The following is a 72,089-nucleotide window of genomic DNA, read 5'->3' as shown; positions in this document are numbered from 1 at the left end:
GAGCTTGCAGCTTCACCTGTGCCAGACATGACTAGTGAGGTGTAAGTGATGCACTTACCTACACTAAGTGTTTTCCTACTGTACCTTGCTAGTTGTAGTCAGGGTGTGCTAAGCCCTTTTATCTACAACTACTAAGTTCAGTAGAACTTAAATATGCTAAGCTTTGTTTATATGTACCTATGGTACTTAATGTGATCTTTCAATTTGATAAAAAGATTGCAATGGTAAAACAACAGCAAGCTCAAATCCGCACCGCTGCCCACCAATGTGAGAAGTTGGCCTGGTATATGATGTCCACAGTTCTGTGGGCACCTTGTATCAGTCCAAACAATCCCTTATGGTGGTGGTAGTAAGTCAACCTTATAGACAAGCTATCCTAGGGGTAGCATGGACTAAGCAGCCTTAAAGGCTTAACTCAAGAGGGCATGTGAAGCCAGCTGTTTTACCATATGCAATCCTGTAATACCAAATGAAAGGACACCACACAAGTTATATATTATAAAAATATATGTATTTCTTCTTAGAATAATCCTCACTACTCTTTATGAGCAATGAAGCACAAGCGTTTAAACAAAAGCACAATATAACATATGAAAGTTGCACAATTATGGATGAGGCCGGTGGCCACTCAAACCATATATCAAAAAAGTGGTATAGCAATCACTATTCGATCAGTGGTAAGGCCTAGGGCCTTGGGAATCGCTTGGACTACGAGGGTCTAACAATAGTTAGGACGGGAGTAGCCCGCAGGATTCGGGTGCAGTGCCTAAAGCACACGCATGCACCAATGCAAAGTCAATGGTGTGTAAAAGTTATCGAGTTACAGTTTTAAGAGTCTTCCGACTGGACTAGAAGGACAAAACTTTAGACTTAGACACTAGAGGTGTAAACCACTACAGTAGCACTGGCGTTCAAGAGTTACCTCACCCACAGGAAGCGGGTGCACAGGTGCAAAGATGTGTCGGGTTTCGTCACTCAGTACTATGGTGCCTGGAGATGAAGATGCTGCAGGCGTCCAGAAGAGAAGTGTCCGGTGTGATCCAAGGGTGGATCGAAGATGTAGAGTACCTGAAAGCAGAGGGGACAGAGTCTGGGTCACTAGCCAGTGACCAGGAAGGAACCAGGCAATGTTGGGCGCAATCAGGTGCTTGTTGTGAAGCTTGTCTCCACTGCCACGTGGACTCTGGGGCACCGAGGATGTCCTGGAGTGGATCACAAGCTGTCCCACAAAGGTTCTCGCTGTCGGCGGTGTCGGCTTCCTGATCGGAGTCAACAAGCCTTGGTAAAGGCAACCCACCCAGGATTCAAAGATCGCTTCTTGATCGGACCAGGAAGATCAGATCGGGTGCTCCTTTTCAGGGGAGCGAGGGCCAGTCTGGAGCAACCAGACTAGCAGAGCATCTTCAAAGGTTCTTCGGTACTGGGGCCGCTAGCCAACGGGTATGCGACCGGACCAACGCATCAAGCAGGAAAATACAAAAGGGCCCCACGCAGCACTCGAGGAGTGTGGAAAAGTGAGCTTCGGTGGGTCACATCAGCGGAGCTCGAGGACGCCGTGAGGGAAACGGCACGACCGCTACTTTGCCGGGCATCCAGCAAGCGCCGTGAGGGAAACGGCTGCAGTCCACACCAACGGACTGCATTACCCAGCGGCAAGAGGGAGGTCGCCGCCCGTGACGCTGACCACGCGCCTGGAGGAGCAACAAGAGCAGTGAGCTCCAAGTGCTCTTGGGGGTCACATCAGCGGAACTCGAGGACGCCGTGAGGGAAACGGCACGACCGCTACTTGCCGGGCATCCAGCAACTGCCGTGAGGGAAACGGCTGCAGTCCACACCAACGGACTGCATTACCCAGCGGCAAGAGGGAGGTCGCCGCCCGTGACGCTGACCACGCGCCTGGAGGCGCAACAAGAGCAGTGAGCGCCAAGCGCTCTTGGGGGTCACATCAGCGGAGCTCGAGGACGCCGTGAGGGAAACGGCACGACCGCTACTTTGCCGGGCATCCAGCAAGCGCCGTGAGGGAAACGGCTGCAGTCCACACCAACGGACTGCATTACCCAGCGGCAAGAGGGAGGTCGCCGCCCGTGACGCTGACAACGCGCCTGGATGCGCAACAAGAGCAGTGAGCGTCTCCCGCGCCGCGGGACGCACGCGGGACGTGCCGGGCTAAGCCTGGGCAAAGGGCGGGCCCTCTGTGGCCCTCAGAGGCCAGAAGAGACTGGGCTGGGCCAGAGTCCCTGGTTTACGTGACCTGACCCCTTATTTTAATGTAACAAGTGAGACTTCAATTCATTTTTAACATCTGTACATAGTCGCATTGCAATTTAATCACGTATTGTTTTCATTTAGGATGTCTAAAGCCAAAAATGATAAAACAGTTACTGGCCATAGTACTATTGATAACTACATGGTAAAAAAAGTTAGTCAGATCAACAGTGAACGTCGGGCATCTCTAGAGAAAGGGCCCCCGGCAACACCACTGGTTGAGACGCCGCCTCTGATAGCGATGGTCGCTGAGGGAGAGGCCAGCGTCAATGGTGCTGTCAGTGCAGTTAGTGAAAACCCGGTTACACCGACCGTGGTAAGGGCTGAGGTCCATTTAGATCACCAAGATACATCTAGTGAGGATTTGGAGGAAGTTCTGCCAGTTATAAGGCCGGTACGCAACTGTAGGAGAACACAGATAAAGGGGGGTGGGAAAAAGAACAAAAAAACTATTGTTGCAGATTCTGCTATTATTAATGTCCCACTTAATAACCCCTTTGTGTTTACTGGAAACAAGGAGAATAATATAAATGCTAATATTGCACAATTGGTTGCCCTGATAAAAAACCTTGAGTCTACATTGGAATCCAAGGTAGAGGAGGCTATCAGACCTTTAACCTCCAAGATAGACACTCTAACAGCTGAGGTGTCCAGGCTTGGAGGTCTGGTATCTTTGTTCCAGGCTGCAGCTACTGGATTAAGGGATAACTCTGGGGAAGACAGACAGGCAGGGAAGGCCCGGGGAAAAACTCAGTCGAATTTTACTAATACAACTGCTGTACCTACCACTGTGAGTAGGGCACCAACAAAAGCAACCACACCAGCCACCCAAGTAACAGTGGTTCCACAGGTTCAGTCTAACCCTGTTTTAAGACAGGGAACTGATAGTAGGACGCACAGGAGTAAACGCTATCTCAACCTACTGCCTGACTGTGCGCCATTTGTGCTAGTCTTAACAAATGTCCCACCCTGCGGTACTCATCCTGCCTCACCCAATGACGAATCCCATGCCTCACTTAAAAACAAAACAGTGTCATGGCTTAATAAAAACTGTGGCTTCCCAATTGCATATTCTGATCAGATAGTGGCAGTCAGGATGTGGTAAATAAAAAATTAATTACCGGTTCTATTTTTGACTGGATACAATATAAACAGATAGCTCAATAAATAAGAGTCAAGATACGAGGTAGCTGGAGTATACAGGCTTTAATTAAGCATAAAAGGACAGGAACAGGACAGCCTGTACGGGAATAGGATGGCAGGGCCCGGCAGCTGCCGGGGCAGGATCTGGGAATGGCTAGCAAACTTTAATAACAGTGCACAATATATATAGTTAAACAAATACATTGTATCCAGTACAGTAGGTGTAGCAGTAGGCGGAGTTTGTAGCAGTCGCGAAAGATAAGGCATAAAGTGGGTGTAACAAGAGGTGTGTACAGGGCGTATACATAGACATGTGATGCAAACGTAACAGAATATGTCATAAATGGGGCGGAAACATGGAGGGGGCTACCTGAGCAGCTGGGACCTCTAACCTAGTGGTGCGCGCAAACTGACAATGACGTGTTACCAGGGAGAACTGGGGCTATGACTTCTGCGCTAGAAGAGGAGACGAAAGTCTGGAGTGTCAGAGCGACATGTACCTAAAGCCTATCTAGTATCTCGTGTTTAGAGAACATGTTGATAGAATCCAAAAGTTATCAGGGCAAAGGCTAACAGACATTAAGACTGGGGCATGCATAATTCTACATGTAGTGTGTGTGCGAGGAATATTCTATGAATATTAATACAGTATTTCTCTTACATGGAGACATAAAGGCTAGACCATGACGGAAACTATTGATGCGATTCAGTAGCTTAGGAATGCAGAGAAGGAGGGCTGGACTGATAACTAGAAACATAACATACTCTTGGCAGACTGGGAGGCAGAGCCAGGCCGAGCCGGGCACTGCGAGGCATGAAAGTAAGCTAAGGGTCAGGGATACAGGTGGGGGCTGTATCGCTCCTCGGAGAGGGTTCAGGAGACAGGAGCTGAATCTGAGTCCGGGCCCTTTTGAGGCCTAGAAACGGGGACAATTCAATGAATTAACGTGCACACTGAAAAACGTGGCAACGTAGGATTACATAGGCCTGATATTCGTTGTATTCACGAGGACTGGAAACTGACATACTAGAGATGGACACAACTGTAATTGCGTCTTTAATCGATCAGAAGGGAATACATGCATATCGATCATGCACATATAACATAAGATGGGGAACACGTAGGCACATACAACATGGCAAAATTTACTTTTCCACATTCCCTCCTTGTGCCCTACGTTTCCATCAGGAAACATCTATATTCATGATACCATCTATCATTTCATACAGCATCATTTGCTCGTCTCGAATTGTCTTGGAACGGGACTTAGGACTAGGAATACAAGAGGTAGCACAAATGCCGCAAATCGCAGGGCCACATTGTATACAGAGGCAGCAACTGAATATGATCATTACTGCAATACCTAGAAATGACAATACTTTCCATCCCCAGGCAGATATGATATCCCAGAGCCAACCGGACCATGTCCAGGTGCCCGGATTCTGGTGTAACTGATGGGCAATTTTATGAAGTCTGGTTATAGCTGAATAAACAGACGGCGCGTTATTAGGAATGAAAATGCAGCAACTAGATCCGATGACTCTACATGCTCCTCCTCTATCGGCCAGTATGACGTCAAGAACAAGACGATTTTGGAGCACGACAAATCTCATAGCAGATTGCTCTTCGGTTAAATTACCTAGAGCAGAAGTAGTCTCATTCACTACTGCTTCAAGGGTTCTGGTTAGTCTACGGATTAACTTACTATTCTGGATAGGTCCTATAAAGAAGAAGAAACCTTTATTGAAATCTTGATACTGTTCTAGAGTAGTTTCAGTTTGATCGACAATTGGGGACTCAATCTCCCTTCTATGTCTGACGTGTACTAGATGTGTGTTTCTATGATAATCAGATGGGGCTAGAAAAACTGGTGGCAGTAGGAAGGCAATGTAACAGGTTCCATCCCAATCGAGGGGCAGACGAATATATGCGGTCTGACCACAAACAAAATAAGAATGACGTGATGCTTTGAAAATAGATTTCCCACTGTCACTATACTCGACAGTAGTAGTACAATCACTATGTCCTACATGTGCGGAACCATTCTTTCTGACACATAATTCGCCTTTGACTGGTAGTACTGAAATAGCAGGTAAGTCTGGAGTAGTATCAGACTGAACATTCAATACCATAAAATTCGAAGAATAATTACCTAAATCATATACTTCATTTTCTAGATCTAACCCTGTTCTATGGGGGAGACCTTGCTTGTCTGGAAAACATGTTCTATTCAGAAGGGACATATCATTTGAAGATGACGTTAACATGGACCATGCTCCACACGAACCATTATGTGAAAACGGATAAGGAAAGAGTGGCAGAACTCCCTTCGGTGTCTGGAAAGGGGGGAGTCGACCACACACCCAACAATTAGTGGCATTGCTGGTCTGGTGTGAATAGTGTAACATTCTGATGAATGTGTTATTTCTCATAGCAAGACGATAGGATAACTCGTGAGGAGGCAGATCACTAAATGTGTGCTCTACTGTAGCATTAGCAAACTTATTTACATGAGAAATTGGAAAACATAAATGCAATGCATAACTTGTGCAGGTAACCATTAAACTCAAAAATAGAAGAAAACTTAGAACAATGATACATTTGATAGAGTTTTGACTAACTCTCTCACTATGGGGGTCTATCTCATACATGTCAGATACCTGTCTAACCGTTTCACCCGAGAGGGACTTAGACAATTAAACTGGCTGACTTATTTTACTAGACCGGAGCTTTAATTTATACTCCTGCTGCGGAGTTTTCTCTAACAGAGGAACATTCAGTTCTGGATTTGACTTAATGTCAGGATTAGAGTCTGGTTTCAGGCAGTCTTTGGAAATGGAAATGTCTGTAGAAATGTCATTAAAAGTCTTGTTTCGGAGTCCGTGAAATTTCTTGACATGAGACAGGTGGACCCAACCCTTACGGCCTTCCAACTTCACGGCCGTACGGGTGGTCAGAAGGACTAGTTTCGGCTCCTTCCAGCGGGGCTCCAGCGGACTTGAACGATCAAAGTTCCTGACCAATACGAGGCTTCCTGGAACGATTTCATGCGGTTTCACCTCGGTATTGTCTGGAAATGCAGCGGCAACCTGTGAACGACAAGAGTGTAGGGCAGACATCAAGGAAGCTAGGTAATCTGTCAGCATATTACTGGAAACATCTGTAATACTGCGGGGTCTAGGTGTACCCCACATGTTTGGGGGGCGGCCGAATACGACATCATAAGGGGACAGACCTGATCTGGAATGTGCAACCATTCGCATAAAGAATAAAGCAACTGGCAGGGCAACTAGCCAGTCTACACCTTTCTCTTTACATGTCTTAGCAATACGGATTTTCAGGGTCTGATTATGTCTCTCTACGAGACCGGCTGCTTCAGGATGGCGCACACAATGGAACTTCCACTGGTACCCTAACAAAAGTGAAACATGTTTCATGAGCTCAGATGAGAATGGCTGGCCGTTATCAGAATACACGACCCTAGGGAGTCCATAACGGGGGAAGAATTCACGAACCAACTGCTTGGCAGTGGTCGCTGCTGTGTAATCTGGAACTGGATATGCTTCTGTCCACCTGGACAATTGCAAAAACAACAAGTGATGGACTGAATGTGGATCAATGTCACACACTCCCCCAGTCAAAAGATCTGGGCCCAAATCCATCGTTTTTTTGCACTCCACACCACCCTGGGTTAGACAATGGCGATATGCAAATCAGCTCTGACCCTGTTGCCCCATGGGAACAGTGCAGTCCGAACTACAAAAGCCATGTCCTTCCCAGAACGGAATCAAGCATCCGAGGACCGGACCGGTTTCGAGGTAACACCTCTCTTCAGCCCGGCTAGCTTGACTCCAAGTGGTGTGGAGTGCCTGGGACCCACGTCTGGGCATCCCCAGCGCACTTAGGGCGGCAATTGCAAAAACAACAAGTGATGGACTGAATGTGGATCAATGTCACACACTCCCCCAGTCAAAAGATCTGGGCCCAAATCCATCGCTTTTTTGCACTCCACACCACCCTGGGTTAGACAATGGCGATATGCAAATCAGCTCTGACCCTGTTGCCCCATGGGAACAGTCCAGTCCGAACTACAAAAGCCATGTCCTTCCCAGAACGGAATCAAGCATCCGAGGACCGGACCGGTTTCGAGGTAACACCTCTCTTCAGCCCGGCTAGCTTGACTCCAAGTGGTGTGGAGTGCCTGGGACCCACGTCTGGGCATCCCCAGCGCACTTAGGGCGGCAATTGCAAAAACAACAAGTGATGGACTGAATGTGGATCAATGTCACACACTCCCCCAGTCAAAAGATCTGGGCCCAAATCCATCGTTTTTTTGCACTCCACACCACCCTGGGTTAGACAATGGCGATATGCAAATCAGCTCTGACCCTGTTGCCCCATGGGAACAGTCCAGTCCGAACTACAAAAGCCATGTCCTTCCCAGAACGGAATCAAGCATCCGAGGACCGGACCGGTTTCGAGGTAACACCTCTCTTCAGCCCGGCTAGCTTGACTCCAAGTGGTGTGGAGTGCCTGGGACCCACGTCTGGGCATCCCCAGCGCACTTAGGGCGGCAATTGCAAAAACAACAAGTGATGGACTGAATGTGGATCAATGTCACACACTCCCCCAGTCAAAAGATCTGGGCCCAAATCCATCGTTTTTTTGCACTCCACACCACCCTGGGTTAGACAATGGCGATATGCAAATCAGCTCTGACCCTGTTGCCCCATGGGAACAGTCCAGTCCGAACTACAAAAGCCATGTCCTTCCCAGAACGGAATCAAGCATCCGAGGACCGGACCGGTTTCGAGGTAACACCTCTCTTCAGCCCGGCTAGCTTGACTCCAAGTGGTGTGGAGTGCCTGGGACCCACGACTGGGCATCCCCAGCGCACTTAGGGCGGCAATTGCAAAAACAACAAGTGATGGACTGAATGTGGATCAATGTCACACACTCCCCCAGTCAAAAGATCTGGGCCCAAATCCATCGTTTTTTTGCACTCCACACCACCCTGGGTTAGACAATGGCGATATGCAAATCAGCTCTGACCCTGTTGCCCCATGGGAACAGTCCAGTCCGAACTACAAAAGCCATGTCCTCCATGGCACTCCACACCACTTGGAGTCAAGCTAGCCGGGCTGAAGAGAGGTGTTACCTCGAAACCGGTCCGGTCCTCGGATGCTTGATTCCGGTCTGGGAAAGATATGGCTGTTGTAGTTCGGACTGGACTGTTCCCATGGGGCAACAGGGTCAGAGCTGATTTGCATAAAGCCATTATCTGACCCAGGGTGGTGTGGAGTGCAAAAAAACGATGGATTTGGGCCCAGATCTTTTGACTGGGGGAGTGTGTGACATTGATCCACATTCAGTCCATCACTTGTTGTTTTTTGCAATTGCCGCCCTAAGTGCGCTGGGGATGCCCAGACGTGGGTCCCAGGCACTCCACACCACTTGGAGTCAAGCTAGCCGGGCTGAAGAGAGGTGTTACCTCGAAACCGGTCCGGTCCTCGGATGCTTGATTCCGGTCTGGGAAAGATATGGCTGTTGTAGTTCGGACTGGACTGTTCCCATGGGGCAACAGGGTCAGAGCTGATTTGCATAAAGCCATTATCTAACCCAGGGTGGTGTGGAGTGCAAAAAAACGATGGATTTGGGCCCAGATCTTTTGACTGGGGGAGTGTGTGACATTGATCCACATTCAGTCCATCACTTGTTGTTTTTTGCAATTGCCGCCCTAAGTGCGCTGGGGATGCCCAGACGTGGGTCCCAGGCACTCCACACCACTTGGAGTCAAGCTAGCCGGGCTGAAGAGAGGTGTTACCTCGAAACCGGTCCGGTCCTCGGATGCTTGATTCCGGTCTGGGAAAGATATGGCTGTTGTAGTTCGGACTGGACTGTTCCCATGGGGCAACAGGGTCAGAGCTGATTTGCATAAAGCCATTATCTGACCCAGGGTGGTGTGGAGTGCAAAAAAACAATGGATTTGGGCCCAGATCTTTTGACTGGGGGAGTGTGTGACATTGATCCACATTCAGTCCATCACTTGTTGTTTTTTGCACCTGGACAAAGCGCATACAACTACAAGAACATACTTGAAACCTCGACATCGCTCCATCTGAATATAATCCATCTGGAGGACTTCAAAAGGGTGGTCAGGAGGCTGGAATCCACCTTGTTCCACCGGGACACTTTTACCTGGATTGAACTGACAACATATCATACAAGTACGGACTTTCTGCTTGGCTGCAGCTCGTAAGTGCTTGTTGAACCAAACGTTCTGTATACTGTCTAACATAGCTTTTTCTCCTAGATGTGCTGGACTATGTGCGGTGTTAATAATTACTTGAACCATAGAGTCGGGGAGAAACCATGTGGCTTTTCCCTTCGTCACCCATCCCTGATCTGTCTGGACCCCTCCTTGTTCGGACCATTTCTTGATTTCTTCAGGAGTAGCATGTAACTGTATGTCTATGACATCTTGTGTAGGGTCCTTAACTGTCATACAAGTAGTCGGATCTGGAGTGGATGTCTGTGTCTTGTTAACTGGAATGTCTGGTGTCTGAGCTGTAAGCTTGGCTGTTCGATCTGCTAGATCGTTACCTTGGGAAATGATATCAGTAACTTTCGTATGTGCTTTGCACTTCATGATAGCGATAGCTGTCGGTAAATGTATTGCATCTAACAGAGCTTGAATGAGGAGACCATGCTGAATCTTGGTTCCATGAGAAGTCATGAAACCTCTCTCCTGCCAGAGCACTCCGAAGTCGTGTACAACTCCGAATGCGTAACGTGAATCTGTATATATGTTTACTTTCAGGTTCTTGGCACGTATGCAGGCTTGGGTCAGAGCAACTAGCTCTGCTGCTTGAGCAGACAGGGTGTCAATACGGTGTGTTTCAATAACTTTGGTGTCAGTAGTCACTGCATACGCGGCTACTAGTTCTCCTGTACTAGTTCTCATACATGAACCGTCCACATAAAGTGTCAGGTCGGGATTAGGTAGTGCAATGTCTGTCAGGTCTTGTCTTGGCTTAGTCATAGTGTTAATGCCTACCTGAGGCCACGCCCACCCGCCCCTCCTCAGCCCCATAAAAATGTGTAATCACCGGACGCGCAGCGGACGGGCGCAGCGGGCGCGCCGTCAGCGCGCCGAAGGCGCGCCAAAGGCAAGCCCGTCTGGGCCCGTCCGGACCCGGACGGCCCTTGGCCCCGTTACTCTGCCAGGTGACCCTCAGGATCGAGTGATGTATACATCTGATACATTATGCGCCCTACGTCCTAAAACCATCCTGCCCTGCTACCACACGGTCACTGCAGGTAAGGCCTTCTCGACTTGCCCACACTGCAATCCGACTCCCCCCCTTAAATCTACCATACCTGCTCTGAAATCAGGACTCCTCAACTGCCGCTCCCTCCCTAAACACGCCACCGAAGTAAATCTCTTAATTCAGATTCAGGATCTTGACCTGTTGTTCTTAACGGAGACATGGCTATCTGACTACACCGACCCGGACGTCGTCACAGCCCTCCCCACAGGTTATCTCTGTCAAGCTTTGAATAGACCTAAAGGGAGAGGAGGCGGGGTAGCCATAATTCACAGGGAACAATTCAGCTGTAGGATGACTAACGCTGATATTGAGGACTGTGAGTGCGGCCAGTTCTCCATCCAAATCTCTCCAGCCCTCACCCTGGCAGGGCTTCTGACCTATCGTCCCCCTGGGGCTCCAGGCAATTTTAGCAATTCCATATTCGAATCTATTTCCCAACTAGCCTCTTCCACCTCCAACTTCCTTATATTAGGTGACCTGAATTTCCACTTCCTAGACCCGATGGATCGAGTAGCCTCGGACATCAGACACGACCTTACATCTCTAAAGGTACATCTAGTGAACAACGAGCCCACCCATGAGAAGGGCCACCTATTGGATCCTATCTTCACCAATATAGCAACGATGACCACCTATCCACCTGTGACCCTTCCATGGACAGACCATTTCCTGGTCCCTTTTTCGTGGGAAACTCCCATACCTATTCACCTAACCCCTAAAACCCAGGTTACCGACCGCCAATGGCACAAACTGTCATCTGAGAAATGGGCCCTTTCTCTTGCAGATTCCACTCCCGAGCTCTCCTCTGACCCTTATACGGCCGACAAACAATTCAGTGATTGGATCACGTTGTCTCTCGACACTATACTTCCAAAAATCACTACCTTTAAACAGCCTAAAAGGATATCCCCCGCTTCATGGTACACTCCAGAGCTTAAAGCCCTACGGCAAGAGTGTAAAAAAACCGAACGCTCATGGAGACGCGATAAATCAGGAACCAATAAAAACATCTACTCTATTTCTCTCCTAACTTATAAAACCGCGATTCGCAAAACCAAAAGCGTATTTTTTCAGGAGAGAATAGAGAAAGCGGGATGCTCCGGGAAGGAAGCATATGCTATCCTTAAAGAGCTCTCAAAACCTCCAGAACAAGGACGGGGACCTCCTTCCGACCCCAAAACCGACCAGGAGAAATGCCAACAACTGGCTAACTTCTTCCAGGACAAAATCCGACTAATCCTGGATTCAATTCCTCCCTCGAGCCCGAGGGGAGAAATTGCTCTCCCATGTCCGACATCTTCTACTGGTCTGTCCACGTGGGGCCAGGTCACGATAGACGAAGTACGGACGACGCTCAACTCCATGAAGAGCGGTTCTCCCAGAGATCCTGCTCCTCTTCGGATCCTCAAAGAGGTAGCCCCTTCTATTATCCCCCCCCTCACTCATTTGATTAATACTTCACTCCAACAGGGAGTTGTGCCCTCGAGCTGGAAGAAGGCTGTGGTAAAAGCCTTACTGAAGAAACCCACTCTTGACCCTGAGAACCTGGCGAACTACAGGCCCATTTCCTTACTCCCAGGAGTTAGTAAGATCGCGGAAAAACTTGTCAACAGGAAACTCTCGCAGTTCCTAGAGGCCAATAACAAACTGAAAAATTCCCAGACAGGCTTCCGGCCAGGACAGGGCACGGACATCGCCCTCCTGGCGGCGGTAGAGGAAGCCAGAACGCTATTGGACGGGGGAGGATCAGTGGCAGTGATCCTCCTCGACCTTAGCGCAGCGTTCGATACCGTTGACCACCAACTCCTCATCGAAAGACTGGCAAGAGTTGGACTGGAAGGTACAGCCTTATCCTGGCTTTCATCCTTCTTGGCACAACGATCTTATCAGATCTGGGAGAAGAACGCCCGCTCTTCCGAAATGCCCCTCCAATGTGGTGTGCCTCAGGGCTCCTCCCTGAGCCCCACATTATTCAATATCTATATGTCCACATTGGAGGAGGTTATCACCCCTTTCGGAGTGAGTGTCGTCAGCTATGCTGACGACACACAATTAGTGGTGTCTCTGTCCCATCCTAAACAACAGAAAGCCGATCTCTTCAACTGCCTCACGCAGGTCCATCACTGGATGAACAGGTCAGCCCTAAAACTAAACGGGACAAAAACTGAGGTCCTTTTACTCGGCCCAAAAGGAACCTCACTTCCCCTGGACATGTGGCCAACCTGTCTAGGCCCCCCCCCAGACCCAAAGACAGAGGTGAAAAGTCTGGGTGTATGGATAGATTCTGAACTCTCATTCGCCCCGCAAGCAAAGAAGGTCGTAGGGACTTGCTTTGGTCTTCTAAAGTCCTTGAGGAAAGTCCTGCCCCTTCTTCCTCCTAAATCGCAAAAACTACTAGTCCAAGGTCTCATTATATCTAGACTAGACTATAGTAACGCGATTTATTTGGGCGCACCGGAAGCGACTCTGAATAAACTGCAGAGAATTCAGAACACTGCTGCCCGGATTATTACCAACACCCCGGCCAGATCATCGGCCAAACCCGCTCTCAAACTCCTTCACTGGCTCCCCATAAGGGAGAGAATCAAATTTAAAGCCTTGTGTCTTGTGCACAAAACTTTGAACAACCAAGGCCCCCCAGTCCTTCGCAATTTTATCACCCCTTATATAGCCACTAGATCCCTCCGTTCCAACGCAGAAAATCTCATCAACACCCCAAGATTTAGGAAAGTCCGTTCAGGAGGAAGACGTTTCTCGGTACAAGCGGCCCGTCTTTGTATTTCTATTTTCTATTTAGGGGGTTTTGTAAAGCGCTTGGTGACGCACAACGGCGTGTCCCCGCGCTGAGGAGCAACTCTTACTGGAACCTATAGAGCGGCGTACCTTACTGGGCAAATAGTGCAGTTTTAAGTTTGACTCTGAAAATTGATTCTGATGGCTCTAATCTCAGTGCCATGGGTAGTTTGTTCCATCTTGAGGCTGCAAGGTACCTGAAAGATCTTCCGCCCATTCGAGCTCTAGACACCTTGGGAACGACCAGGAGTCCAGAGCCAGATGATCTCAACGAGCGGGACGGCTCATAAGTAGTCAGAAGTCCCTGCAGGGGAAGAGGGGATCTCCCGTTGATGATCCGATGGCACGTACATAGAACTTTAAATTCTACCCTGCTTCTGACCGGAAGCCAATGCAGAGATCGGAGGGCCGCGGCCGATGCAGCTCGTCTGGGTAGTTTAAGCACTAAGCGGGCAGCGGCATTCTGTAGGACCTGTAGGCGGTTGAGGTTCTTCTCCAAAGTCCCTAAATAGAGAAGATTGCCATAGTCCATCTTTGATGTGACTAGTGCATGCACCAGGGTTTGTCGGGCTCTCACAGGTAAAAACTTCAAAGTCTTCCTGAGACTTTTAAGGGTCCCAAAACATGATCCAACCACCTGATTAATCTGGGGGCCAAAGGAGAGGTCAGTGTCAAACCAGATGCCCAGATTCTTTGCTTTCTGGCACGGAGAGGGTGTTGGACCTAGGCAGGATGGCCACCATGCCGACGTCCACGCTGATTGGCAGCCCCCCACGACCAGCACCTCAGTCTTGCCTCCGTTGAGCTTGAGGCAGTTGGCGGACATCCAGGCAGCTAGATCTTGCATGCAAGCTCTGAAGATGTCCGCCGAGAGACTGGGTGCACGCGACAGGGAGATCACCAACTGCGTGTCGTCGGCATAAGACACCAAGCGGAGGCCGTGACTCTCTACTAAGGTGGCGATAGGAGCGACATAAAGATTGAAAAGTGTTGGACTCAGGGACGAGCCCTGCGGCACCCCCTGGTCCAAAGAAATTCGCTCAGAGTAGTGGTCGCCCTGCCTCACTTGGAAGCCTCGGCCAGTGAGAAATGAATAAATCCATTTCAATGCTGCTCCTCTCACCCCTCCTTTGTTCAGACACTGTAGCAAGATGGAATGTGCTACAGTGTCGAATGCAGCACTGAGATCTAATAGAATTAGAGCCATGGTTTGTCCCTCGTCTGCACCCTGTCTGAGGGATTCGGTGGCCCTAAGAAGGGCAGATTCCGTAGAATGACGGGGCCGGAACCCGAATTGGGTAGGGTGAAGAATGTTGCCTTCCTCCACATACTTCATAAGCTGTTTGTTTACCACCTTCTCCGCTACCTTAGAAAAATAAGGCAGCAGAGAGATGGGGCGTAGGTTGTCCAGCTTCTCAAAGCTAATATTAGGCTTCTTGCGGAGGGGAAGCACCACAGCCTGTTTCCAGTCCTCAGGTATAGAACTGGATCGGAAAGAGACATCCAGCACGTGCCTGATATAGGGTTCAAGGGTCTCCAGACTGTCACTCAACCTTTTTGGGGATGCAGGGTCACGGGGGGAACCGGATTTAACAGATCTGCAGATTTTGACTAGCTCTGCCTGTGAGGGGGTGGTGAAGTTGAGAAGCAGATTTTGATCGTCTTCCATCTCTGCTAGGTCTGCAGGCTCTTCCACTGCAGGAGGAATTTCGGGAAAAGCAGAATAAATTTTGGACACTTTATCTCCAAAGTAGCTAGCAATGCGGTTGCAAGCTGCTACTGAGTAATCATCCTCTTGAGTAGAGGTTTTAGGAGTGGCCAAAGATTTATATATACTGAACAGTTCCCTGGCAGAGTTCTCTGCCCCCTGAATTCTGTCTGCATAATATGTGGCTTTCTCTATCCGGATTTTATTATGATAGGTGCGCCTCTTAATGAGATAGGCCTCTTTCGACCGGTCGTCGTAAGCCACTCTCCATTGTCTCTCTGCTCTTTTACATTCCCTTTTGGCGCAGCGCAACGCATCGCTAAACCAGGGAGCAGTTCTATGTCTGTGGGCATTTTTTGTTGGCCGGCCTAATGGGGCTTCGCAGTCCAGAGCAGCAGTGATGCGGTCATTGAGTAATTTGCTAGCTGTTGCCACATCATTGCCTCCTGGGGGCCCACCCTCGATGAGAGCTTTGTTGAACTCTGGCAAGGAGAAATTCGCCCACCTGCGACGGGGGTAATTGAGAGGGGCAGGATCGGTTACTTTATGCTTAGGCACGTGTATAACAAATGGGACATAAAAGTGATCTGTCCAGGGTAGGGGTTCTGGGGAGGCAACCAGGACATCCTCCCAATTGGCAAATATAGGATCTAACAGATGCCCACGGTTATGTGTTGGGAGCTGCCCCTTGAGCTCTAGCTGTAGGGTGTGAAGTTCTTCCCTGAACTCCATCGCTCCTTTATCTTGCGGATCTTCCAGATGTGTGTTTAAGTCACCCAGCAGCAGAAACTTGTCTCTTCTTATTGCTGTTTCAGTGACACACTCTAGAAGGTTACCTTTAAATCTAACCATGGGTCCAGGTTGGCGATAGACAAGCAGACCTTTTATAGTCGTGCTTCCGTCAATAGTTATGGTAAAAAAGCCCGCCTCACAGTTTGCCAAACTAATTGGCTCTAGTTTGCACGCCCAATGTCGTTTAAAGGCGATCGCAATTCCGCCTCCTCTGCCTATCGGTCTGTCCAGGCGCACCATCTGGTAATCCTCTGGTAAGGCCTGTACAATATCTGGCTCGGAGTTGGTGTCGAGCCAGGTTTCTGTGATGAACAGCAGATCGGGGTGTTTATCAATGAGAAGATCGTATACATCATGTTTATGACAGCTCAACGATCTAACATTGATGAGGCCACAAGACAGTGAAAGGTTGCAGATCTTGTTGTCTACTATCGCTGTGCTGAGGCGAAATTGGCAGTGACGACACCCTTCATTCTCCCCTACTCTAACACTATGGAGCCCAGGGGTGCAAATATTTGTAGCACAGCCTAGTAGTATATTCCTGCTCCAGGTGAGTCTACCGGCCGGACCAGGGGTAGGGGCCCTGGGCCGTGTCCGGTCGCGGACGGGCGCAGACGGGCTTGGCTTAGGCGCGGCTTCGGCGCGCATCCGGCGCGCCCGCTGCGCCAGCCCGCTGCGCCGTCTGGCCGGGATGCACATTATATAGTGTGTGAGGAGGGTGGGAGGGCGGCGCGAGTAGAGCGCACCCCCAGCCCTACCTAAGATGGCGCCCGCCGCCGCCAACAGCAATTTACAAAAGACGGCTGAGCGAGGCAGGGATAGGAAAATTCAGCGTGGGAAAGAGGTGTCAGTGTGCCTGTAAAATTCCCCAATTAAAACTTGTATTTAGAACCCCCAAGTGCAATTCGTAAAAACGCGGTATTATCAGCTTAAAAACACACTTTAGACAGTTAAATATGCCAGCAATTGAGTCCAGATAAAAGCGCTCGCAGCCCTAGTGCCTCTCGCTAGGGAGAGCTCAAAAACGGGCAGCGAGGAAGTCCAGTACCAGCTCTAAATAGCCTGGGAGGGCGGGAGGGTGGCGCGAGTAGAGCGCACCCCCAGCCCTACCTAAGATGGCGCCCGCCGCCGCCAACAGCAATTTACAAAAGACGGCTGAGCGAGGCAGGGATAGGAAAATTCAGCGTGGGAAAGAGGTGTCAGTGTGCCTGTAAAATTCCCCAATTAAAACTTGTATTTAGAACCCCCAAGTGCAATTCGTAAAAACGCGGTATTATCAGCTTAAAAACACACTTTAGACAGTTAAATATGCCAGCAATTGAGTCCAGATAAAAGCGCTCGCAGCCCTAGTGCCTCTCGCTAGGGAGAGCTCAAAAACGGGCAGCGAGGAAGTCCAGTACCAGCTCTAAATAGCCTGGGAGGGCGGGAGGGCGGCGCGAGTAGAGCGCACCCCCAGCCCTACCTCTCTCTTCCTCGTGACCTACGTCTTGAACCTCAATATCTGCGTTTTAGGAAGGTGTTAAAGACATATCTCTTTCCCTAGTTCTTATGCCCTCCCCGTGAACTCAGCCTCGGTCCTCAGTTTTACTGTTCTAGGGTTCTCTAGCGCTGGGATACCTCCGGGTGACTATGCGCTTTATAAAAATAAATAATAATAATAATAATAATAATGACTTCCACACAGTCATGTGTGGCAGGATTTGAAGTAACTGATGGTAACAGTGTAGCAGGATTTAGAACGTTGCAGCGTCTGATTTCTATGTGTGGCTGGAACAGTGTCAGTTCATAACCTGTTAAACGTGCAATTGTCAAATGCTGAGTCTGTGTTCGGTTTAAAAGAACTTCCACGGAGTGTGGAACTTGTACTGTCAGGGAGTGTCCTAACACTATGGAATCACTTTGTCTGATAGCTAGGGCTGTGGCTGCAACTGACTTGAGGCATGCAGGCAAAGCCTGGGCTACTGGATCTAATGTGCTCGAAAAATAAGCACAAGGCTTGTACTGTCCTGCTTGCTCTTGTGTGAGAACAGATAATGCAGTACCATCACGTTCTGTGACAAAAAGTGTAAAAGGCTTACTGTAGTTCGGTGTAGCTAGAACAGGTGCTTGGCATAAGGCTTTCTTTAATTCATTAAAACTAAGTGTATGTTCAGATGTCCAAGGGAGGACAGTCGATACGGCTGCCTCCTGTGTCGTTAACTGTATCAGTGGCTTTGCTAGAAATGCATACTGAGGAATCCATTGTCTGCAGTAAGAAGTAAGGCCGATAAAAGCACGTACCTCCTTCTGTGTCTTGGGCTGTGGAAGACTCGCTATTAACTGGATACGATCTGGTGTCAACTGCCTACCCCACTTGGACAGTAAGTGGCCTAAGTAGATCACTTGCTGGACACAGAACTGGAGCTTTGAAGGGGACACCTTGTGCCCCATCTCGGCTAGGAAACACAGAACTGTAAGTGACGCTCGCTCGCAGTCACGTTCAGAACGGGCTGTGATCAGTAGATCATCGACATACTGGAGCAGGGCAGTGTCAGCCGGCATGTGGATGTTGTCTAGTTGTCGTTTAAGTGCTTGACTGTAAATGCTAGGACTTTCTGTGAAACCTTGAGGAGCTCGTGTGAATTTATAGCTCCTTCCATTTAAACAAAAACCGAAAAGGTACTGGCTGTCTGGATGAATCGGGACACTGAAAAATGCATTCTTGAGGTCGATTACAGTAAAAAATGTAGCTTCGGGATCAATAGCTGTCAATAAGGATGAAATATCTGGGACTACTGGATACTGGGGTATGATACATTTATTAAGTTCTCGAAGGTCAATCACTAAGCGATATACTGGAGGTGCATTTGGATCAGTACGTTTCATGACTGGAATGATAAGAGAATTACATACATTGGAGTCAGTTTCTACGACCACTCCTTGAGCAATGAGCTCGTCAATAATTTTGGATAAGGCTGTTACAGCCTCAGGTGGCAATCTGTACTGTCTGATTCGTGGCAGGACAATACCTTGCTTGAGAGTCACACGATGGGGTGTGATTTGCATAAAACCAACATCAGTTGGACCTTGTGCCCATAGATGCTGGGGGACATTCAGTAATCTTGGATCAAAATCACGTAATACATAATGACCTTTATAGTCCCTTAAAAACAAACGAACTCCCTCTGGGGAACAGCAAATAACTGCACCTAATTCTTTTAATGTCTTGATGCCTAACAAATTTTCTGGACACGATTTCGTAAGTAACAAATCAGTAGTTCGGGACAATGGACCTACTTCTAGAGAAACTGGTTTTGAAATCTCGTTTACAATAGGCTTTCCTGAAAATCCAAGGGAAACATTTCTAGAGCCTGAGAGCGGAGCCCCTGGAACCTCGTCATGACTGATAGTAGTCCTACTTGCCCCTGTATCAATCAAAAACTTTCTGTCTTTCCCTAATACTTGACTGTGTACATAGGGACCCTCTTGATCTACAGGTATCTCGATGAGAGGCAAGCCTACCTCCCTCTCTAGGCTGTTTCATGAATACTGTTGATACTCTGGATACTCTGTCTGAGCATACTGGTACATTTGCTGTGTAACATGCTGTGTTGCAGCGATGGGCTGCGGTGCTGGAACTGTCTGTTGTGCATTCTGTGATGACGGTGAAGTCTGTGAAACTTGTTCTTGTCTAGGCGGACGTGGTCTTTCTTTAGTTTTACCAGTGGCTATATTGTGTTTCAGAACTGCACACTCGTTTATAAAATGACCTGGCTGTTTACAATAATTGCATGTCCCTTTAACGGGAGCTGCAGGATGACTGGCTTGATTCGGACCCCTCTTCTGACTGTCCTGTGGAACAGATTGTGCAACTAATACTTTCATTTTCGTATCTTTCATACGTTTCCTTTCGTGTTCTTGCTCTTCTCTGATTCTATTCTGGTGATACTGGAGCATCTGGAGCATTTGTGACGGGGTATTAGCTTGCCAGGTACTTTCGACTTTCAAAACTCGATTTTTAACTTGTGGACTTGAATTCTCGACTAGTTTAGTAACAAAAAGATGAGGGTATGACTCACTACCTGTCTTCAAACCACTGTTAATTATAAAACATTTTTCGAATCTAGAATAAAAATCACTAGTATCTTCATCCTGTTTCTGTTTGCATGCTGAGATTGCATCCCAATCTTCCTTTTTCGTGGCTAATAATCTTGGCAAAACCTGAATCAATAACTCAGGTAATTCTTTACATTTGTCCCCAAGACCGGTACCTGGTACACGTGCATTATCTTCAGCTTCTAGAGCTGTCCAATCTATCTTTTTCTCTCCCACCTCCCATTCTTTTTCCTTGAGTTTTTCATATACCCCTGCGGGCAACAGGACCTTTAACATTTTAATGATATCTGGATACGTGTATTCTCCCATACGGAGCATGTCTTTTAATTCTCGATGGAACCCTGCTGGATCTTTGTCGTGATAGGGAATTAATTTCTTCATCTCTAAGAGTTCCATCTTGGTAATCGGGGTGTAAACAAATACTCGTTCTAGATCGCCACCCGTTCCTCTAACTGGGTGGACTTCTCGTAACGGATGCTGTCTGTCTATATAGAATGGTTTACTTTCTGGAGGTGAGACATGAACAAAATGCGGATTCAGAAACGTTCGGTATTTGTGGCGCTGTTCTAGAATGACACTAATTAAATCTGTACCTAAACCTTTCCATTCATACTGGAGTAACTCGTTCAGAACATCATGTAACGGACCTGGATCAGAATGCTGACCCTCATACAGTGTAATGAGATGCTGGATCATATACATACCCGCCAGTCGCTGCTCGGCTGGGGGCAGTTTCAGAAACATTTGTGCCACTATTTCGTCTGGAAAAGTGGTAGAATCAGTAATCCATCGGACTGCTGATCGGGCTAGTTCTTGTTCATGCATAGTACTAAGTTCACTATAACCGATTCGTGATTTCAGAATGTGATCGGTAGCTTGAAATACTTGTTCGAGGGAACACTGTTGTGGTACTGGAGAAGGAAAAGCTTTCTTGTAGTCTAGACGTGAATGTCGGTCGGAAAGTCTAATTTTACCTACATACGCTATTCTGGAAGGATTCTCGTCGTCTACCTCTTCAGTAGAAGAGTCGTTTTCTTTCTCGCTTACTTGTGCTGCTTTGCGTTTGTCGTGAAACCTTATTATTTCCTTACGAATTTTCTTGTACATACTTTCTATACTACTGAGTGTCTTGTGTCTACCCTCGGCTATATTATCACTCCACCTTGTCAGGACTTTCATTTCGGTCGGATCTTTAGTCGGACAATCTTGTTCCCTTATTAAACAATTAATTAAAAACTTTAATAGCATGAGCTGGGTCTCAGCTTTCCTTAGAGACATGATTTCGCCAATACTTTCTGGATCGTCTCCTGTACGGATGAAACGATACATTCTGTCTAGATCTTCTTTCATATTCGGTAGGGTGTCCAAATACTCGGTCACCCGTCTTACACGCAATGAATATATAACCATATTATCATCGCCTGGGACTGGATCATAACGGCATTCGGTAAGAGCTCGCTTGATATCTGCAACGGACTGATATTTGGGCGTACGCTGTAACGCACGTTCATGTAACTCGACTAATGTTACACGTTTGTGTGGCGGCGGGGTACCAGGAGGACCTCCCCCCGCGGCTCCTAAACTGGAATCGTCGACTGATACTCTTCGTGCTGGCAGAGTGACTGATGTAGCGGGTACTTGTACTGTAGGCTGGACCGGGGGTACCGTAACAGGTGCTGTAACAGGTGCCCCGGTGGCTGGAGGAACAGGAATTACATTATTTACAGGAGCTGGCGGAACAGGATTTGCATATTCTGGGACTGTGTCGTCCAAATAGGACGAGAGAAAAATGTCAGCTGCGGTCGGTTTGTGACGTAGCTTAATCGGAACTAATGGCGGCGGAAAATTACATGGTGCTTCCGGGGTTGCTTTTGGCAAGCCCTCGGCAAGAAGAGGATACATACCCTTAATCAGGGCATTTCTCTGTCTGTCTGACTGTTTGGCTTTAACGCGTTCACCTATTTCGATTAATTCCCTTTCTTGGGCTCTTTCTGAGGATTCTCTACTTAATTCTGACTTTCTGATTTCTTTTTCGGTTCTTTTATGAGATTCTTTGCGCCATAACTCGATGGCATCTTTCTGGGACTGTCTGGCTTTCTTTTTCCATAATGCTTCTTCTACTCGCATGATGCACTCGGCATCCCATGTGCCTGATACAGGCCATCTATATTTCTCTTCTAATTCCTTGGTGTAATCCACCCATAAGTCTAGATATAATATGGCACTTATGCCATGTTTATGATACATAAAATGACCTGGACTGTCCCTAGGCGGGACAGGAACTGCTTCCTCGAGCAGACCTTTTCTAGTTTTTAACTGACGTAACTTAGAGAACAGAGGCATGACTAGACTGGAGTCTAGAAACAATACAATACACAATAAACACAATAATTAAAAACAAATCATTCATACCACGACATTGAAAACACATGGAACAACATTTAAAAATAACAATTCGGACAGAATACTACCTGAAATACTGAAAACAGAACACATGGATTTCTCGAGAACAGAACTTACTAGAACAGACTAGATGCACTGCTAAAACAGTACGAAACTTACCGGTCTCATAAAGAGACACGTCAGGACCCGCATCCACCTAGGTGGACACTTCGTGTTGGATCTGTGTACCCAAACCCACGGACCAGAGACAAATTAATTGACCCTGTCTAGATACTACCCCAGCAACGGTACTCACCGGGCAGCAAGAACGGAAGGCCTCGGACTGGACTGGACTGCTACGACGACGGACGGACGAACTTCGGACTTCAGTTACAGGTGGGCCTCCGGATACCTCGGACCTTGGACTCTCGGCTTGGGCTCTGGTCGGGACTCGCCGCGTTCCTCCACCGCCTCGTCTGGATGCTGGACCGCAACCTCCGTCTCCTCCGTGGGCCTGAGGGATACTTGAAGCAGAAATATCTGCACGTGCACGGTATGGTTCCGTCACGGCTGCAGAGGATCAGGGGGCCTGCGTGGCTTCTCCGGCGCGTGGGGAAAGGGCAAGTCCCTGTTCGGGCGCCATTATGTGGTAAATAAATAATTAATTACCGGTTCTATTTTTGACTGGATACAATATAAACAGATAGCTCAATAAATAAGAGTCAAGATACGAGGTAGATGGAGTATACAGGCTTTAATTAAGCATAAAAGGACAGGAACAGGACAGCCTGTACGGGAATAGGATGGCAGGGCCCGGCAGCTGCCGGGGCAGGATCTGGGAATGGCTAGCAAACTTTAATAACAGTGCACAATATATATAGTTAAACAAATACATTGTATCCAGTACAGTAGGTGTAGCAGTAGGCGGAGTTTGTAGCAGTCGCGAAAGATAAGGCATAAAGTGGGTGTAACAAGAGGTGTGTACAGGGCGTATACATAGACATGTGATGCAAACGTAACAGAATATTTCATAAATGGGGCGGAAACATGGAGGGGGCTACCTGAGCAGCTGGGACCTCTAACCTAGTGGTGCGCGCAAACTGACAATGACGTGTTACCAGGGAGAACTGGGGCTATGACTTCTGCGCTAGAAGAGGAGACGAAAGTCTGGAGTGTCAGAGCGACATGTACCTAAAGCCTATCTAGTATCTCGTGTTTAGAGACCATGTTGATAGAATCCAAAAGTTATCAGGGCAAAGGCTAACAGACATTAAGACTGGGGCATGCATAATTCTACATGTAGTGTGTGTGCGAGGAATATTCTATGAATATTAATACAGTATTTCTCTTACATGGAGACATAAAGGCTAGACCATGACGGAAACTATTGATGCGATTCAGTAGCTTAGGAATGCAGAGAAGGAGGGCTGGACTGATAACTAGAAACATAACATACTCTTGGCAGACTGGGAGGCAGAGCCAGGCCGAGCCGGGCACTGCGAGGCATGAAAGTAAGCTAAGGGTCAGGGATACAGGTGGGGGCTGTATCGCTCCTCGGAGAGGGTTCAGGAGACAGGAGCTGAATCTGAGTCCGGGCCCTTTTGAGGCCTAGAAACGGGGACAATTCAATGAATTAACGTGCACACTGAAAAACGTGGCAACGTAGGATTACATAGGCCTGATATTCGTTGTATTCACGAGGACTGGAAACTGACATACTAGAGATGGACACAACTGTAATTGCGTCTTTAATCGATCAGAAGGGAATACATGCATATCGATCATGCACATATAACATAAGATGGGGAACACGTAGGCACATACAACATGGCAAAATTTACTTTTCCACAAGGAGGGTGAATTGGGTGGGCCCATAGAAAAAAATGGGAAGCGGTGACTGCATTGTTGTGAACTTTAAACATCCCCAACATGTGGCCACCGCTCTCTTAAGAGCTTCGTCATTGATATATAACGAGAGCAGTATTTGTGTCCGACCTTTGGGGTACTTCTATGCTCATCTCTGCCATAACTCCCCCCAACAAAGGCTGTTTAGCCCAGTGGTGAAACTCAGACCCAGGTCATGGACAACCGCTTTCAGTATAATATTGCTAACCCGAGGGGATGTGGAAACATAACCAACACACAGAATAGTCTTAATTTCATGTGCCAACCTAAGCTTGGGTTTAACATCAACACACAGAACAGGTACGACCTTTTATCTGGCCTGGATATGTGTGACTGACATGAGATCCCTGTGGGTCAGGGCATCCAAATCTCAGATGAATTGGTACCCATTTTAAACTCACAGGATAAAAACTGTGGTAGCAATGTTATCTCGTGGAATATTGCGGGGTTGGCTGCAAAAATGGCAGACATAAATTGGGTCAACTACATTAAGCAATTTAAGGTTATCTGCCTACAAGAGACATGGCTGGTCGAATGTGATCTTTTTCTAGAAGGGTACAAGGCCTACTATGTCCCGGCCACACCATCATTAAGAGGCAGACCTAAGGGTGGACTGGTGATTTTTGTTTCTATTCTTGTTACTTGTAAAATCAGTAGAATTGATGCAAATGATCCTGGTATGATGGGCCTGGTTTTACATGGGGAACATTGCCGAGTATGTCTAGTGAACTTTTATAATGCTGTCAATGTCACCCCAGTATCTAACTCCGTATCTGTCCTGCATGCTTTTCTCACTTCCTCTCTAAAGGATTTTAATCATAACCTTATGATTATGGGGGATTTCAATGTCCACTTGTGTGGAGACCCTCTACACAAATGCATAAATGATTTAAGATGTGAGCGTATGGAGGGACTCCACTTGGGTCACGCAATGGCTGGGGAATTATGCAATGCTCTCCTAGATAACCTGGACCTCTCCCTGGCCATGACACTCAGGCATCCATTTAAATGTTTTGATACTCCCACTTTCAAGGGGCATGGGAGGGGCACCTTTATTGATCACATGCTATTGTCAACGATACTGCTGCCTTTTCTGGATTCGTTTGATATTGTCCCAAGCGAATTCAGTGACCATAATCCTTTAACAATCCATTTGAAGGGACCTTGGTTTACTAAGGAAAGACAGATATGTAACTTCGGGAGGCTGGGTACCACAGATAGGAGGGGACGACTCAACTGGTCAATGGTGACTCCAGAATTATTGTACAAAAACATTGTAGATACATGTACTGAGGATATCGTGAACTGCACTCAGGTGGGGGCAGACCCACGACGGGTTCTCACTGCTTATCAAAATCTGTCGGAGAAGGTGTCAGAACTGATGTTGGTTCCATCAAAGACGAGTGTGGAAAAACGTGGGCCAAGATGGTTCAATCATGATTGCTCTAAAGCTGCTCGTAACCTCAGGTTAGCACTGGCAGCAATTCCGAGAGTGCAGGATAATGTCAAATTGTGTCGCAGAGAATATAAGTCCATTCTTAAATCTCATAAGGAGTCATTAAGAGTAGAAGCGTGGAACGAGTTACTTGACCCCTCTACCTTAAAATCAAGCACCAGGTTTTGGACAATAATAAAAAAAAAACATTCCTGGCAGAAGACCCGGGTAATGGTCTGGACTGCTGCATTACCAAGGAAGAGTGGGAACTGCACTTTAAACAATTGTACTCTTCTGGGTTACCCGTAACAACTGAGAAATTGCTTGATGCTAGGGGAGGTGCTATTAGGTTTACTAATGGAGAAGTTATGGAGGCCATTGAAGGGCTTACTGCTAGAAAAGCCCCAGGGCCTGATGGGATCCCCCCAGACCTGTATAAGTCTGACCCACACTTCTGGGCGCCCATCCTGGCTGCAGTATTTAATGCAGCTGCCAAAGTGGGCTGTCCTATCTCCTGGGGACTATCAACGATTGTTCCCGTATTTAAAAAAGGAGATAAGGGCAGTCCACATTGCTACCGGCCAATTTCCTTAATTGACTCCATGGTCAAAATTATGGGGAGAATTCTACTACAGAGAATTACATGCTGGGCGACTGAAAATAACATCATTTCGATCTCTCAGTATGGTTTCTGTGGGGGGCGCTCCACCATAACTCAGTGCCTTAACCTCTTCCTTGTATTGAGCAAATATACCATCATACAGAGGGGAACTGTACATCTTGCCTTCATGGACCTTTCTTCAGCCTTCGACTGTGTTAACAGGGGGGGGCTCTGGAGGTCCATGAGGGAGAAAGGTGTGGACACAGGGATAGTCGACTTCCTGGTGGACATGCACAGTAATACCAGTGCTAATGTCAGATATTCTGTAAATGGGGACACCACTCGTAATTTTGACATTAAGAAGGGAGTGCGTCAGGGTTGTATTCTTGCCCCCTTCCTTTTTAATTTGTATATTAACGATTTAGATGATTACCTACAGAAAGTACAGGCAGACTGCCCTAGAGTTGGCAGGCGGGGTATTCCAGTTCTTTTATACGCAGATGATGCGGTTTTAATCTCAAGAACGGAGAAAGGACTCCAGGCGCTTTTAAATGCTTTTAATACTTTTATGTCTGACCGTAATCTATTGGTCAACAATTCCAAATCATACATTATGCATGTTGGCCATAAACCTAAAAAAAAAATTATTTTTAAATTGGATGATGTCCCAATACCAGTCACAGAAACATTCTCATATCTTGGTGTCTTGTTTGATACCAAGCTTAGCTGGGGTCCCCACCTGGCTAAAAAGAAAGGTGAACTGGTAAGGGCTAATGCTTCTGTTTTTAACTTTGCGACAAAATTGGGTAAGAAGCCAACCAACGCAATGATTAAGCTTTATAATGCCAAATCTGTTGCTACAGCTGCTTATGGTAGTGAACTTTGGGGATATGTGGCTGGAGAACAGTTGCAGGTTGTTGAAAACAATTTCCTAAAACGTTTACTTTGTGTCCCCTCCAGTACACCCAACATGGCAGTACATGAAGAACTGGGAATTCAGTATCTAAGTGATATTTTTTCCTTAAGGCCCTTAACTTGTTAAGTGAAACTGTGGATAAATCAGGACATACCTCTAACCCATTTGATTGTAAGAGATCTTATATCTCAGGACAAACACATGTGTGTCCCCTGGTTAAAATATCTGAAAACCTGCTTTTCCAGGCTAGGTCGTCTGAAATTGTTCGAAAATCCTAGCGGAATTGTAAAGGGGGATATAACAGCAATCAAACAAGCCTTCTATAAGGACAAGTTGGCTCAAAGGGAAAGTGAGCAGCTTATGAAACCAAGAATTAGGAAATATGTGATGTTAAAAACTTGTGAAAGCATGGAGCCATACCTAATGAGTAGTTTCACCTCTCATGAGAAATTCTTGTTGACTAGGTTTAGATTTGACATCTTCCATCATCTTTTAATTCGACCGAAGTCGGACATTTTTAATAAGGTTACAGCACCCTGTGGCTGCGACGGGAAGTCTCCTCAGGACATGCTGCATTTTATGTTTTTATGTAGGTTTTATGAATATCCCGGCAAACGTTATCTTGTTGAACTTTTAAGGAAACTTAATTTTAACCAAATCAAACCTGCCTTTTTCTATTTACAGCTTTTGTACAGTGATAGTGTCTTACAGGTTATAGAATTTTTAAAATTAACCGTCAAATTAAGGAATTGCTTAGACCAGTGATGATGTATTTACCATCTGCACCTTACTATGTATCTGGAACAATTAATTGTCAATGGGCCACATGTAATATGATTCTTGTATGTGACTATGAATTATTGCAGCTTATGAAACCAAGAATTAGGAAATATGTGATGTTAAAAACTTGTGAAAGCATGGAGCCATACCTAATGAGTAGTTTCACCTCTCATGAGAAATTCTTGTTGACTAGGTTTAGATTTGACATCTTCCATCATCTTTTAATTCGACCGAAGTCAGACATTTTTAATAAGGTTACAGCACCCTGTGGCTGCGACGGGAAGTCTCCTCAGGACATGCTGCATTTTATGTTTTTATGTAGGTTTTATGAATATCCCGGCAAACGTTATCTTGTTGAACTTTTAAGGAAACTTAATTTTAACCAAATCAAACCTGCCTTTTTCTATTTACAGCTTTTGTACAGTGATAGTGTCTTACAGGTTATAGAATTTTTAAAATTAACCGTCAAATTAAGGAATTGCTTAGACCAGTGATGATGTATTTACCATCTGCACTTTACTATGTATCTGGAACAATTAATTGTCAATGGGCCACATGTAATATGATTCTTGTATGTGACTATGAATTATTGTAATTTTATGAATAATGTTTTTAATTGTATTGTATACATGTGTACTTTTATGGTGTGAAATATAACCGAATAAAGTCTCTATTGAATTGAATTGAGCTTCGGTGCAAAAGCTGCTCGGGGCTGGAGCTTCTGAAACTCCAATGCACAGCTTCGAGGGAGCCTTGGATGCTGCATGGTCAGCGCTTTGCAGTTTTTCCAAGATGGCCAGCCTCACGCTTCAGGTCGCCTCCACGGGTCTCAGCTCTGCATAGACTGTGGATCGGGCTGTTGGAAGGCAGGAACGCTGGCTCTTGTTGATCTCTGTCGCTCGAGTTCCGGCGGGAACTGCAACAAAGCAAACGTCGAGGTGCTGGATGGTGCCTGTTTGCACAGGGTGGTCACTCCTTGACCACAAGGGAGATTCTTCAGTCTTCCACGTCGAGTGGGATGTTAAAGGGTCCAGAGTTTCATTTCATAAGTTTCAGTCAGGATAATCTGATGTGCATCTGCACAGCTCCTACCTTTAGTCCAAATCAAGGGGCTGTATTACCTGCTAGGTCCCTCCCATGGGTGGGACGCAGGAAGGGGGTAGTTACAACCCTTTGCCTTTGTCCAGTTTTGCGCCAGGACTGGGGCTGGATGGCTCCAGAACTGGTTTGACTTGAATCTGCCTGGGGACACCTTGTGCGCCCCAGGCAGTGTCTAGTTTCTTTCAACCCTCCCTGCTACAATCCACTATCTCCTGTCTGGGGTGGTGTGATACCTCCCTGTGACAGGAATTCCTCTGTCCAGGCGTCCTCTGCCAAGTTTTGGTCAGCAGCAGGAGGCCAGACGCGTGTCTGTGGCAGCAGCATCCATTTTGTGATGCTGGGGCTCTGGTTAGAATTAACCGCGTTTTCAGTAAAGTAACATGTCTTCTCCCTCTAGAAGGGTGGAATGCTACCCCCGTTGCCAGGACTGGCGAGGGGGTAGTATTCCAAAGTGTATGACATCAAACAAGACATGTTTTGATAAAGCCAAACCAAAGTTAGCATTAACCGCAAGGATTATAATGCATATGGTATGGCAGTATCACTAGAACAGCTATAAGGAAATGGTTCCGAAAGCTGCAGACAGGCTCAGCTCATGCTAGAGCACCATCTCACATAAAACCAAGAACTCTGCCACCAGGATTGTTAAGGCCTGACATAGGAGGGACTTATACGTATATATGTGTCCAGATATAGGTTTAGATATAGGTATACTATATCTAAGCAAGGGGTGATTACACCACCTTGCCCCAGCTGAGTGATCAGCCAGTTGTGTCGATTTAAGTACCAGCCAGGGGTGGCCTTGGATGCACCTATGCCCTGGGCACTTATAGTGCAATGTACAGGGGCTGACAAGGTGTCCAGTACCAAATTGGTGGTGTACCTAAAGTACATGTCTAAGAATTTAGAGAGAAAACAGCAGGCTGTGGGTCTGATTAGCAGGCCCACAGCCACATTAAGTCGAAAACCAGTAAAGCAAAAAGCAAAAACTTGGGGTGACCATAGGATAGCAGACCCTTCTCTCCTACGTCTGGGCATACCCTTCCCACATAGGGTGAACAGCAAAACACACAAGATGATGGACGAAATGTTGCAAAATGGCAAAACATTCACCCCCAGTCACAGATCTGGGTTTAATCCATTGTTACTTTGCTCACCAAGTCACCACAGTTCAGACATGGCCATATGCAAATCAGCCTTGACCCTGTGCCTCATGGGAACAGTCTAGCCTGAACTGCCAAGCCATGTCTTTCCTGGACCGGAATCAAGCATCCTAGGACTGGTATCTAGCTATTAGCCATCTTCAGCCAGGATAGCTTGACTCCAGTGGCCTAGTGAGCACGGGACCCACGTCTGGGCATACACTTCCCACATAGGGTGAACAGCAAAACACACAAGATGATGGACAAAATGTTGCACAATGGCAAAACATTCACCCCCAGTCACAGATCTGAGTTTAATCCATCGTTACTTTGCTCACCAAGCCACCTGAGTTCAGAAATGGCCATATGCAAATCAGTCTTGACCCTGTGCCTCATGGGAACAGTCCAGACTGAACTGCCAAGCCATTTCTTTCCTGGACAGGAATCCAGCATCCAAGGACCGGTTTCTGTCTATCAGCCGTCTTCAGCCAGGATAGCTTGAAACCAGTCTCCTAGTGAGCACGTAACCCACGTCTGGGCATACCCTTCCCACATAGGGTGAACAGCAAAACACACAAGATGATGGACGAAATGTTGCAAAATGGCAAAACATTCACCCCCAGTCACAGATCTGGTTTAATCCATCGTTACTTTGCTCACCAAGCCACCACAGTTCAGACATGGCCATATGCAAATCAGCCTTGACCCTGTGCCTCATGGGAACAGTCTAGCCTGAACTGCCAAGCCATGTCTTTCCTGGACCGGAATCAAGCATCCTAGGACTGGTATCTAGCTATTAGCCATCTTCAGCCAGGATAGCTTGACTCCAGTGGCCTAGTGAGCACGGGACCCACGTCTGGTCATACACTTCCCACATAGGGTGAACAGCAAAACACACAAGATGATGGACAAAATGTTGCACAATGGCAAAACATTCACCCCCAGTCACAGATCTGAGTTTAATCCATCGTTACTTTGCTCACCAAGCCACCTGAGTTCAGAAATGGCCATATGCAAATCAGTCTTGATCCTGTGCCTCATGGGAACAGTCCAGACGGAACTGCCAAGCCATTTCTTTCCTGGACAGGAATCCAGCATCCAAGGACCGGTTTCTGTCTATCAGCCGTCTTCAGCCAGGATAGCTTGAAACCAGTCTCCTAGTGAGCACGTGACCCACCTCTGGGCATACCCTTCCCACATAGGGTGAACAGCAAAACACAAAAGATGATGGACGGAATGTTGCACAATGGCAAAACATTCACCCCCAGTCACAGATCTGGGTTTAATCCATTGTTATTTTGCTCACCAAGCCACCCCAGTTCAGACATGGCCATAAGCAAATCAGTCTTGACCCTGTACCTCATTGGAACAGTCCAGCCTGAAGTGCCAAGCCATGTCTTTCCTGGACCGCAATCAAGAATCATAGGACCGGTTTATGGCTATCAGCCATCTTCAGCCAGGATAGCTTGACTCCAGTAGCCTAGTGAGCACGGGACCCACGCCTGGGCATACCCTTCCCACATAAGGTGAACAGCAAAACACACAAGATGATGGACGGAATGTTGCACAATGGCAACACATTCACCCCCAGTCACAGATCTGGGTTTAATCCATCTTTATTTTGCTTACCAAGCCACCCCAGTTCAGACATGGCCATATGCAAATCAGTCTTGACCCCGTGCCTCATGGGAACAGTCCAGCCTATACTGCCAAGCCATGTCTTTCCTGGACCGGAATCAAGCATCCTAGTACCGGTTTCTGGCTATCAGCCGTCTTCAGCCAGATAGCTTGATTCCAGTGGCCTAGTGAGCACGGGACCCACGTCTGGGCATACCCTTCCCACATAGGGTGAACAGCAAAACACACAAGATGATGGACGGAATGTTGCACAATGGCAAAACATTCACCCCCAGTCACAGATCTGAGTTTAATCCATCTTTATTTTGCTCACCAAGCCACCCCAGTTCAGATATGGACATATGCAAATCAGTCTTGTCCCTGTGCCTCATGGGAACAGTCCAGCCTGAACTGCCAAGCCATGTCTTTCCTGGACCAGAATCAAGCATCCTAGGACCGGTTTCTGGCTATCAGCCATCTTCAGCCAGGATAGATTGACTCCAGTGGCCTAGTGAGCTGGGGACCCACGTCTGGGTATACCCTTTCCACATAGGGTGAACAGCAAAACACACAAAATGATGGATGGAATGTTGCACAATGGCAAAACATTCACCCCCAGTCACAGATCTGGGTTTAATCCATTGTCATTTTGCTCACCAAGGAACCCCAGTTCAGACATGTTCATATGCAAATCAGTCTTGACCCTGTGCCTCATGGGAACAGTTCAGCCTGAACTGCCAAGCTATAGCATTCCTGGGCCAGAATCAAGCACCCTAGGACCAGTTTCTGGCTATCAGCCATCTTCAGCCCGGATAGCTTGACTCCAGTGGCCTAGTGAGCACGGGACCCAGGTCTGAGCATACCCTTCCCACATATGGTGAACAGCAAAACACACAAGATGATGGACGGAATGTTGCACAATGGTAAAACATTCACCCCCAGTCACATTTCTGGGTTTAATCCATCGTTATTTTGCCTACCAAGCCACCCCAGTTCAGACATGGCCATATGCAAATCAGTCTTGATGCTGTGACTCATGGGAACAGTCCAGCCTGAACTGCAAGCCATGTCTTTCCTGGACGGGAATCAAGCATTCTAGGACTGGTTTCTGGCCATCAGCCATCTTCCACCAGGATAGCTTGACTCCAGTGGCCTAGTGAGCACGGGACCCACGTCTGGACATACCCTTCCCACACAGGGTGAACAGCAAAACACACAATATGATGGACGGAAAGTTGAACTATTGCAAAACATTCACCCCCAGTCACAGATCTGGGTTTAATCCATCGTTATTTTGCCTACCAAGCCACCCCAGTTCAGACATGGCCATATGCAAATCAGTCTTGATGCTGTGACTCATGGGAACAGTCCAGCCTATACTGCCAAGCCATGTCTTTCCTGGACCGGAATCAAGCATCCTAGGACCGGTTTCTGGCTATCAGCCGTCTTCAGCCAGGATAGCTTGATTCCACTTGCCTAGTGAGCACGGGACCCACGTCTGGGCATACCCTTCCCACATAGGGTGAACAGCAAAACACACAAGATGATGGACGGAATGTTGCACAATGGCAAAACATTCACCCCCAGTCACAGATCTGGGTTTAATGTGGGTTTAGTGTAGTTCCTATTATCCCAATAGGCTCTGCGCATTGGAATAATATCTTCAATAGTATAGACCTAGGGCAGAGGTTAACTAGGTCTTCTACCGACGATATTAGACTTAAAGTTTTGTGTTTGCCTGCTAGCTCAGAGTTCACTAGAAACTTTCTCGAATAGGCAAGGAGGATCTGAACCTCCCTGGATAGACAAGAAGGGATTTAGTTTCTGACAACCATAGAACATGACAACTTTGCTCTCCCCTAATCAAGAGTGTATCTCTAGAGTCGTGTGAAAACAAAAGACAACTTATTTTACTCAGTCAGTTCAGTGCATTCTTAGTTTCACCAGATTGTAGAGAAAGGAAGAGATGGGCGTGTTCAATAAAAGATGTTATTTATTGATCAGTCTCTTTTCTCGTACAAGAGAAATGGATCGCTATTATTGCAATACTTATAGTTAAGTAAAGTGCATACAGTAAAGACAGAATTATAAAATAATACTGTAAAAGCATTGATATGGTTTCTAAGCCATATGATATTTAAAATGGATAAAATATATACATACATTGACTAATCGTACTCAACTGGTGCTTCTAACCACGCCTACCCCAGTGTACCTGACCTAAGCCTAATACGTGGGCGGGAGTAGATAAGTAGCAGTTTAAGTAAAGTTTGTTTTGCCAAGGGACTGACTCAAGAAATCTCTGCAAGGGGTTATTCAGTTCTGTACCTGGGATCTAGAAGGTTTGAGGGCTGGTATCTCTTATCCCAGGTCTTGATATTCCAGCTGCCTTCGAGGGCTGCTTGGAAGCGCCGGAGCTGGATTTTTCGGCAGGAGAAAAGCAGCGTCTCTCTCTCTCTCTCAGCGCGTCAGGAAGGAGGGGCAGCGTCTGTGGGCTTCGCTCTCAGCTGGGCTCCTCGGCAAGTCTCGCTGCTCCTATCTCGTCACCACCGCGTGTGTTTGCTTAAGGCAATGTCGGTAATATTTATACCTGAAAGGTGCCGAGATTGACGTAAGGATGGACATAAATACGTCAATAAGGATGTCATACGAACTGATCGTTAGCACATTCTTTACTGAAGTTCTCGGTGAAATCAAAACAATGGCTGCGGGGATTTCCCAGGTCGCTGTAGGTTTGATTTGTTTTGAGAACTCCGTATGCCTATCAGGGGGCTGGAGGAATATCGCTTGCCTAATTAGATGGCATGCGTTATGACTTAATCAGATAACGCGCATCTGTGCCGTGGTGTGGCTTAATCAGATAACGGGTTTTTGCACCGTTGAATGGCTGCTAGTTACTTATTAACCAGACAAGGGTCAGGAATAGGGGGATCGATACAGTACCCATAGGAAATACATCACAGTTATTTTGCTCACCAAGCCACCCCAGTTTAGACATGCCCATAAGCAAATCAGTCTTGACCCTGTACCTCATGGGAACAGTCCAGCCTGAAGTGCCAAGCCATGTCTTTCCTTAACCGGAATCAAGCACCCTAGGATGAATTTCTGGCTATCTGCCGTCTTCAGTCAGGATAGCTTGATTCCAGTGGCCTAGTGAGCATGGGACCAACGTCTGGGCATACCCTTCCCACATAGGGTTCACAGCAAAACACACAAAATGATGGATGGAATGTTGCACAATGGCAAAACATACACCCCAGTCACAGATCTGGATGTAATCCATCGTTATTTTGCTCACCAAGCCACCCCAGTTCAGACATGGCCATATGCAAATCAGTCTTGACCTGTGCCTCATGGGAACAGTCCAGCCTGAACAGCCAAGCCATGTCTTTCCTGGATCAAAATCAAGCATCCTAGGACAGGTTTCTGGCTATCAGCCATCTTCATCCAGGATAGCTTGTCTCCAGTGTCCTAGTGAGCACAGGACCCACGTCTGGGTATACCCTTCCCACATAGGGTGAACAGCAAAACACACAAGATGATGGACGGAATGTTGCACAATGGCAAAACATTCACCCCCAGTCACAGATCTGGGTTTAATCTATCGTTAATTTGCTCACCAAGCCACCCCAGTTCAGACATGGCCATATGCAAACCAGTCTTGACCCTGTGCCTCATTGGAACAGTCCAGCCTGAACTGCCAAGCCATGTCTTTCCTGGACCGGAATCAAGCATCCTAGTACCGGTTTCTGGCTATCAGCCGTCTTCAGCCAGATAGCTTGATTCCAGTGGCCTAGTGAGCACGGGACCCACGTCTGGGCATACCCTTCCCACATAGGGTGAACAGCAAAACACACAAGATATTGGACGGAATGTTGCACAATGGCAAAACATTCACCCCCAGTCACAGATCTGAGTTTAATCCATCTTTATTTTGCTCACCAAGCCACCCCAGTTCAGATATGGACATATGCAAATCAGTCTTGGCCCTGTGCCTCATGGGAACAGTCCAGCCTGAACTGCCAAGCCATGTCTTTCCTGGACCAGAATCAAGCTTCCTAGGACCGGTTTCTGGCTATCAGCCATCTTCAGCCAGGATAGATTGACTCCAGTGGCCTAGTGAGCTGGGGACCCACGTCTGGGTATACCCTTCCCACATAGGGTGAACAGCAAAACACACAAAATGATGGATGGAATGTTGCACAATGGCAAAACATTCACCCCCAGTCACAGATCTGGGTTTAATCCATTGTCATTTTGCTCACCAAGGAACCCAGGTTCAGACATGTTCATATGCAAATCAGTCTTGACCCTGTGCCTCATGGGAACAGTTCAGCCTGAACTGCCAAGCCATAGCTTTCCTGGGCCAGAATCAAGCACCCTAGGACCAGTTTCTGGCTATCAGCCGTCTTCAGCCAGGATAGCTTGACTCCAGTGGCCTAGTGAGCACGGGACCCAGGTCTGAGCATACCCTTCCCACATATGGTGAACAGCAAAATACACAAGATGATGGACGGAATGTTGCACAATGGTAAAACATTCACCCCCAGTCACATTTCTGGGTTTAATCCATCGTTATTTTGCCTACCAAGCCACCCCAGTTCAGACATGGCCATATGCAAATCAGTCTTGATGCTGTGACTCATGGGAACAGTCCAGCCTGAACTGCAAGCCATGTCTTTCCTGGACGGGAATCAAGCATTCTAGGACTGGTTTCTGGCCATCAGCCGCCTTCCGCCAGGATAGCTTGACTCCAGTGGCCTAGTGAGCACGGGACCCACGTCTGGACATACCCTCCCCACACAGGGTGAACAGCAAAACACACAATATGATGGACGAAAAGTTGAACTATTGCAAAACATTCACCCCCGAGTCACAGATCTGGGTTTAATCCATCGTTATTTTGCTTACCAAGCCACCCCAGTTCAGACATGGCCATATGCTAATCAATCTTGACCCTGTGCCTCATGGGAACAGTCCAGCCTATACTGCCAAGCCATGTCTTTCCTGGACCGGAATCAAGCATCCTAGGACCGGTTTCTGGCTATCAGCCGTCTTCAGCCAGGATAGCTTGATTCCACTTGCCTAGTGAGCACGGGACCCACGTCTGGGCATACCCTTCCCACATAGGGTGAACAGCAAAACACACAAGATGATGGACGGAATGTTGCACAATGGCAAAACATTCACCCCAGTCACAGATCTGGGTTTAATGTGGGTTTAGTGTAGTTCCTATTATCCCAATAGGCTCTGCGCATTGGAATAATATCTTCAATAGTATAGACCTAGGGCAGAGGTTAACTAGGTCTTCTACCGACGATATTAGACTTAAAGTTTTGTGTTTGCCAGCTAGCTCAGAGTTCACTAGAAACGTTCTCGAATAGGCAAGGAGGATCTGAACCTCCCTGGATAGACAAGAAGGGATTTAGTTTCTGACAACCATAGAACATGACAACTTTGCTCTCCCCTAATCAAGAGTGTATCTCTAGAGTCGTGTGAAAACAAAAGACAACTTATTTTACTCAGTCAGTTCAGTGCATTCTTAGTTTCACCAGATTGTAGAGAAAGGAAGAGATGGGCATGTTCAATAAAAGATGTTATTTATTGATCAGTCTCTTTTCTCGTACAAGAGAAATGGATCGCTATTATTGCAATACTTATAGTTAAGTAAAGTGAATACAGTAAAGACAGAATTATAAAATAATACTGTAAAAGCATTGATATGGTTTCTAAGCCATATGATATTTAAAATGGATAAAATGTATACATACATAGACTAATCGTACTCAACTGGTGCTTCTAACCACGCCTACCCCAGTGTACCTGACCTAAGCCTAATACGTGGGCGGGAGTAGATAAGTAGCAGTTTAAGTTAAGAGTGTTTTGCCAAGGGACTGACTCAAGAATTCTCTGCAAGGGGTTATTCAGTTCTGTACCTGGGATCTAGAAGGTTTGAGGGCTGGTATCTCTTATCCCAGGTCTTGATATTCCAGCTGCCTGCGAGGGCTGCTTGGAAGCGCCGGAGCTGGATTTCTCGGCAGGAAAAAAGCAGCGTCTCTCTCTCTCAGCGCGTCAGGAAGGAGGGGCAGCGTCTGTGGGCTTCGCTCTCAGCTGGGCTCCTCGGCAAGTCTCGCTGCTCCTATCTCGTCACCACCGCGTGTGTTTGCTTAAGGCAATGTCGGTAATATTTATACCTGAAAGGTGCCGAGATTGACGTAAGGATGGACATAAATACGAACTGATCGTTAGCACATTCTTTACTGAAGTTCTCGGTGAAATTGTCGGAGGGGATGATTAATTAGGGGCAGGCGGGGCCAGGGGTCTGGAGCAGCAGCTCAGAAGCCGCGCTGGAGAGACTGTGAAAGGGAACTAAGGGGAATAGGACGGCTTAATTTGTAACCGGTGCTCCTGGAATGCTTGCTCTAAAAACAGGAAATAAACATATATATGAGCTGTTGGAGACTGAAGCTTGAGAGTTGTACAATTTATTTGAAGACACAGCTTCTAGGAACAATCACAGTTTGAATATTTGAATATACTGAGTAAAGGTTTACATTTGCTAAGAGAGAGAAAAGTTGCTTTAAGGTACACTTGTGAGTTTTGAGGCAGATTGAATAAAAACGGTTGTGCTTGTTACATAGATGAATACTCACATTTGCTTATAAGTGTAATCCTGTAAGATACATTAGAATGCAGAGTACATGTTATTTATCATTAGGTACGCTCACAATGCTATAACAGTGAGATTTCCTAAGACCACAATATGAATGCTTAAATGTAGAGAACAAGTTAAAAAGCACATTTGCAGATATAAAATGATTTGTCTAAAAAGTAGTTAAAACATAATACAAAAATATTTACATACATAAAATATGAACATTTGATCAAGGGCCCTTGGAGACAACTCTCAGTCTGAATACCTACAAACAGACGAGAAGTTGCCCGCTGATGTTTTTGCGGGGCTCCTTCTTATACTGTCCAAAACACATGAGACTATAATTACGTAATGTCACGCCACCACGTAGTCCATACCCCTCCATTGTCATTTACTGGCCTGCCTTGTACCCTTTCCCACCCGTAAGGTTTGGTAGGCCTTTTTCCTGTAATTGTACATATTCCAGTCTAGACTGAGACCTGCCACTTGACTGGAAGTTTATTATTAAACTATCAATGGACGACAGAATCGTGCAAGTATTGCTTCGAGGGGCTCTATTCATGTGTCAATCAGGCAGTTTGCGATAATATTTCGCCACAATTATCCTCAGTTTATCGGATATCTTGCTTGACGTAGTTGTGGCGCGAGCTTCCCTTATTCTATTCATGGCTTAGGTGGGGGACGTGGGGTGTGTTGCAAGATTTATTGAGGAACTTGACTTCTACAGCTTGTGGGAAATGTACAATGAGGTGGGGGCCTGGTAGGGGTGCGGGTCCTTGCAGACAAGAGCAGCTGGGTGAAGTTTGGGTCAGACCTGCTTTCTGCTTCTGCTTAAGCTAAGAGAAAATGGCAGTGCTCAGGGCAATGTAGCTGAGGCCTGTAACTGCTAAGTAGCAGGGCCTACACTGGGGTCATGTTGTGCAGGTGATAGATGTGACCTAGGATAGCTTATGCAGGTAAAAATCACCCTCCAACATTCCCCCCTCAGGTTCAAATTTGAACCTATCAGACATCTTTAAACACCATTCGAACTGCATACTTGGCTGGAGACGGGGGAAGTGGCCAGGGCGAGTCACAAAGAGGCTGTTCCTCTGAATCTTTGTCCTGCACTTTTCCTGAATCTGCATCTGTTTTCCCTAAATTATCACACATTGTCTCATAGGGACGCATCAAGTCTCCCTGTGATGAATGTGGTGGGACTCTATGCACCTGGGCCTGATACTGACTATTCACAGGAATGTCTGGCAATGGGCGGGAGTCAGGAATGGTCAATTCCACTATACTCATCATTGTCGTCTCTCCATTATCTCCCTTATCCCTACGTATTCCAGTATATGACCCTGAGCCTACATAATTCATCCCTATCATTTGAGAACTAAATCTCTTTACACAGTATATCAGCATCTGTGTTCCAAAACACAACAACAACAGCACACAGAAAATTGGCATTAAAAATTTAAGCACTGCAGACAGCCATGAAGGCATCCAGTTCAAATCGAACCAGCCATTTACAAGATCTGCGTCAGCACCTCCTTCCTCATGCATCTCTTTCCCCAGGTTGTCCAAATCCTCGATGGCCTTCGTGAGTGTTCCGTTGTCAGCATCGTTCGCTAAAATGAAAGTACAGCAGGATTTTCCCACCTTTGCACACACACCACCATTCATCGCTGTTAACTGGTCTAGAACATATCTGTGCTCTAGAACCATAAGTCGTAGGGGTCGAAGTTCTTCTTTCACGGCGTTGAACCCATCCCGGGTGTTATTGATGAGTTGCATTAGTTCATATCTGGTCACTTGCAGCCAGCGAGCATTGGCTTTAGTCTGGAACATGGGGATAACTCCCCCAAAGAAAAGTTCTGCATCGTTGAAGAGTCTGTAATCCTGAGGTATTTTGTGAAAAGGGCCATCAGAGAAGTATTTCATTATTTCTCTTTTCCCACGATGAAGCAGGGTAACATCATCTGCCATTGGGTGTGTGTGGATGCGGGAAATGTTCGCTGCAGGGACAACAAGATGTAGTTCATGCATTGTTACAATGGAACATAGTCCTTGCCAGTGGGGGGGCAGCTGCAGATAGATGTGCTCGCCGCATGCCCAATAGATGTCCATGAGACTAGAAGTACCGTGCTGGAGGTCAAAATTAAACACTGTGTGACTGCAGTTTGTGTTTCGGCCCACAGGCACTGTTCCGGTACCTAGGAAGCAAAGGAGAGGAGACTTAAGTTTGTATGCTCTTTTAGGTTTGTACTTTGTACCTTCATTGAGAGTGTATCTTCTAGTTTCTTGTGCCCATATCTCTGCACATTCCCTCCCAATAGTCACATTGGTATAATGCTTATGTTCCTGACCTACAACCGGGCTACCTAAGGAGGCTGCCTTGCATATTAATTCATGTGGCCCATTCCATCTGTTATTAAAATATATATTGGCCCACAGGCGCAGAACGGGTCTCCACTGACAAGGGCATGTGTCATGGGTATGGTTAGTCTGTTGATATTCGGGCGTGTGGCATTTCGATGGGGGTGTTGGGAAGGTGAAGTATCCTAGCTTTTTAAACTGATACTCCCAGACCTGCATCAAATTAGCAGGTACTCCCATTTCATGGTAAACTTCCATTCTCCTTTCAAATTCTACTGGATCAGAAACGACAGTGAATGTAACATACTTGTTATCCCACTCTGAGGCGTTTACATATGCCGTATTAATTTGTGCTGACTGGAGCTGTATCTGACCATGTATGCGACAAAGGAACAGGTGTAGGAGACATTTGGCAGTGGACGGTGGAATCTCTTTGGGAATGAGCAATTTGTCTGCACCTACAGCATGTGGAATGTATGAGCACACAAAGCAGGAATCATTCGTGGCTTTCCTCCCCACCTCCCTCATTTCTCTGTACCACATATTATCTAACAATGCGTTATGGGTACCATCATTTTGTACTGACACGCCAGGGCGCTGGGAGGAAAAATCAGGCATAGAGTGTTGTTCGAATGTATACACAACTGTGTCCTGGAGATCACTGACCCAGTTTGAGACTTGTTCTGTGTCTTTCTCCTTACGTTGTGTGCGAGGGGTGTATCTCCTTGGTGTTTTATTGCGACCCATCTTATACCTGACACTCCTTTTATGCTGACGGAAACGTCTAGAGACACCTTTCCCAGGGGCATTCACAGTGATATCAAGTACCCTGTCCCACTCGGTGTGGTCTACAGAGGGTGTGGAAGGTGTCGCGGGTACAGGGGTGGTGCAGCCATTGCTGGTGCATTCCTCATCTAGTATGTTACCAGGACTCGTTTCAGGCATGTTGTTTTCTACTAAGATGGTAGGCCTAATTTTGCTTGATATAGCCTTTTCTCTCTCTGCTTGTAAAGCAAGCCAATGAAATATAGCCATTGAAGCAACGAACATAACAAAGAATAACAATACAATAATACATATCTTTTTAATAGAGATCCTGGAGGGAGATGTTGGTCTGTTGCTGTTTCTTATCCCGTAGGCTCTCATACGTTCTCCATAGTCTTTATCCTGGATTGTCATGGGAAATGGAATGCCCTCCTTTCGATAAATGTTCAAGTCTCTGATGGTGCCGGGTGGATCCTCACATGGTTCAGATGAACCCATGCTTTACGTTCGGCAATTCGGACCGCAGTGGGTGAAGAGTCAATGACCAGGTAAGGTCCCTCGTACTTAGGGTCTCTCCACTTCCGCACTTGCTTCTTTATGAAGATTTGTGTTCCAGGGCGGATGGGCAAAAGTTCATTGGAAATTGTGCCGTCCTTGCTGGTGCTGTCCTTTTTCTTGGTCTTGGATGTCTGAATAGAAAGAAATCTAGCAGCACGGGTTAGGGCACACAAGTAATCAAATAATTCAGCTTTCACAATCTCAGAAGACGTTTCATTGTCTACTTTAGGTCTGGTGGAAGGAACAACTGTATTCATTGATCTGCCAGTGACAAGCTGGTGAGGTGTGAGGTGATGATCAGAGCTGGGGCTGTTCCTGAGTGCAAACAAAGCAATTGGGAGGCAATAGAGCCATTTTTTCCCAATTGTGGCGCTTATCTTGCTGATCTTGGCTTTGAGCAATCCGTTGAGGCGCTCACAGATACCATTGCTTTGTGGGTGATAGGCTGAAGTAAGTTTATGTTTTATTCCTAACATGGTGGCTATTATCTCAAAGATGGAGTTTGAAAAATGTCCGCCATTGTCACTGCGGATGGATTCTGGCAATCCCCAGCGACATATGACCTCACGAAGTAGGAAGGTAGCTGCGGCCTTAGCGTCACAATGGACACATGGTCCAGCCTCAATCCATCGTGAGAAGGGACATACTACCACGATGAGGTATCGGTAGTTGTGACATCTGTCAAGCATGTCCACATAGTCAATGTGGAGTTCCCTAAAGGGACCCTTAGGCCTTGGTATTGTTGAAGCAACTGTTTTCATAGCTGGGTTGGGTGAATACTGCTGACAGATAAGGCACTGATGAACAAAGAGTTGTATCTGTTCATGTGCATTGGGGATGAACCATTCTGCCTGCAGGTTAGAGGACATGATATCACGAGGGACATGTGTAGGAAGGTGCAGCTGGGTAAGTGCTACTTGCAAAAGAGCCTGTGGCATGACAGGCTTCCCTGTCATTGTCTGTCTGTAAATGAAATCTGAGGCATCCTGTTGTACTCCCCTCTTCTTCCACAACTCTTTTTCTTCAGCTTGGGCACTTTCTTGTATCTCTCTGAGGTGCAACTGTGCAATGATGTCAAATTGCTGTGTGTCATCAATTGTATATGGAAGTGTTGAATCAGGTGTATCTGGGAGTGGTGACTCACTTGTGTCCTCAGCTGCTTCTTGTGTATCTTCCTGCGCTATTGGGTGTGCATCTTTGGCAAGCAAAATGGGGGTGCAGTCAGTCTGTGTCGGGGATAGTGACTGTGTACAACTCTGGCCTTTGGCTGCTGCTTTAGCAGCCCAATCAGCCATTGCATTTCCTCTGGAAACAAAATCTTGGCCGTTCGTGTGCGCTGCACATTTCACTACTGCTACCTCTGCTGGCAGTGTCAGAGAATCAATTAGTTCTTCAAGTAACTGTTTATGCATTACAGGCGTGCCATCCGTTTTAAGAAACCCGCGCCTTTTCCATCTCAATATGCTGGAATGCGTTGTTGTGGTGACATATGCTGAATCAGAGTACACAGTAATTCTCTCATCAGCTCCATGCTGCAGCGCTGCTATTAATGCAACCAACTCTGCTGCCTGGGCTGAGTAATGGGGTGGCAATGTAATCTGCTGTACAATGTCCAGAGAATCTGAAGAGTTATTCTGTTGCGCTCTGACTACAGCTGCTCCAGTGTGTCTTATCCCTGTCTCTTGATCAATAGTGGAAGAACCATCAACAAAGTAAATTATACTGTCTGGTAATGGGTCCTCCTTTGCTGTACCTGACTCATCTGGGCAGTATGTGGCACAATCATGGGTGTCATCATCAGCTGTCGCAATTGGATGGGCAAAGAACGTGGCTGGGTTTACAGTGTGGCATTTTACAACCTTCAACGATGGTAATGACAGTATGACTTCATATCCTGACACTCTTTGTGTGGTAAGAGTTGTTTTAGCTTTCTGTATTATTGCAAAAACAGCATGCTCAGTGTACAACGTCAGAGGGGAGCCCATGACTATGGGGGTGCTTTTCTCAACGGCAAATGCTGCTGTGGAAAGAGCCTGTTCACAAGGATAGTGGCCTTTCATCACTGAGTCCAACATGCCACTGAAGTATGCAATTGGTTTGGGACCCAAGGGGTATTTCTGGGTGAGGACTGCTGTCATGACCTGTCCATTACAGTGCGTGAACAGATAGAATTCCTTTGTATAATCTGGAGATCCCAACACTGGTGCATTTGTAATCTCATCTTTTAATTTTACAAAGGCTGATGTCATTTCAGGTGTCCAGTCAATCTTGTTATGCCTGTCCTTAGCTGTTTTGACAGCTTTCAGGAGTGGTGCTGTTATAGTAGAATAATCAAAAACCCACTGCCTGACATAGTTCACTAGTCCTAGGAACTTTTGCATGTCTTTAACTGTCTGTGGTTCCGGAGTATTCCTTATTGCTTCTACTCTTCCTGGCGTAACTCTTCTTCCTGAGGCTGAGATCAGTTGACCTAAATATTGTACTTCTTCCTGACAGTATTGTAGTTTTTGCTTGTCTACTTTGTATCCTCTATGTGCTAGTGTTGTAAGTAGAGCAATTGTATCTTTTCTGCACTCTTGCTCTGTTGCACTGCAGAGGAGTATGTCATCGACATATTGCAGCAAAGTGCTGTCACATTGGAAATTTGACAAGTCATCCTTGACAACTCTGTTAAACACACTGGGGGACTCACAATAGCCCTGAGGGAGCCTTTTGTAGCAAAATTGCCTATTTCTGAATACAAATGCGAACAGAAACTGGCTTTCAGGATGCAGTGGGACACTGAAAAAAGCATTTTTCAGGTCAATGACGGAAAAGTATTTTGCATTTTGTGGGATGTTTGTAAGGATCACTGAAGGGTCAGGGACGATGGGAAACTCTGGTATCACTATGCTGTTAATCGAGCGAAGATCATGAACCAGCCTCCATTGATTTGTTTGTTGTTTTCTCACAGGAAACAGACAGGTGTTGCAAGGTGAGATACAAGGATATATCACACCTTGATCCAGTAATGCCTGAATCGTAGGGGCTATTCCTTCTTCAGCTTCTTTGGACAAAGGGTATTGGCGCATTCTGGGAAGAATGGCGCCAGGTTTCAGTGTCACTTTGAATGGTTCTGCCGATTGAATGAGCCCCACATCATTGGGACCTGTAGTCCAAAGGATGTCGGGCACCTGAGCTAGGTCTGAGTCACGTGCAGTATCAATTACTGTGGGTTGTGTTGGTGTTCTGATTTCAACTGTCACTGACACGGGGACTGGGTTCTGATATACAATGTCTTCACTATCACCGAATAGTTCTTGATCTGTAATGTTTCTCACCTGATGTCCAGGCTCAATAAAAATGACACAGGCCCATGAGTGGTCAAAGTCATCTCCTGCTATAAAGACTCCATATGTCGATGTTATGTTAAAACATTGTATTCCTAGGATCATATTTTTGTCTGGTGTTGGCATATTCTGTGACTGAGGACGGAAAAGAAATTCTTTGGGTAGCTGTACAGTGCGCCCTGCCATTTCTGGTGAATTGGCAATGACCATTTGCACAACTGTGGAGAATGCTAGTTCATCCACTGGGCGAGCTCTTATTTGGTCTCTCATAGAAGAGTCCACGGTGACAGCCATCATTCTTGTCAGTGACGTGCCAGGAATGGAGCAAGTCATTGTGCCTTTTTCATCAAATTGAATTGTCATGTTTAATTTGGCCATAAGATCGCGGCCCAATAAATTCACGGGGGACTGTGTTGAATAAAGCAGTCGCTGCTGAATGCTTTTGCCTCCTATTTTCATTGGTACCGGCTTGGTGAAAGGGACCCTTGTAATTGCCCCAGAGAAACCCTGTGTGTCTACGCTTTGATTGGAGATAGGCAGTGCTCCCTCTGTTATACAGGAAAATGTTGCACCTGTGTCAATCAAAAAACTATACGTTTTGTTGTTGATCGTGACATACACAACTGGGTCCTTTCTGATGTCTGTGAGGCACGATAACAAGGGACACACTAGGGTCTTCTGTGGGCTTTCCTAGCTGGTATATCTTCCAGCCTGATGTTGCTGAATGGTACCCTGCAGAACCGGATTGGTGGGCTGCAGTACTGTGGTTCCCTGAGGTACAAGAACCTGTGTCTGTGGCACCATTTGGTACATAGGCACCTGTTGTTGAACCAGTTGTGGCTGTGTCTGTTGGACTGGTGTCTGTACTTGTACTTGCTGCAACATTGGCTGTTGCTGCCCTGCAGACGGGTAGGTGTACACTACATTTGGCTGCAGTGGCTGTGTCTGCTGCTGAACGTATTGCACTGGTACCTGAACTTGCTGTGGTTGCCCTCTGCTTGCTATTTCTTCAGCATACATTTTAGTGCGGCATTCCCTTATCATGTGTCCTGGTCGCTGACAGTAGTAACACAGTGGAGGTCCTGGCTGCTGTGTGGGTCTATAGTTGCCCATCCCTCTACCTCTTCCTCGCATTCCAGTATTTGATGACCTTGGTTGTCTGTTATCATAATACTGCTGTTGCCTCTCATTGCTTTTGGGGTGTTGTGCCTGTGTCTGCTGTGCTGCTGCCTGCGTGTTTCCTTGTACTGCACTCTGGGTAGTCTGTGGAATTTGGGTGACAGTAGTCATTTGACCCACTGGTGTGGCTACCATTATTGTGTCCACAGCCTCCCTTTTCTTTAATTTCTGTTGCACTAATTTAGCTGCAGCATTTTCAATGGCCACCTGCCTCTTCTTCTCCTGCTCTTGCTCCTTCTTACAGTAGTGAATGATATGGTGTTGTATTTCTGCCCATGGTTTGCATTCCATTGCTACTATTCCATCTAACTTATCTTGCACAGCAGTTGGCAGTCCCTTTTTAATTGTATGGTAGAAGAACCTACAGTTACCTCCTGTCACATCCCATTTCTCTCCTAATTCCTGTTGCCATTTTTCCTTCATTCTAGTAATGTATTGTGCTGGATCTTCATTGCTTTGCATTGTCTGGGACATTAGGGACCCGATGTCTGGGACATCAGGAAATTTTCTACGCAGCTCTCTCCACAGGGCAGACCTTATTGTATTAAAGGGGTTACCATCCAATTCTAAGTTTGTGATGGAAAGCCTGTGGTCAATACGTGTGAACATTTCCTCTGCATCTTCTCCTATCAGGGAAACGAGCAGACTTTTCACATCTCCAGCAGCCAATGGCACCCCTGCAGTGTTTTTCTCAAAGGCTTGTATCCACTTCCCAGCACCCTCTGTGAGGGGCGGAAGTTGCTTCTTTAAATTATCCTTGTCCATAAGGGACCAAGGGGTGTAGATGGGACGGTCCTTGATATTTTTATATAGCAGTGGCAGCTGGCGCAGCACCCCTGTGGGCCTTGTGCTGTCATACCTGCGTGCATATTTCTGCCATATTCTCAAGCCTCTGCGCATGTAGTTGTAATCCCAGTCTTCATCCCCCTCCCCCCTCAAGATACAGTCTTCAGCTGTTGCCATGTCCTCAGGGTGGAAAGACCCTTCTCGAGGCCACACCATCATTTGGGGGGCTTTATTTTCTGTCCATTCTGCCAAGTCATCTGAGAATTTGTCAGCATAATAGTTACTCCCTTCTCCTAGCACCACTATCTCATATGGCGTCAGATCTTTGGATGACAGCTGTCCTGGCCTACTAATGGCCATGTTGTACAGTGCTCCAGATCTGGTGGTGCGCAGGCGTGCTTTACCTATTACGTCATATTCCTCTGGGTTGTCGTCAGGTCTCCCATGGTTACCTAGAACTGCGAGATGTTCTACTTCTGTCCTTCTCTGCCTGTACCTCCTTTCTGCTCGCTCAAGTACTTCAGCCAGTTCTAAATTGTCTCTTTCTATCCCTGGTGCTACTATTCTACGTGGTGTGGCTACTGGTGGTGATGCCTGGCGTACCGGTGTCTGTGGCAGCGATCTCTGGGGGTTGTAGTTAGGGAATTGTGGAGGGGCTTGTGTTTGATTAGCTGCTGTGTCGCTCTGTGGTTGGGCTTCACAATCTAATTGTATCCATGGCCCCTGCTGTGGCCTTATTGCTAAGATCCCTCCCTTGTGTGACCTTACCTCGTTTGTACCACCTGCTACTTCATTGAGTGTCAGTTGTTGTTGTTGCTTTTCCCTAAACTGGCCTACCTCACCCATTAGTTCAGTCATTCTGTCCTCTCCTCTACCTTTCTGCAATGGCCGCCGCTGATCAGTTACTGTATTGTCAGTGGTGTTTCTTGAGCAGTGTGCAAGTGGCACACCCTCAACTGCTCTGCCTGTTCTGTGGTATAAGTCTTGTTCTGTCCTCCACCTAATGATGTCTCTATTAGTGATTGCTTCAGAGAGGCGTTGTTCGCCCTCCCTGTTTTCTTCATAGAACTGTATCTGGTGTTCCTCCTCTCTGTTGGGACCAGGGTTAAGGGGTCGCCACTCCTCATAGTGTTGTTGTGCATCGAATTGTTGCCGGATGGGGGACAGAAACGGGCCATATTGTCTGGCCCCAGCTCCGGAGGTGTTGAGTTCCCTAGTGACAGGTATTGGTGCTGGGCCGTGAGGCCTGGGGAGAGGCACGTGAGAGCTGTGCTGTGAACCGCCTGAGACCCTGTCATTCTCACGATCCTCTTCTGACTGGGGGCCTGGGGCACTAGGCGCAGGAGTCATCTTTATTGTAAATAGCGCGTCAATCTGACCTGGTATTCCAGATGTGGAACCCTGGACCACTGGGCTTTGGGCTCTCAGGAGTTGGTGAGTTTGTGCACTGTCTGGTCTATTGTCTTGTGTACTGTTTGCAATGTCTGGGGAGAGGATATCACGGTCTGGGACAGAGATATCTTCATGGCCTACGGCTGCCCTATCATTTGTTGTTTGTTCTAGGTCTGTTTTAAGAACCAGTTCGGGATAAATTCGAGATTCAGAGTAGGCTGGTGGGGGAGCTGTAGGCGTTTCGGGTGTTTGAGCTGTGGGCGCTTGGGCTGTGGGTGCTTCAGGCGTTTGGGCACTTGTGTCATTTTCCTTAAAGACAGCCCACATGGCGAGGGTGTCCTTGCGCTTTTTGAGTTTATTACCAGAGTATTTACCTTCCAAGAAAGTTCTCGCATGTTCTAACGCTATTTTATCAAAAGTCCCTTCTCTGGGCCAAGAATATGGCGCATTTCGTGTGAGTTCATGCAATTCATTACAGTGTTTCCTGATGCGCTTTCCTTGCTCTGTAAAGTTATTTATCACGTGTTCCAGGGGCGTTGCCATTGTTACTTAGCGTAGGGTGTGTAAAGGGAAAAAAGGTGTACCTCCACTGGGGGCTAAAGTCAGAGTCACCTTCTGTAAATCTGTTGTGTCTATTCCCAGAGTAGATATTAGTGCTAATATAACTGTACCCACCAGTGGTGGAACTTGGGCTGAGGATACTGAAGGATCCTCAGTAATGGTAGTAACGCTCCCGTTCTCTAAATGGATTGTGACTTCAAATGTATTGTTTTGCACGGGCTGTCTGTTCATATCCAGGAGTTATCTTGGGGGGCGGGTAAGTGGTGGCGGTGAAGCCTGACAACTGTGCTCACTGCTCACCATGCGGTTTTGTAAATATGCCCACAGTAGGGGGCAATGTGTTGTGAAGGGGTATCTCTGCAGGTGCTCAGTAATGCTGGGTGAAGGCTGTTGCCCCAGCTCCACGTGCAGCTCTTGGGCGTGTTGCTCACAGGCCAGGGGCAAGTCAGGAATGGACAGTCCCTGTAGGAGCAATGTTTGGAATTCGCAGTCTGATGAGGTACGAGAAACGTGTGGGTTTCCCTGTCTTTCCTGGCAACTTGTGCTCAGGGACGATGAAGTCACTAAGGGCGGGACGGTGAGGTCAATAGTTCTGCAACTCACTAAACTCTCCACTGAATGACTTACTTCTATTGAGGATTCTTCAATAGCATGTGGCGCTGGCAGGGACACTCGTGACGCTTGCAAGGGCTTGCGTGGTGTCTCTGCCAATGAAGTGGAACTCTGTGATACTTCACGTATGAGTTGACTATTGTCAATGAGGGGTGTGCGAGTCTGCACTGGGAGGCACAGTTGCGTCAGATGTAGTGTAGATATTTTTATCTCTGTGCCTTGCGTGAGTGGGAGTCCCAGCAGTGTCCACGCTTTAGCTACCAAGGGGATCTGGCGTTTGTCAAGTTTAGTAAGAGTTCGGGCGTTAGTGTCTTGTATTGCCACTATCTTATTGTCCACTATATGCAGGACCACCTCAGTCTTGTTCTGCCTATTCTGGCTCATCTGTAGTTTTATTTTTGTTTATATGTGCATATATGTACTATAAACTGGCTGACCTCCTGTCAGTTGTTTTCGGGGTTGGGGCAGTTTACCACAAGCACGATGCTTCTGTGATGACTGATTACCTCCTATACTCATGTAACCTATTCATTAGCGTGGAATGCAGTTAAAAAAGAAAACATTCTTATTTAGTCTAAACGATCTGTAGTAAAAATAACGCAGAGCACTTCCCTAAGACTTCCCTCGCAAAGCCTGCAGTGCTTCGTGGAGGGAAGGGGAAATCCTGAATGCCAGATGTACACACAGGGGAGCAGCAGCAAGAAGAAAAGAAAACAATATGTCTGTGTGACAGCCGTGGCGCTCGAAATGCTGTAGCTTATAAACTTTCTTCAGTTAGTCAGTGGCAGATCAACATACATGGGATACACAAAAATACATTTACAATCTCCCTAGTTATTGGATCTCGCTAAAACATAACCCAGTTTTCAAACGATGGCCACAAAATATATTAGCATATATATATATATCAATAGTATACTTTTGCTATGGTCAGCCTCTGTGCCAGCCAGTGACTCCTAACAAAAGAGACCATCAAAACAGTAAGGATCACACAAGTGTTCTTGTTCTATGAACCTAAATACATTCACCATTAAACACTAGGTGCTAACATGCAGGTCTGTGTTTGAACATATAATTAATAAGAGCATAAGTAAAATGTAAACATTTCAACAATTATATTACAAAAATCACGCTCTATGGCCACTAGAGTGTGCTAGAGTATCCTTTGTACATATGGGGTGCAGCAACAATAATTAACAAACCACTTTTAGCTTGGCAAAAAATATAATGCCTACAATATGAGTAAATAAGCTTGCTAGTCCCGCACAGAACTCTTCCCTGGACATACAGCAGGGGATATCACCGCTAAGCTAAGGAAAGATCAAAGGTCACGGTAGCTAATCGGACCTGCTGAAATTCCTTCTTTCTCATGGACTACTGACATGAGAGATTTCCTCGTCTCTGTCGCTCCTAACAGAGGATCACTTGCACGAATATATCGAAAAGATGCCAGACGCAACTCTTCCTTCCCTGTAACTTCAGAGGTTCCCTTTAAGCAGTAAGATGTATAATTCACCTTCACTCTTCCTTGACACCCTATTGTAGGTGTATCAAAGGCCCTCCCCCTGTGAGAGGAGGCTCCACCATAAGCTGAGAGACCTGCCACGTGCGGCTCTCCTTCCCTGTAACTTCAGAGGTTCCCTTTAAGCGCAGAAGGATGTATACTTCACCTTCTCTTCCTTGATACCCTATTGTAGGTGTATCAAAGGCCCTCCCCCAGAGAGGAGGCTTCACCATAAGCTGAGAGACCTGCCACGTGCGGCTCTCCTTCCCTGTATTCTATATGCAACAGGGGCTCCCTTTAACCGCTAAATAGATGCTGAATAAAAAAGCTAAAAATAAGGATGACAAACACAATCCTACTTTGTATTTACACGAGGCTTAGCAATAACATGCGACTATTCACAAAGCAAAGAGGAAATTCATGAATTTCACTAATCACCTAACCGTCAAGTTCAGTCTCCACATGGCACACAATCCCTTCCTCTGCGTGGAATCATATAACAAGGCTAACAGACAGGAAGCCTGGACCATTGGCAGAAGCACTGCTGCACTACAACACTGAATACCATTCGGCCGCACCCAAAAGAGAGAGAGACAGCGCAGCGGCGGGCAGACACAATAATATGTATGCTTACCCGTCAGCGCTGAGGTCCCCTCACAATGGTTCGGCAGGACGGTTGCGCAGGATCGTCTAGCAGTTTAGTACTTCCTCCTTAGGACCCAGCTGCATCCTGTCAGTTAAACTCCTTATTATCGCGTCCGAGGTCACCAAAATGTCGGAGGGGATGATTAATTAGGGGCAGGCGGGGCCAGGGGTCTGGAGCAGCAGCTCAGAAGCCGCGCTGGAGAGACTGTGAAAGGGAACTAAGGGGAATAGGACGGCTTAATTTGTAACCGGTGCTCCTGGAATGCTTGCTCTAAAAACAGGAAATAAACATATATATGAGCTGTTGGAGACTGAAGCTTGAGAGTTGTACAATTTATTTGAAGACACAGCTTCTAGGAACAATCACAGTTTGAATATTTGAATATACTGAGTAAAGGTTTACATTTGCTAAGAGAGAGAAAAGTTGCTTTAAGGTACACTTGTGAGTTTTGAGGCAGATTGAATAAAAACGGTTGTGCTTGTTACATAGATGAATACTCACATTTGCTTATAAGTGTAATCCTGTAAGATACATTAGAATGCAGAGTACATGTTATTTATCATTAGGTACGCTCACAATGCTATAACAGTGAGATTTCCTAAGACCACAATATGAATGCTTAAATGTAGAGAACAAGTTAAAAAGCACATTTGCAGATATAAAATGATTTGTCTAAAAAGTAGTTAAAACATAATACAAAAATATTTACATACATAAAATATGAACATTTGATCAAGGGCCCTTGGAGACAACTCTCAGTCTGAATACCTACAAACAGACGAGAAGTTGCCCGCTGATGTTTTTGCGGGGCTCCTTCTTATACTGTCCAAAACACATGAGACTATAATTACGTAATGTCACGCCACCACGTAGTCCATACCCCTCCATTGTCATTTACTGGCCTGCCTTGTACCCTTTCCCACCCGTAAGGTTTGGTAGGCCTTTTTCCTGTAATTGTACATATTCCAGTCTAGACTGAGACCTGCCACTTGACTGGAAGTTTATTATTAAACTATCAATGGACGACAGAATCGTGCAAGTATTGCTTCGAGGGGCTCTATTCATGTGTCAATCAGGCAGTTTGCGATAATATTTCGCCACAATTATCCTCAGTTTATCGGATATCTTGCTTGACGTAGTTGTGGCGCGAGCTTCCCTTATTCTATTCATGGCTTAGGTGGGGGACGTGGGGTGTGTTGCAAGATTTATTGAGGAACTTGACTTCTACAGCTTGTGGGAAATGTACAATGAGGTGGGGGCCTGGTAGGGGTGCGGGTCCTTGCAGACAAGAGCAGCTGGGTGAAGTTTGGGTCAGACCTGCTTTCTGCTTCTGCTTAAGCTAAGAGAAAATGGCAGTGCTCAGGGCAATGTAGCTGAGGCCTGTAACTGCTAAGTAGCAGGGCCTACACTGGGGTCATGTTGTGCAGGTGATAGATGTGACCTAGGATAGCTTATGCAGGTAAAAATCACCCTCCAACAAAATCAAAACAATGGCTGCGGGGATTTCCCAGGTCGCTGTAGGTTTGATTTGTTTTGAGAACTCCGTATGCCTATCAGGGGGCTGGAGGAATATAGCTTGCCTAATTAGATGGCATGCGTTATGACTTAATCAGATAACGCGCATCTGTGCCGTGGTGTGGCTTAATCAGATAACGGGTTTTTGCACCGTTGAATGGCTGCTAGTTACTTATTAACCAGACAAGGGTCAGGAATAGGGGGATCGATACAGTACCCATAGGAAATACATCACAGTTATTTTGCTCACCAAGCCACCCCAGTTCAGACATGCCCATAAGCAAATCAGTCTTGACCCTGTACCTCATGGGAACAGTCCAGCCTGAAGTGCCAAGCCATGTCTTTCCTTAACCGGAATCAAGCACCCTAGGATGAATTTCTGGCTATCTGCCGTCTTCAGCCAGGATAGCTTGATTCCAGTGGCCTAGTGAGCATGGGACCAACGTCTGGGCATACCCTTCCCACATAGGGTTCACAGCAAAACACACAAAATGATGGATGGAATGTTGCACAATGGCAAAACATACACCCCAGTCACAGATCTGGATTTAATCCATCGTTATTTTGCTCACCAAGCCACCCCAGTTCAGACATGGCCATATGCAAATCAGTCTTGACCCTGTGCCTCATGGGAACAGTCCAGCCTGAACAGCCAAGCCATGTCTTTCCTGGATCAAAATCAAGCATCCTAGGACAGGTTTCTGGCTATCAGCCATCTTCATCCAGGATAGCTTGTCTCCAGTGTCCTAGTGAGCACAGGACCCACGTCTGGGTATACCCTTCCCACATAGGGTGAACATCAAAACACACAAGATGATGGACGGAATGTTGCACAATGGCAAAACATTCACCCCAGTCACAGATCTGAGCTTAATCCATCGTTATTTTGCTCACCAAGCCACCCCAATTCAGACATGGCCATATGCAAATCAGTCTTGACCCTTTTGCCTCATGGGAACAGTCCAGCCTGAACAGCCAAGCCATGTCTTTCCTGGACCAAAATCAAGCATCCTAGGACCGGTTTCTGGCTATCAGCCATCTTCAGCCAGGATAGCTTGACTCCAGTGGCCTAGTGAGCACGGGACCCACGTCTGGGCATACCCTTCCCACATAGGGTGAACAGCAAAACACACAAGATGATGGACGGAATGTTGCACAATGGCAAAACATTCACCCCCAGTCACAGATCTCAGTTTAATCCATCGTTATTTTGCTCTCCAAGCCACCCCAGTTCAGACATGGCCATATGCAAATCAGTCTTGACCCTTTGCCTCATGGGAACAGTCCAGCCTGAACAGCCAAGCCATGTCTTTCCTGGACCAAAATCAAGCATCCTAGGACCGGTTTCTGGCTATCAGCCATCTTCAGCCAGGATAGCTTGACTCCAGTGGCCTAGTGAGCACGGGACCCACGTCTGGGCATACCCTCCCCACATAGATTTAACAGCAAAACACACAAAATGACTCAATGGAATGTTGTACAATGGCAAAACATTCACCCCCAGTCACAGATCTGGGTTTAATCCATAGTTATTTTGCTCACCAAGGAACCCCAGTTCAAACATGGCCATATGCAAATCAGTCTTGACCCTGTGCCTCATGGGAACAGTCCAGCCTGAACCGCCAAGCCATGTCTTTCCTGGACCAGAATCAAGCATCCTAGGACCGGTTTATGGCTATCAGCCATCTTCAGCCAGGATAGATTGACTCCAGTGGCCTAGTGAGCACGGGACCCACGTCTGGGCATACCCTTCCCACATAGGGTGAACAGCAAAACACACAAGATGATGGACAGAATGTTGCACAATGGCAAAACATTCACCCCCAGTCACAGATCTCAGTTTAATCCATCGTTATTTTGCTCACCAAGCCACCCCAGTTCAGACATGGCCATATGCAAATCAGTCTTGACCCTTTGCCTCATGGGAACAGTCCAGCCTGAACAGCCAAGCCATGTCTTTCCTGGACCAAAATCAAGCATCCTAGGACCGGTTTCTGGCTATCAGCCATCTTCAGCCAGGATAGCTTGACTCCAGTGGCCTAGTGAGCACGGGACCCACGTCTGGGCATACCCTTCCCACATAGGGTGAACAGCAAAACACACATGATGATGGACGGAATGTTGCAAAATGTCAAAACATTCACCCCCAGTCACAGATCTGAGTTTAATCCATCGTTATTTTGCTCACCAAGCCACCCCAGTTCAGACATGGCCATATGCAAATCAGTCTTGACCCTTTGCCTCATGGGAACAGTCCAGCCTGAACAGCCAAGCCATGTCTTTCCTGGACCAAAATCAAGCATCCTAAGACCGGTTTCTGGCTATCAGCCATCTTCAGACAGGATAGCTTGACTCCAGTGGCCTAGTGAGCACGGGACCCACGTCTGGGTATACCCTTCCCACATAGGGTGAACAGCAAAACACACAAGATGATGGACAGAATGTTGCACAATGGCAAAACATTCACCCCCAGTCACAGATCTTGGTTTAGTCCATCGTTAATTTGCTCACCAAGCCACCCCAGTTCAGACATAGCCTTATGCAAACCAGTCTTGACCCTGTGCCTCATGGGAACAGTCCAGCCTGAACTGCAAAGCCATGTATTTCCTGGACCGGAATCAAGCATCCTAGGACCGATTTTTGGCTATCTGCCGTCTCCAGCCAGGATCGCTTGATTCCAGTGGCCTAGTTAGCACGGGACCCACGTCTGGGTATACCCTTCCCACATAGATTTAACAGCAAAACACACAAAATGATAGATGGAATGTTGCACAATGGCAAACATTCACCCCCAGTCACAGATCTGGGTTTAATCCATCGTTATTTTGCTCACCAAGGAACCCCAGTTCAGACATGGCCGTATGCAAATCAGTCTTGACCCTGTGCCTCATGGTAACAGACCAGCCTGAACTGCCAAGCCATGTCTTTCCTGGACCAGAATCAAGCATCCTAGGTCTGGTTTCTGGCTATCAGCCATCTTCAGCCAGGATAGATTGACTCCAGTGGCCTAGTGAGCAAGGGACCCACGTCTGGGTATACCCTTCCCACATAGGGTGAACAGCAAAACACACAAGATGATGGACAGAATGTTGCACAATGGCAAAACATTCACCCCCAGTCACACATCTGGGTTTAATCCATCGTTATTTTGCTCACCAAGCCACCCCAGTTCATACATGGCCATATGCAAACCAGTCTTGACCCTGTGCCTCATGGGAACAGTCCAGCCTGAACAGCAAAGCCATGTCTTTCCTTAACCTGAATCAAGCACCCTAGGATGAATTTCTGGCTATCTGCCGTCTTCAGCCAGGATAGCTTGATTCCAGTGGCCTAGTGAGCACGGGACCCACGTCTGGGTATACCCTTCCCACATAGGGTGAACAGCAAAACACACAAGATGATGGACGGAATGTTGCACAATGGCAAAACATTCACCCCCAGTCACAGATCTGGGTTTAATCCATCGTTAATTTGCTCACCAAGCCACCCCAGTTCAGACATGGCTATATGCAAACCAGTCTTGACCCTGTGCCTCATGGGAACAGTCCAGCCTGAACTGCAAAGCCATGTATTTCCTGGACCGGAATCAAGCATCCTAGGACCGATTTTTGGCTATCTGCCGTCTTCAGCCAGGATCGCTTGATTCCAGTGGCCTAGTGAGCATGGGACCAACGTCTGGGCATACCCTTCCCACATAGGGTTAACAGCAAAACACACAAAATGATGGACGGAATGTTGCACAATGGCAAAACATTCACCCCCAGTCACAGATCTGGGTTAAATCTATCGTTATTTTGCTCACCAAGCCACCCCAGTTCAGACATGGCCATATGCAAATCAGTCTTGACCCTGTGCCTCATGGGAACAGTCCAGCCTGAACTGCAAAGCTATGTCTTTCCTGGACCGGAATCAAGCATCCTAGGACCGATTTCTGGCTATCTGCCGTCTTCAGCCAGGATCGCTTGATTCCAGTGGCCTAGTGAGCGCAGGACCCACGTCTGGGCATACCTTTCCCACATAGATTTTACAGCAAAACACACAAAATGATGGATGGAATGTTGCACAATGGCAAAACATTCACCCCCAGTCACAGATCTGGGTTTAATCCATTGTTATTTTGCTCACCAAGGAACCCCGGTTCAGACATGGCCATATGCAAACCAGTCTTGACCCTTTTGCCTCATGGGAACAGTCCAGCCTGAACAGCCAAGCCATGTCTTTCCTGGACCAAAATAAAGCATCCTAGGACCGGTTTCTGGCGAACAGCCATCTTCAGCCAGGATAGCTTGACTCCAGTGGCCTAGTGAGCACGGGACCCACGTCTGGGCATACCCTCCCCACATAGATTTAACAGCAAAACACACAAAATGATTCAATGGAATGTTGCACAATGGCAAAACATTCACCCCCAGTCCAGTCACAGATCTGGGTTTAATCCATAGTTATTTCGCTCACCAAGGAACCCCAGTTCAGACATGGCCATATGCAAATCAGTCTTGACCCTGTGCCTCATGGGAACAGTCCAGACTGAACTGCCAAGCCATGTCTTTCCTGGACCAGAATCAAGCATCCTAGGACCGGTTTATGGCTATCAGCCATCTTCAGCCAGGATAGATTATCTCCAGTGGCCTAGTGAGCACGGGACCCACGTCTGGGTATACCCCACCCACATAGGGTCAACAGTAAAACACACATGATGATGGACGGAATGTTGCACAATGTCAAAACATTCACCCCCAGTCACAGATCTGAGTTTAATCCATCGTTTTTTTGCCCACCAAGTCACCCCAGTTCAGACATGGCCATATGCAAATCAGTCTTGACCCTTTGCCTCATGGGAACAGTCCAGCCTGAACTGCAAAGCCATGTATTTCCTGGACCGGAATCAAGCATCCTAGGACCGATTTTTGGCTATCTGCCGTCTCCAGCCAGGATCGCTTGATTCCAGTGGCCTAGTGAGCACGGGACCCACGTCTGGGTATACCCTTCCCACATAGATTTAACAGCAAAACCCACAAAATGATGGATGGAATGTTGCACAATGGCAAACATTCACCCCCAGTCACAGATCTGGGTTTAATCCATCATTATTTTGCTCACCAAGGAACCCCAGTTCAGACATGGCCGTATGCAAATCAGTCTTGACCCTGTGCCTCATGGGAAGAGACCAGCCTGAACTGCCAAGCCACGTCTTTCCTGGACCAGAATCAAGCATCCTAGGACCGGTTTCCGGCTATCAGCCATCTTCATCCAGGATAGATTGATTCCAGTGACCTAGTGAGCACGGGACCCACGTCTGGGTATACCCTTCCCACATAGGGTGAACAGCAAAACACACAAGATGATGGACGGAATGTTGCACAATGGCAAAACATTCACCCCCAGTCACAGATCCGAGCTTAATACATTGTTATTTTGCTCACCAAGCCACCCCACTTCAGACATGGCCATATGCTAATCAGTCTTGACCCTGTGCCTCATGGGAACAGTCCAGCCTGACCTGCCAAGCCATGTATTTCCTGGACCGGAATCAAGCATCCTAGGACCGATTTTTGGCTATCTGCCGTCTCCAGCCAGGATCGCTTGATTCCAGTGGCCTAGTGAGCACGAGACCCACGTCTGGGTATACCCTTCCCAAATAGATTTAACAGCAAAACACACAAAATGATAGATGGAATGTTGCACAATGGCAAACATTCACCCCCAGTCACAGATCTGGGTTTAATCCATCGTTATTTTGCTCACCAAGGAACCCCAGTTCAGACATGGCCGTATGCAAATCAGTCTTGACCCTGTGCCTCATGGTAACAGACCAGCCTGAACTGCCAAGCCATGTCTTTCCTGGACCAGAATCAAGCATCCTAGGTCTGGTTTCTGGCTATCAGCCATCTTCAGCCAGGATAGATTGACTCCAGTGTCCTAGTGAGCACGGGACCCAAGTCTGGGTATACCCTTCCCACATAGGGTGAACAGCAAAACACACAAGATGATGGACAGAATGTTGCACAATGGCAAAACATTCACCCCCAGTCACACATCTGGGTTTAATCCATCGTTATTTTGCTCACCAAGCCACCCCAGTTCATACATGGCCATATGCAAACCAGTCTTGACCCTGTGCCTCATGGGAACAGTCCAGCCTGAACATCAAAGCCATGTCTTTCCTTAACCTGAATCAAGCACCCTAGGATGAATTTCTGGCTATCTGCCGTCTTCAGCCAGGATAGCTTGATTCCAGTGGCCTAGTGAGCACGGGACCCACGTCTGGGTATACCCTTCCCACATAGGGTGAACAGCAAAACACACAAGATGATGGACGGAATGTTGCACAATGGCAAAACATTCACCCCCAGTCACAGATCTGGGTTTAATCCATCGTTAATTTGCTCACCAAGCCACCCCAGTTCAGACATGGCTATATGCAAACCAGTCTTGACCCTGTGCCTCATGGGAACAGTCCAGCCTGAACTGCAAAGCCATGTATTTCCTGGACCGGAATCAAGCATCCTAGGACCGATTTTTGGCTATCTGCCGTCTTCAGCCAGGATCGCTTGATTCCAGTGGCCTAGTGAGCATGGGACCAACGTCTGGGCATACCCTTCCCACATAGGGTTAACAGCAAAACACACAAAATGATGGACGGAATGTTGCACAATGGCAAAACATTCACCCCCAGTCACAGATCTGGGTTTAATCTATCGTTATTTTGCTCACCAAGCCACCCCAGTTCAGACATGGCCATATGCAAATCAGTCTTGACCCTGTGCCTCATGGGAACAGTCCAGCCTGAACTGCAAAGCTATGTCTTTCCTGGACCGGAATCAAGCATCCTAGGACCGATTTCTGGCTATCTGCCGTCTTCAGCCAGGATCGCTTGATTCCAGTGGCCTAGTGAGCACAGGACCCACGTCTGGGCATACCTTTCCCACATAGATTTTACAGCAAAACACACAAAATGATGGATGGAATGTTGCACAATGGCAAAACATTCACCCCCAGTCACAGATCTGGGTTTAATCCATTGTTATTTTGCTCACCAAGGAACCCCAGTTCAGACATGGCCATATGCAAACCAGTCTTGACCCTGTGCCTCATGGGAACAGTTCAGCCTGAACTGCCAAGCCATAGCTTTCCTGGACCGGAATCAAGCACCCTAGGACCAGTTTCTGGCTATCAGCCGTCTTCAGTCAGGATAGCTTGACTCCAGTGGCCTAGTGAGCACGGGACCCACATCTGGGCGTACCCTACCCACATAGGGTGAACAGCAAAACACACAAGATGATGGACGGAATGTTGCACAATGGCAAAACATTCACCCCAGTCACAGATCTGAGCTTAATCCATCGTTATTTTGCTCACCAAGCCACCCCAATTCAGACATGGCCATATGCAAATCAGTCTTGACCCTTTTGCCTCATGGGAACAGTCCAGCCTGAACAGCCAAGCCATGTCTTTCCTGGACCAAAATAAAGCATCCTAGGACCGGTTTCTGGCGAACAGCCATCTTCAGCCAGGATAGCTTGACTCCAGTGGCCTAGTGAGTACGGGACCCACGTCTTGGCATACCCTTCCCACATAGGGTGAACAGAAAAACACACAAGATGATGGACGGAATGTTGCACAATGGCAAAACATTCACCCCCAATCACAGATCTGAGTTTAATCCATCGTTATTTTGCTCACCAAGCCACCCCAGTTCAGACATGGCCATATGCAAATCAGTCTTGACCCTTTGCCTCATGGGAACAGTCCAGCCTGAACAGCCAAGCCATGTGTTTCCTGGACCAAAATCAAGCATCCTAGGACCGGTTTCTGGCTATCAGCCATCTTCAGCCAGGATAGCTTGACTCCAGTGGCCTAGTGAGCACGGGACCCACGTCTGGGCATACCCTCCCCACATAGATTTAATAGCAAAACACACAAAATGATTCAATGGAATGTTGCACAATGGCAAAACATTCACCCCCAGTCACAGATCTGGGTTTAATCCATAGTTATTTCGCTCACCAAGGAACCCCAGTTCAGACATGGCCATACGCAAATCAGTCTTGACCCTGTGCCTCATGGGAACAGTCCAGACTGAACTGCCAAGCCATGTCTTTCCTGGACCAGAATCAAGCATCCTAGCACCGGTTTATGGCTATCAGCCATCTTCAGCCAGGATAGATTGACTCCAGTGGCCTAGTGAGCACGGGACCCACGTCTGGGTATACCCCACTCACATAGGGTGAACAGCAAAACACACATGATGATGGACGGAATGTTGCACAATGTCAAAACATTCACCCCCAGTCACAGATCTGAGTTTAATCCATCGTTTTTTTGCTCACCAAGTCACCCCAGTTCAGACATGGCCATATGCAAATCAGTCTTGACCCTTTGCCTCATGGGAACAGTCCAGCCTGAACTGCAAAGCCATGTATTTCCTGGACCGGAATCAAGCATCCTAGGACCGATTTTTGGCTATCTGCCGTCTCCAGCCAGGATCGCTTGATTCCAGTGGCCTAGTGAGCACGGGACCCACGTCTGGGTATACCCTTCCCACATAGATTTAACAGCAAAACACACAAAATGATGGATGGAATGTTGCACAATGGCAAACATTCACCCCCAGTCACAGATCTGGGTTTAATCCATCATTATTTAGCTCACCAAGGAACCCCAGTTCAGACATGGCCGTATGCAAATCAGTCTTGACCCTGTGCCTCATGGGAACAGACCAGCCTGAACTGCCAAGCCACGTCTTTCCTGGACCAGAATCAAGCATCCTAGGACCGGTTTCCGGCTATCAGCCATCTTCATCCAGGATAGATTGATTCCAGTGACCTAGTGAGCACGGGACCCACGTCTGGGTATACCCTTCCCACATAGGGTGAACAGCAAAACACACAAGATGATGGACGGGATGTTGCACAATGGCAAAACATTCACCCCCCGTCACAGATCCGAGCTTAATACATTGTTATTTTGCTCACCAATCCACCCCAGTTCAGACATGGCCATATGCAAATCAGTCTTGACCCTGTGCCTCATGGGAACAGTCCAGCCCGACCTGCCAAGCCATGTCTTTCCTGGACCAGAATCAAGCATCCTAGGTCTGGTTTCTGGCTATCAGCCATCTTCAGCCAGGATAGATTGACTCCAGTGGCCTAGTGAGCACGGGACCCACGTCTGGGTATACCCTTCCCACATAGGGTGAACAGCAAAACACACAAGATGATGGACAGAATTTTGCACAATGGCAAAACATTCACCCCCAGTCACACATCTGGGTTTAATCCATCGTTATTTTGCTCACCAAGCCACCCCAGTTCATACATGGCCATATGCAAACCAGTCTTGACCCTGTGCCTCATGGGAACAGTCCAGCCTGAACTGCAAAGCCATGTCTTTCCTTAACCTGAATCAAGCACCCTAGGATGAATTTCTGGCTATCTGCCATCTTCAGCCAGTATAGCTTGATTCCAGTGGCCTAGTGAGCACAGGACCCACGTCTGGGTATACCCTTCCCACATAGGGTGAACAGCAAAACACACAAGATAATGGACGGAATTGTGCACAATGGCAAAACATTCACCCCCAGTCACAGATCTGGGTTTAGTCCATCGTTAATTTGCTCACCAAGCCACCCCAGTTCAGACATGGCTATATGCAAACCAGTCTTGACCCTGTGCCTCATGGGAACAGTCCAGCCTGAACTGCAAAGCCATGTATTTCCATCACCGGAATCAAGCATCCTGGGACCGATTTTTGGCTATCTGCCGTCTTCAGCCAGGATCGCTTGATTCCAGTGGCCTAGTGAGCACGGGACCCACGTCTGGGTATACCCTTCCCACATAGATTTAACAGCAAAACACACAAAATGATGGATGGAATGTTGCACAATGGCAAAACATTCACTCCCAGTCACAGATCTGGGTTTAATCCATCATTATTTTGCTCACCAAGGAACCCCAGTTCAGACATGGCCATATGCAAATCAGTCTTGACCCTGTGCCTCATGGGAACAGTCCAGCCTGAACTGCCAAGCCACGTCTTTCCTGGACAAGAATCAAGCATCCTAGGACCGGTTTCTGGCTATCAGCCATCTTCAGCCAGGATAGATTGACTCCAGTGGCCTAGTGAGCACGGGACCCACGTCTGGGTATACTCTTCCCACAAAGGGTGAACAGCAAAACACACAAGATGATGGACGGAATGTTGCACAATGGCAAAACATTCACCCCCAGTCACAGATCTGAGCTTACTACATCGTTATTTTGCTCACCAAGCCACCCCAGTTCAGACATGGCCATATGCAAATCAGTCTTGACCCTGTGCCTCATGGGAACAGATCAGCCTGAACTGCCAAGCCATGTCTTTCCTGGACCAGAATCAAGCATCCTAGGTCCGGTTTCTGGCTATCAGCCATCTTCAGCCAGGATAGATTGACTCCAGTGGCCTAGGGAGCACGGGACCCACGTCTGGATATACCCTTCCCACATAGGGTGAACAGCAAAACACACAAGATGATGGACGGAATGTTGCACAATGGCAAAACATTCACCCCCAGTCACAGATCTGGGTTTAATCTATCGTTAATTTGCCCACCAAGCCACCCCAGTTCAGACATGGCCATATGCAAATCAGTCTTGACCCTGTGCCTCATGGGAACATTCCATCCTGAATTGCCAAGCCATGTCTTTCCTGGACCAGAATCAAGCATCCTAGGTCCAGTTTCTGGCTATCAGCCATCTTCAGCCAGGATAGATTGACTCTAGTGGCCTAGTGAGCACGGGACCCACGTCTGGGTATACCCTTCCCACATAGGGTGAACAGCAAAACACACAAGAGGATGGACGAAAGGTTGCACAATGGCAAAACATTCACCCCCAGTCACACATCTGGGTTTAATCCATCGTTATTTTGCTCACCAAGCCACCCCAGTTCAGACATGGCCATAAGCAAATCAGTCTTGACCCTGTACCTCATTGGAACAGTCCAGCCTGAAGTACCAAGCCATGTCTTTCCTGGACCGCAATCAAGAATCCTAGGACCGGTTTATGGCTATCAGCCATCTTCAGCCAGGATAGCTTGACTCCAGTGGCCTAGTGAGCACGGGACCCACGCCTGGGCATACCCTTCCCACATAGGGTGAACAGCAAAACACACAAGATGATGGACGGAATGTTGCACAATGGCAAAACATTCTCCCCCAGTCACAGATCTGAGTTTAATCCATCGTTATTTTGCTCACCAAGCCACCCCAGTTCAGACATGGCCATATGCAAATCAGTCTTGACACTTTGCCTCATGGGAACAGTCCAGCCTGAACAGCCAAGCCGTGTCTTTCCTGGACCAAAATCAAGCATCCTAAGACCGGTTTCTGGCTATCAGCCATCTTCAGACAGGATAGCTTGACTCCAGTGGCCTAGTGAGCACGGGACCCACCTCTGGGTATTCCCTTCCCACATAGGGTGAACAGCAAAACACACAAGATGTTGGACGGAATGTTGCACAATGGCAAAACATTCACCCCCAGTCACAGATCTGGGTTTAGTCCATCGTTAATTTGCTCACCAAGCCACCCCAGTTCAGACATGGCCTTATGCAAACCAGTCTTGACCCTGTGCCTCATGGGAACAGTCCAGCCTAAACTGCACAGCCATGTATTTCCTGGACCGGAATCAAGCATCCTAGGACTGATTTTTGGCTGTCTGCCGTCTCCAGCCAGGATCGCTTGATTCCAGTGGCCTAGTGAGCACGGGACCCACGTCTGGGTATACCCTTCCCACATAGATTTAACAGCAAAACACACAAAATGATGGATGGAATGTTGCACAATGGCAAAACCTTCACCCCCAGTCACAGATCTGGGTTTAATTCATCGTTATTTTGCTCACCAAGGAACCCCAGTTCAGACATGGCCGTATGCAAATCAGTCTTGACCCTGTGCCTCATGGGAACAGACCAGTCTGAACTGCCAAGCCACGTCTTTATTGGACCAGAATCAAGCATCCTAGGACCGGTTTCCGGCTATCAGCCATCTTCATCCAGGATAGATTGACTCCAGTGACCTAGTGAGCACGGGACCCACGTCTGGGTATACCCTTCCCACATAGGGTGAACAGCAAAACACACAAGATGATGGACCTAATGTTGCACAATGGCAAAACATTCACCCCCAGTCACAGATCCGAGCTTAATACATTGTTATTTTGCTCACCAAGCCACCCCAGTTCAGACATGGCCATATGCAAATCATTCTTGACCCTGTGCCTCATGGGAACAGTCCAGCCTGAACTGCCAAGCCATGTCTTTCCTGGACCAGAATAAAGCATCCTAGGTCCGGTTTCTGGCTATCAGCCATCTTCAGCCAGGATAGATTGACTCCAGTGGCCTAGTGAGCACGGGACCCACGTCTGGGTATACCCTTCCCACATACGGTGAACAGCAAAACACACAAGATGATGGACAGAATGTTGCACAATGGCAAAACATTCACCCCCAGTCACACATCTGGGTTTAATCCATCGTTATTTTGCTCACCAAGCCACCCCAGTTCATACATGGCCATAGGCAAACCAGTCTTGACCCTGTGCCTCATGGGAACAGTCCAGCCTGAACTGCAAAGCCATGTCTTTCCTTAACCGGAATCAAGCACCCTAGGATGAATTTCTGGCTATCTGCCGTCTTCAGCCAGGATAGCTTGATTCCAGTGGCCTAGTGAGCACGGGACCCACGTCTGGGTATACCCTTCCCACATAGGGTGAACAGCAAAACACACAAGATGATGGACGGAATGTTGCACAATGGCAAAACATTCACCCCCCAGTCACAGATCTGGGTTTAGTCCATCGTTAATTTGCTCACCAAGCCACCCCAGTTCAGACATGGCTATATGCAAACCAGTCTTGACCCTGTGCCTCATGGGAACAGTCCAGCCTGAACTGCAAAGCCATGTATTTCCTGGACCGGAATCAAGCATCCTAGGACCGATTTTTGGCTATCTGCCGTCTTCAGCCAGGATCGCTTGATTCCAGTGGCCTAGTGAGCACGGGACCCACGTCTGGGTATACCCTTCCCACATAGATTTAACAGCAAAACACACAAAATGATGGATGGAATGTTGCACAATGGCAAAACATTCACCCCCAGTCACAGATCTGGGTTTAATCCATCATTATTTTGCTCACCAAGGAACCCCAGTTCAGACATGGCCATATGCAAATCAGTCTTGACCCTGTGCCTCATGGGAACAGTCCAGCCTGAACTGCCAAGCCACGTCTTTCCTGGACCAGAATCAAGCATCCTAGGACCGGTTTCTGGCTATCATCCATCTTCAGCCAGGATAGATTGACTCCAGTGGCCTAGTGAGCACGGGACCCACGTCTGGGTATACTCTTCCCACATAGGGTGAACAGCAAAACACACAAGATGATGGACGGAATGTTGCACAATGGCAAAACATTCACCCCCAGTCACAGATCTGAGCTTAATACATCGTTATTTTGCTCACCAAGCCACCCCAGTTCAGACATGGCCATATGCAAATCAGTCTTGACCCTGTGCCTCATGGGAACAGATCAGCCTGAACTGCCAAGCCATGTCTTTCCTGGACCAGAATCAAGCATCCTAGGTCCGGTTTCTGGCTATCAGCCATCTTCAGCCAGGATAGATTGACTCCAGTGTTCTAGTGAGCACGGGACCCACGTCTGGATATACCCTTCTCATATAGGGTGAACAGGAAAACACACAAGATGATGGACGGAATGTTGCACAATGGCAAAACATTCACCCCCAGTCACAGATCTGTGTTTAATCTATCCTTAATTTGCCCACCAAGCCACCCCAGTTCAGACATGGCCATATGCAAATCAGTCTTGACCCTGTGCCTCATGGGAACATTCCAGCCTGAATTGCCAAGCCATGTCTTTCCTGGACCAGAATCAAGCATCCTAGGTCCGGTTTCTGGCTATCAGCCATCTTCAGCCAGGATAGATTGACTCCAGTGGCCTAGTGAGCACGGGACCCACATCTGGGTATACCCTTCCCACATAGGGTGAACAGCAAAACACACAAGAGGATGGACGAAAGGTTGCACAATGGCAAAACATTCACCCCCAGTCACACATCTGGGTTTAATCCATCGTTATTTTGCTCACCAAGCCACCCCAGTTCAGACATGGCCATTAGCAAATCAGTCTTGACCCTGTACCTCATTGGAACAGTCCAGCCTGAAGTGCCAAGCCATGTCTTTCCTGGACCGCAATCAAGAATCCTAGAACCGGTTTATGGCTATCAGCCATCTTCAGCCAGGATAGCTTGACTCCAGTGGCCTAGTGAGCACGGGACCCACGCCTGGGCATACCCTTCCCACATAAGGTGAACAGCAAAACACACAAGATGATGGACGGAATGTTGCACAATGGCAAAACATTCACCCTCAGTCACAGATCTGGGTTTAATCCATCGTTATTTTGCTTACCAAGTCACCCCAGTTCAGACATGGCCATATGCAAATCAGTCTTGACCCTGTGCCCCATGGGAACAGTCCAGCCTGAACTGCCAAGCCATGTCTTTCCTGGACCAGAATGAAGCATATTTGGATCGGTTTCTGGCTATCAGCCATCTTCAGCCAGGATAGATTGACTCCAGTGGCCTAGTGAGCTGGGGACCCACGTCTGGTTATACCCTTCCCACATAGGGTGAACAGCAAAACACACAAAATGATGGATGGAATGTTGCACAATGGCAAAACATTCACCCCCAGTCACAGATCTGGGTTTAATCCATTGTCATTTTGCTCACCAAGGAACCCCAGTTCAGACATGTTCATATGCAAATCAGTCTTGACCCTGTGCCTCATGGGAACAGTTCAGCCTGAACTGCCAAGCCATAGCTTTCCTGGGCTAGAATCAAGAACCCTAGGACCGGTTTCTGGCTATCAGCCGTCTTCAGCCAGGATAGCTTGACTCCAGTGGCCTAGTGAGCACGGGACCCAGGTGTGAGCATACCCTTCCCACATATGGTGAACAGCAAAACACACAAGATGATGGACGGAATGTTGCACTATGGTAAAACATTCACCCCCAGTCACATTTATGGGTTTAATCCATAGTTATTTTGCCTACCAAGCCACCCCAGTTCAGACATGGCCATATGCAAATCAGTCTTGATGCTGTGCCTCATGAGAACAGTCCAGCCTGAACTGCCAAGCCATGTATTTCCTGGACGGGAATCAAGCATTCTAGGACCGGTTTCTGGCTATCAGCCGTCTTCCGCCAGGATAGCTTGACTCCAGTGGCCTAGTGAGCACGGGACCCACGTCTGGACATACCCTTCCCACACAGGGTGAACAGCAAAACACACAAGATGATGGACGGAAAGTTGAACAATTGCAAAACATTCACCCCCAGTCACAGATCTAGGTTTAATCCATCGTTATTTTGCTTACCAAGCCACCCCAGTTCAGACATGGCCATATGCAAATCAATCTTGACCCTGTGCCTCATGGGAACAGTCCAGCCTATACTGCCAAGCCATGTCTTTCCTGGACCGGAATCAAGCATCCTAGGACCGGTTTCCGGCTATCAGCCGTATTCAGCCAGGACAGCTTGATTCCACTTGCCTGCCTAGTGAGCACGGGACCCACGTCTGGGCATACCCTTTCCATAGGGTGAACAGTAAAACACGCAAGATGATGGACGTAATGTTGCACAATGAAAAAACATTCACCCCCAGTCACAGAACTGGATTTAATCCATCGTTATTTTGCTCACCAAGCCAACCCAGTTCAGACATGGCCATATGCAAATCAGTCTTGACCCTGTGCCTCATGGGAACAGTCCAGACTGAACTGCCAAGCCATTTCTTTCCTGGGCAGGAATCAAGCATCCAAGGACCGGTTTCTGTCTATCAGCCGTCTTCAGCCAGGATAGCTTGAAACCAGTCTCCTAGTGAGCACGTGACCCACGTCTGGGCATACCCTTCCCACATAGGGTGAACAGCAAAACACACAAGATGATGGACGGAATGTTGCACAATGGCAAAACATTCACCCCCAGTCACAGATCTGGGTTTAATCCATTGTTATTTTGCTCACCAAGCCACCCCAGTTCAGACATGGCCATAAGCAAATCAGTCTTGACCCTGTACCTCATGGGAACAGTCCAGCCTGAAGTGCCAAGCCATGTCTTTCCTGGACCGGAATCAAGCACCCTAGTACCGGTTTCTGGCTATCAGCCGTCTTCAGCCAGGATAGCTTGATTCCAGTGGCCTAGTGAGCACGGGACCCACGTCTGGGCATACCCTTCCCACATAGGGTGAACAGCAAAACACACAAGATGATGGACGGAATGTTGCACAATGGCAAAACATTCACCCCCAGTCACAGATCTGAGTTTAATCCATCTTTATTTTGCTCACCAAGCCACCACAGTTCAGACATGGACATATGCAAATCAGTCTTGACCCTGTGCCTCATGGGAACAGTCCAGCCTGAACTGCCAAGCCATGTCTTTCCTGGACCAGAATCAAGCATCCTAGGACCGGTTTTTGGCTATCAGCCATCTTCAGCCAGGATAGCTTGACTCCAGTGGCCTAGTGAGCTGGGGACCCACGTCTGGGTATACCCTTCCCACATAGGGTGAACAGCAAAACACACAAAATGATGGATGGAATGTTGCACAATGGCAAAACATTCACCCCCAGTCACAGATCTGGGTTTAATCCATTGTTATTTTGCTCACCAAGGAACCCCAGTTCAGACATGGCCATATGCAAATTAGTCTTGACCCTGTGCCTCAAGGGAACCGTTCGGCCTGAACTGCCAAGCCATAGCTTTCCTGGACCGGAATCAAGCACCCTAGGACCAGTTTCTGGCTATCAGCCATCTTCAGCCAGGGATAGCTTGACTCCAGTGGCCTAGTGAGCACGGGACCCACGTCTGGACATACCCTTCCCACACAGGGTGAACAGCAAAACATCCAAGATGATGGACGGAAAGTTGAACAATTGCAAAACAATCACCCCCAGTCACAGATCTGGGTTTAATCCATCCTTATTTTGCTTACCAAGCCACCCCAGTTCAGACATGGCCATATGCAAATCAATCTTGACCCTGTGCCTCATGGGAACAGTCCAGCCTATACTGCAAAGCCATGTCTTTCCTTAACCGGAATCAAGCACCCTAGGATGAATTTCTGGCTATCTGCCGTCTTCAGCCAGGATAGCTTGATTCCAGTGGCCTAGTGAGCATGGGACCAACGTCTGGGCATACCCTTCCCACATAGGGTTAACAGCAAAACACACAAAATGATGGATGGAATGTTGCACAATGGCAAAACATTCACCCCAGTCACAGATCTGGATTTAATCCATCGTTATTTTGCTCACCAAGCCACCCCAGTTCAGACATGGCCATATGCAAATCAGTCTTGACCCTGTGCCTCATGGAAAAAGTCCAGCCTGAACAGCCAAGCCATGTCTTTCCTGGATCAAAATCAAGCATCCTAGGACAGGTTTCTGGCTATCAGCCATCTTCATCCAGGATAGCTTGTCTCCAGTGTCCTAGTGAGCACAGGACCCACGTCTGGGTATACCCTTCCCACATAGGGTGAACAGCAAAACACACAAGATGATGAACGGAATGTTGCACAATGGCAAAACATTCACCCCCAGTCACAGATCGGGGTTTAATCTATCGTTAATTTGCTCACCAAGCCACCCCAGTTCAGACATGGCCATATGCAAACCAGTCTTGACCCTGTGCCTCATGGGAACAGTCTAGCCTGAACTGCAAAGCTATGTCTTTCCTGGACCAGAATCAAGCATCCTAGGACCGATTTCTGGCTATCTGCCGTCTTCAGCCAGGATCGCTTGATTCCAGTGGCCTAGTGAGCACAGGACCCACGTCTGGGCATACCCTTCCCACATAGATTTTACAGCAAAACACACAAAATGATGGATGTAATGTTGCACAATGGCAAAACATTCACCCCCAGTCACAGATCTGGGTTTAATCCATTGTTATTTTGCTCACCAAGGGACCCCAGTTCAGACATGGCCATATGCAAACCAGTCTTGACCCTGTGCCTCATGGGAACAGTTCGGCCTGAACTGCCAAGCCATAGCTTTCCTGGACCGGAATCAAGCACCCTAGGACCAGTTTCTGGCTATCAGCCGTCTTCAGCCAGGATAGCTTGACTCCAGTGGCCTAGTGAGCACGGGACCCACATCTGG

General features: G+C 47.4%; 1 protein-coding gene and 1 pseudogene across 2 annotated transcripts; both read right to left on the bottom strand.

The window, feature by feature from the left end:
- Positions 1-38,287: 38,287 nt before the first annotated feature.
- On the bottom strand, positions 38,288-52,449 carry LOC144784231 (syncytin-2-like). 2 transcript variants are annotated; one of them, XM_078662883.1, is made up of 2 exons: positions 52,341-52,449; positions 38,288-40,857 (listed from the first exon to the last, which is right to left on the bottom strand). In XM_078662883.1, the coding sequence occupies exon 2, from the start codon at positions 40,769-40,771 to the stop codon at positions 39,668-39,670; it is 1,104 nt and encodes a 367-aa protein (XP_078519009.1). In that variant the 5' UTR covers positions 40,772-40,857; positions 52,341-52,449; the 3' UTR covers positions 38,288-39,667. The 2 variants fall into 2 exon arrangements, with proteins under 2 accessions (XP_078519009.1, XP_078519008.1); XM_078662882.1 differs by having other exon boundaries at positions 38,288-42,490; positions 52,341-52,384.
- Positions 42,981-44,547, bottom strand: LOC144785286 (uncharacterized; annotated as a pseudogene).
- Positions 52,450-72,089: the final 19,640 nt, after the last annotated feature.

The sequence above is a fragment of the Lissotriton helveticus genome, chromosome 10 (genome assembly GCF_964261635.1).
Source record: "Lissotriton helveticus chromosome 10, aLisHel1.1, whole genome shotgun sequence".
NCBI lineage: Eukaryota > Metazoa > Chordata > Amphibia > Caudata > Salamandridae > Lissotriton > Lissotriton helveticus.
The sequence above is the reverse complement of the archived record's forward strand: the minus strand, read 5'-3'. Positions and strand labels throughout refer to the sequence as shown.

Excerpts from the sequence above, each read along its gene's own strand:
- LOC144784231 (XM_078662882.1), bottom strand. The coding sequence starts at position 42,283 with ATGGGTTCATCTGAACCATGTGAGGATCCACCCGGCACCATCAGAGAC.